General features: G+C 41.8%; 2 protein-coding genes across 3 annotated transcripts; both read left to right on the top strand.

Annotated features, from left to right (window-relative positions):
* Positions 1–13967: 13967 nt before the first annotated feature.
* Positions 13968–14765, top strand: LOC118669447 (protein FRG2-like). Its single transcript, XM_036335544.1, has one exon. The coding sequence runs from the start codon at positions 13968–13970 to the stop codon at positions 14763–14765; it is 798 nt and encodes a 265-aa protein (XP_036191437.1).
* A 14756-nt stretch (positions 14766–29521) lies between these two features.
* On the top strand, positions 29522–62150 carry RMDN2 (regulator of microtubule dynamics 2). Of its 2 annotated transcripts, XM_036334828.1 has the most exons (12): positions 29522–29645; positions 33197–33664; positions 40989–41945; positions 44928–45102; positions 47093–47195; positions 48498–48558; positions 52818–52893; positions 54106–54183; positions 56316–56414; positions 57650–57703; positions 57790–57870; positions 61871–62150. In XM_036334828.1, exons 2-12 carry the CDS (start codon positions 33213–33215, stop codon positions 61922–61924), a joined length of 2190 nt encoding a protein of 729 aa, XP_036190721.1. In that variant the 5' UTR covers positions 29522–29645; positions 33197–33212; the 3' UTR covers positions 61925–62150. The 2 variants fall into 2 exon arrangements, with proteins under 2 accessions (XP_036190721.1, XP_036190720.1); XM_036334827.1 differs by lacking the exon at positions 40989–41945.
* The last annotated feature ends 9939 nt before the right edge of the window (positions 62151–72089 follow it).

Genomic DNA, 72089 nt, shown 5'->3' with positions numbered 1-72089 from the left:
GCCCTAAAGGCTTCAGTAATATTTGCTATTTCAGTCTGCAGGCCAACGCTCTATCCACTGAGCCAAACCAGTCAGGGCATATTTGCTATTTCAAACATTAAACACATTATTTTAAAAATGAAAAAAGGGAAAAATATGTTTTCACACTGGTTGTTCCATTAAACAATGCCTATTTTCTGCATAAAAAAACCAAATTCAAGAACACAACCTTTAATACCAGACAACAGGGTGTTTTGACGTGATTAACCTTATTTGGAAGCGAAAAAAAAAAAAAAAAGAGCAAAATGACAGAACTCGTATTTTCTAATGCAGGGGTCCTCAAACTACGGCCCGCGGGCCACATGCAAATACAAATATTGTATTTGTTCCCGTTTTGTTTTTTTACTTCAAAATAAGATATGTGCAGTGTGCATAGGAATTTGTTCATAGTTTTTTTTTTAAACTATAGTCCGGCCCTCCATCGGTCTGAGGGACAGTGAACTGGCCCCCTGTTTAAAAAGTTTGAGGACCTCTGTTCTAAAGAAAGTCAGTTGGTGTCTGTCTAACAGGGTAACATTTCCCACGTGGTGAAGACAAGTAATGCCCGCCGGTCCTGTAAGACCAGAGATCTCACGAAGATCGGTATTGGGACAGGCCCCCTACAGGGCACGCCAACTGTCCCTGCTCCTCAGCCCTGCAGGGACCACCGGCGTTCAGGAGACCGGAGGCCAAGGGCCAGCTGGCGTGGGAGGTGGTAGCAAACCGCAGCAGGTGTTTCTGTACTATGATGCCTGTACTCCGGTGGGGTAAGGGAGAGGCAGGAAGGAAGGAGCTGGGCGGGACCCCTGTGCCTGGCTGCAGCATTAAGCCCGTGGCCCTGACCCCAGCTCCAGGACAATAAGGCTGTGGCCGAGGCAAGTGACCCTGCACTCTTACCGCTCACCTGCTCGCCCCATAACTCACCCAGAGCTGCAGCAGGACGACCAAGACAGCTGTTCCCATCCTTCCAGAGGATGCCTGCACCCGCAGGTAAAGGGACTGAGGCTCAGAGAGGCTGGGCCACCGCCTCTGGGGCTCCACCCAGGCCTCCTCTGCGAGAAGAGGCCCCGGATTCCAGCACATGCTTCGCTCCACACAGAGCACACCGCAGTGTGGCCACACACATGCCCGCCTCTTCCCCTCTGAAAAGCACTCTTTGTAGCTTCTTTAAGAAGGAAACACCTCCACCAGGGAGGAGCATTATTTGCTTCTGGGTGGAACAGACTTTATTTAGGATCAAGCTTCCTGGGGGCCCCTGCCCACAGGGGGGAGCAGTGAAGGGAGGAGGAGGAAGGGGTACCACAGATGCACTGTGGGGGCCAGTTTAGCAGAAAGGCTGTGGAGAGCTTAGAGCAGCCGTGGGCAAACTACAGCCCGAGGGCCGGATCCGGCCCGTTTGAAATGAATAAAACTATTGAAAAAAAAGACCGTACCCTTTTATGTAATGATGTTTACTTTGAATTTATATTAGTTCACACAAACACTCCATCCATGCTTTTGTTCCGGCCCTCCGGTCCAGTTTAAGAACCCATTGTGGCCCTCGAGTCAAAAAGTTTGCCCACCCCTGGCTTAGAGCATGAGGGGGCTGCAGGCCCACAAACCCAGCCTTCCTCAGCTGGACATGCCATGCCCTCTCTCCGCCACAAGTCTGCCCTCTGGAAGGGCCTGAGAAGTGGCAGAGCAACAACCATTTGGGGCGCTTAGTGGTTGGGTTGGCTTAACCCTCAGATGCCTGCCTGTCCTTTCCAAGGGCAATTAAAGCCAATCATTCTTTCACTCACTTGGCAGCTCTTTGCTGAGCACCTACTTTTGTGCTAGGCCCTGTGCCGGGCATGCACACAGCAGGAAAAGACAGGCTGTTTCACATCCCCCCTGACCTTAGAGCTGGTGGCAGAAACTAACCACACAGACAGCTCTATAATCACACGTGGCATACGGGAATGTCCCAGGGGGCAGATGATGGTGGCTCTGATGGAGGCCAGGCAGGGATTCCCACCTGTGGAAGTAAAAGAATCTAAATGCAGGATGGAGAGGGCAGGAGCAGGAATCTAAGCCCTGTGCTTTTAGAAGCCGGCAAGTCCCAGTTGTGCCATAGTAAGGCTGCTTTTACCAGTAGGCGCCCAAAGCCAAGTTCAAGTACTGGATCATGGAAAATGGTCATTTATTCCCGGCTAGGGTCGAAGAGCTGAATCTGGCCCTCAGGCTGGAGTGGAAGGTGTGTTCTTCCCTTGGAGGGGCAGCTCGTAGCCCAGCAACTGTTGCCGTGAGATGCCCGGGCTTCCTGAAGCAGAAATGACAATACCTACACCGTCAGCAAATATTTGTGAATCTTTTGTTAAAAGAAGAACAGAGGATCATCTGATAGTCCTATTTTTTAATTTTTTGAGGAGCCTCCATACTGTTTTCCATAGTGGCTGCATGAATTTCCATCCCCACCAGCAATGCAAAAAAGGGCTCCCTTTCTCCACATCCTCGCCCACGCTAGTCATCACTTGTCTTTTTTATAGCAGCCACCCCGACAGGTGTAAGGAGATACCTCCTGGTTTTTATTTGCACTCCCCTGATCATTAGAGATGCTGATACCTGATAGCCATTTGAATTGCTCCTTTCAATAAGTGTCTGTATTTGTATATGTCAGACGTATTTCAATAAAGCTGTAAAAAAAAGGAAAGAGTAGAGGGAATGTCTGTGCCTCTTGTGAAAGCCAAGGAAGGGATGCCAAGTGGCATCTTTAGGGTGTGACCATCTCTGTCTACTCAGGTGTTCTGCTGACTCTGTGTCCACAGACACGCACGCCCTCTGCCTCCACATGTTGGCACTCACGCTACTGCGGAGCAGAGGGCAGTTGGGGGAGGTACATAGAAGCTACCTCAACCAACTTATATGTTTTGGGTTCAAGTGTTCTTTTATTGAACTCTGTGGGTAGCTGGATAATAAACCAAGCATGCCTTTTATGGTTGAAAATCCCTGTCGTCCCTTCTCTTACATGAATCTAGTACACTGGGAGTTATTATTAAATTGTGTTGTGGACAAATGAGGAAATTGGACACTCGAGTCTTTTATCCTGAATTTCTGTTTTCATTGTATCATGATTGTACGTAAGGGTGGATTGTACATAGGAATGTGTGGAAAAGATAAATAAAAGCTTATTTGGATATGGGACATTATAATTCTCGAGGTGTTTACACTACATTACTGTATTTGATCCATGCAATGTTCCTGGGGACTAGGCAAGAAATATGTCCGTTTCACAGATGATGAAACTTATGTCCTTATGTTTAAGTAACTTGACCAAGGAGATGTGACTTTGGATAGTGAACACACAATGCCAAAGGTCATATAATTAATTCGTTTTGTTTTTCATCCCATTCCTCTAAACCCGTGGTCGGCAAACTGCGGCTTGCGAGCCACATACGGCTCTTTGGACCCTTCAGTGTGGCTCTTCCTAAGCCTTAGGAGTACCCTAATTAAGTTAATAACAATGTACCTACCTATATAGTTTAAGTTAAAGAAATTTGGTTCTCAAAAGAAATGTCAATCGTTGTACTGTTGATATTTGGCTCTGTTGACTAATGAGTTTGCCAACCACTGCTCCAAACTATCTTCAGAACTCTGGAAGATTATTTACATGTAACTAAATCATAGTTGTCTTAATAGTTACCTCTTCCTAAATTATGGCACAGAAAATAAAAGCTGTCTAAAGAATTCTAAATTTATTGTATGTCTGGATAATTAAATTTTACTATATTTTGTTTTAATAAAATTTGCAAATAGCTCAGGAGATTTCCCCTAGAGTTCCAAATTAAACACACATGGATCATATACATTTACAGCTCAATTTCATGGCAGGTCCAAATTATTAATTTTAATCTTTCATTGGAATAAAAGTCTTTACTTTTTCCACCAGGTTTTTTTTAATGGCTAATGAAAGCAGTGGGTTTTATAGTGGCATCTTTGTCTCATTTGACAACCACCAGCGCCATCTACTGTCAAGAAATAAACTCATGAAGGATTGAACAATTTGTTAGTGAATTAGGGCTGAATGAAGAAAAGATAATTTTATAATTCTGGGATTTCATTGATATAGATTTGTGTACACATTTTATTTTAGATTATGACTTCCTTAAAGCAACTTACAGAAAGAGCCCAATGAAATTAAATTGTAATCACATTTAATGATTAAGAGGACTAACTTCGGAAGAGGATAAAAATGGGAGGAGTCTCAGCTAAACCACTTAGTAGATATGTGACTCCTCTTACCCTCAGTCTTTCTCTCTGTAAAATATGAATAATTATATTTGTTAGGTTATTTTTTTGATTAAAGAATATGTGTAAAATCTACCCCAATGCTGGGGTCCAACCCCAGCAGGTCCAGGGGTCCCCAAAGGTGTGGACGGAGTTGGCGAAGAAGGAATGACACGGAGGCAGCGTTCAGTTGATCAGCAGCCTAGCCAGGATCTCTATCCAGGATCTCTAGCCAAGTTCTGGTCAGGATCTCCAGCGAAGTTCTGGTTAGGATCTCCAGCCAGGTTCTGTGTCCATGTTCTCTTGCTAGGTTCTCCAGTCAGGTTCTGTAGCCATGTTCCCTCGCTAAGTTCTCCAGCCAGGTTCTGTCCAGGTTCTCCAGCCAGGTTCAGTCACCAGGTTCTAGTCAGGTTCTCTTGCCATGTTCTATCCAGGTTCTGTAGCCAGGTTCTGTCTCTAGGATCTTCAGCCAGGTTCTCTCGCTAGGTTCTGTCTCTAGGTTCTATTGCCAATTTCTGTCCAGGATCTTTTGCCATGTTCTGTCTCTAGGTTCTGTCTCTAGGTTCTGTCTAGGTTCTGTGTCTAGGTTCTGTGTCCTGTTGTCCTGTTACATCTGTATTTATACCAGTTGATTCCAATCCTATCAATCTCTATTCCAAAGGTTAGGGCATTTCTTATCTCCATTCCAGGGAGTAAAGATTATGTAGCTTAAGTATGATTGTTCGTAGTTAAAGTGATTAATTACCCTCCTGGCACTTAGTTAAGGGGTTTTATTCCCTCCCTAACTTCAGGGGAAAATCCCTACCTGGGGAAACAACCTTTCTCAGAGAGGTGACCTTGGTTAAAACACATAGTGCCAAGAAGGTGAGCAAACATATTAAGAACAGTATGCCATATATGCCAGGTTCCTTGAAACAGCAAGGATGGACCGGCTCCTGGCACCCCAAAGCTAGCAGAACAGTGTTACGTGGCATATGTTGAGGCAAGCTATGTATTAGACTGTGCTAGGAACTTCTTTACAGCAGTCATGTGAGATAGAAAGACTCGGAAAGAGCAAGATTCACAGCTAAGTGAAAGCCAGGTTTACATTTAATTTTCATCTGGTTCCAAAGTTATCGCTTCTGTCAACTCCCCTTCTGATAGCCATCTGCGGATGTTCACTTTGGGGCCATCAGTGAGAATCTGCTTTTCATTATGGATATGAGCCTCATGCTGTGTGGTCTGGTGCACGTATCTCATTGTATGGATGTGCCAACTTTACCTAATGGTGCTATACACATCTATTTAAGAAAGTAATTTCAGAAAGACTCTAGTTTGATATGTAACCTTGACCATAACCAAGGATGAGAAGAACAATAAACCTGTGTCCTCATAGCATTTTGTATAGACTTCCCATTACTGCTATTTCACTGCGTCATCAAAGGTTTTCACAAAGCTCTTTCTTTCTGGAGTAGAATTTCTCAAGGGCAGAATTCATGTGTGTTAAATGAATAAATGAAAAAAATGATAACATTAACTCTCCCAGGATGAAGAGGTGATGCCTCCCTCCGAGGGTGTTGGAGGACAGGGGCCTTAAATGCTCTGCTCTACAGCATGGAGTGTTTACCTGAGATTTGCTGACTGGACTTGAGTCAGATTGGCTGAAAATTGTCCTCGATGTATTTCCTTGCATACAAACCACTTGAAAGTGTTATTCTTTCCCCCTTTTAATTAAATCAAGAGACATTCTTTTAATTCAGATTTCTTCTGTAGAGAATGTGAGAGAATTTTACTGAGATTCAAAAATGTCAATAATTAGAAATGGATAAAATACATATGTAAATCACAAAATATTATTGCTAAAGTTGCTTTTAAAACTAAGGGTGTCTTGGGGAGAAGAGGGAGGGAGAAGAAGGTAAAGAGGGCATATGGTGATGGAAGGAGATGTGACTTTGGGTGGTAAACACGCAATACAATATACAGATGATGCGTTATAGAATTATATACTTGAGACCTATATAATTTTGTGAACCAACGTCAACCCAATAAATTCAATAAAATTTTTTAAAGATTGCAAAAAAACCCAATAGCAACTACATAGAAGCATTTTAAGTATTAAGTGAAATAACATATGTAAAGCATCTAGTCCAGTGCTTCCTCAATTTCATTCTTTCACTTAATAGTATATTTCCTGAGCTTCTATTATGTGTTGGACAGACAATGTTTTAAGTACTGGTGTAAGATAGTAAAAGAAAAAGGGGGGTGGGGAGGATAAAATCCTGCCCTTGTGAACTTTGGGGATGGAATGGCAGGCAGGGAAACTGACAAATGTTCAAATGAAAAGTGCTATGAACAAAAGCAAAGCAGGGATGGGAGACCAGAGTGCCATAGAACAGTATGAGGGCCTCGCTGAGTGGTGATACTTGAGCAAAGAGCTAATGACACGAGAGAGTGTCCTATGAAGATATGTGGGGAAAAGAGTCTCAGACAAAAAAGATAAGAAAAATAAGGGCCCCATAAGATGGAAGTATGCCTGGCCCAATAAATGCCAAGAGATGCTTCTTCCCACCATGCTCCCACACCTCAGCCCTGTGGTTTTCCTGATGGTGATTCCCATGATCATATCGATTTAAGGTACATAAGTATGGGCCACATCTATGTACATAGATGTAGGGACATCCTTGACAAAGATCTAGTTCTTTTTTAAAAATATATTTTATTGATTTTTTACAGAGAGGAAGGGAGAGAGATGCCGGGAGTTGGTCCATCCTTGCTGTTTCAAGGGACCTGGCATATATGGCATACTGTTCTTAATATGTTTGCTCACCTTCTTGGCACTATGTGTTTTAACCAAGGTCACCTCTCTGAGAAAGGTTGTTTCCCCAGGTAGGGATTTTCCCCTGAAGTTAGGGAGGGAATAAAACCCCTTAACTAAGTGTCGGGCGGGTAATTAATCACTTTAACTACGAACAATCATGCTTAAGCTACATTATCTTTACTCCCTGGAATGGAGTTAAGAAACGCCCTAACCTTTGGAATAGAGATTGATAGGATTGGAATCAACTGGTATAAATACAGATGTAACAAGACAACAGGACACAGAACCTAGACACAGAACCTAGACACAGAACCTACACAGAACCTAGAGACAGAAGAACTTCGCTGGAGAGAACATGGCAAAAGATCCTGGTTAGAAACTGGAGACAGAACCTAGAGACAGAACCTAGTGAGAGAACATGGCAAAAGATCCTGGACAGAAACTGGCCACAGAACCTAGAGACAGAACCTAGCGAGAGAACCTGGCTGAAGAACCTAGAGACAGAACCTGGCTACAGAACCTGGACAGAACATGGCAAGAGAACCCTGACTAGAACCTGGTGACTGAACCTGGCTGGAGAACCTGGACAGAACCTGGCTGGAGAACCTAGCAAGAGAACATGGACACAGAACTTCGCTGGAGATCCTGACCAGAACTTGGCTAGAGATCCTGGCTAGGCTGCTGATCAACTGAACGCTGTCTCCGTGTCATTCCTTCTTCGCCGACTTCGTCCACACCTTTGGGGACCACTGGACCTGCTGGGGACGGACCCCAGCAGAGAGATAGAGAGTTAGAAACATTGATAAGAGAGGAACATCGATCAGCTGCTTCCTGCACGCCCACTCCTGGAGATGTGCCCGCAGCCAAGGTACATGCCCTTGACCAGAATCAAACCTGGGACCCTTGAGTCCGCAGGCCAATGCTCTATAAACTGAGCCAAACCAGTTAGGGCCAAAGACCTAGTTCTTTTTTTTTTTTTTTTTTTTTAATATATTTTTTATTGATTAAGATATTACATATGTGTCCTTGTCCCCAAGTTACCCTCTACCCCCCACCCCCCCCACCCCCGCTCATGCCCTCACCCCCCCGTTGTCCATGTCCATTGGTTAGGCCTATATGCTTGCATATAAGTCCTTTGGTTGATCTTTCCCCCTTACCCCCACCCTCCCTCCAAGTCCCGACAGTCCAATCAATGCCTCTCTGTCTCTGGATCAGTCCTTGTTCATCAGCTTATGTTGTTCATTATATTCCACAAATGAGTGAGATCCTGTGGTATTTATCCGCTCTCAAGTTCCATCCATGCTGTGGCAAATGGTAAGAGTTCCTTTTTCTTCTTCCTCTTCTTAAAGAATACCTTTCAGCATTTCATATAATGCTGGTTTGGTGGTGATGAACTCCTTTAGCTTTTTCTTATCCGTGAAGCTCTTTATCTGACCTTCTATTCTGAATGATAGCTTTGCTGGATAAAGTAATCTTGGTTGCAGGTTCTTGCTATTCATCACTTTGAATATTTCTTGCCACTCTCTTCTGGCCTGCATGGTTTCTGTTGAGAAATCAGCTGACAGTCGTATGGGTACTCCCTTGTAGGTAACTGACTGTCTTTCTCTTGCTGCTTTTAAGATTCTCTCTTTATCTTTTGCTCTTGGCATTTTAATTATGATGTGTCTTGGTGTGGTCCTCCTTGGATTCCTTTTGTTTGGGGTTCTCTGCGCTTCCTGGACTTGTAAGTCCATTTCTTTCACCAGGTAGGGGAAGTTTTCTGTCATTATTTCTTCAAAAAGGTTTTCAATATCTTGCCCTCTCTCTCCTTCTGGTACCCCTATAATTCTGATGTTGGTACGCTTGAAGTTGTCCCAGAGGTTCCTTACACTATCTTCATATTTTTGGAATCTCTTTTCTTTTTTCTTTTTCGGTTGGGTATTTTTTGTTTCTTTGTATTTCAAATCTTTGACTTGATTCTTGGGATCCTCTTTTCTGCTGCTGGATCTCTGTAAATTATTCTTTATTTCAGTCAGTGTATGCTTAATTTCTAGTTGGTCCTTTTTCATGTCCTCCATGGTCTCCCTATACTTATTGAGGGATTCATTAAATTTATCGGCGGTTTCCATAAAATTCTTAAAAAACCTTATAACCATGGCCTTAAACTCTATATCCAATCGTTTGCTTTCCTCCATTTCTGCCATTTGTGGCCTGTTTCTTTGTCTCCGCATTTTGGCAGCTTCCCTGTGTTGATAGAGTGGCCCTGTGCGCCAGGTGTCCTGTAGGGCCCAGTAGCTCAGCCTCCCCAGTTACCTGGGGTGGACACTCTTGGTGCACTCTTGGTGCCTTGGTTGTTGTAGAATCACTGGGAGGAATTGACCTCCAGGCCAATTGGCTGTGAGAATCAGCTGTGTCTAAAGTGGGAGAACTTCTGTGCTGAAGACACCCTTCTGGGGCAAGACTTGCTTCAGTGGGGCTTTGGTGCTCACTGAGTCTGCTCCCTGAGTGCGTCCCTTATGGATCTGAGGAGTTGCAGTCTGGATGGACCCCCTCTGACCACTGGGTACAGTGGCTCCTGGATCTAAGGAGGTGCTAATTCAGCCTCTGCCTGAGGCCACACAGCAGGAGCCACGAAGAGGCTCAGCTGTGAAGCAATGCAAGCCGCTGCGGGGCCTTGGGCCTTCTCTTGGAAGTTCCAGGTCTGCCTGGTTCGGCTGCAGTTAGGTACATTCACATGCAAAAGCCTCTGCCGCAGCCTGGGTGGGGCGGGGTCTCAGGGAGTTAAAGGGCGGAGAAAGCAGCCATGGCCGATTCTCCACCCGGAGTCGCGCGTCTCAGTGTTCCGGTAACGGCTGCAAGCACCTCTGAGGGAAAGCCGCCCTCAAGTTCGCTCGCTGCCGGACAGACCAGCTTCTCCCCGTGTGAGACCTGGGTCCCCAGAGACTTCCCGGAACCAGAGCCGTCGGGAGTTTGTGATTCAAAAAGACAGCCGCGTCCTCAGGCACCACCCCCTTTCCTCGCGCGCGCGCGCGCCCGCCGTACCTCTGCACTTCACCTCCGCAGCGCCTCTGGCTCTCAGCGTGCTTTTCTTTCCTTCTAGTTGTGGAATTTACACTCAGCCAGCCTTCCTGTTGTTCTGGATGATGTTTGCTCAGTCCTTTGCGGTAATTTTCAATTGTTGTGTGAGGCAATAATTTCCCGGTGTTTACCTATGCCACCATCTTAGTTGCTCTCCAAAGACCTAGTTCTTGCAGTATGCCTCAAAGAGTATAGAGTAGTCCTACCCAGTTTGACTCAGTGGATAGAGAACTTCCTGTGGACTGAAGGGTCCTGGGTTTGATTCTGATCAAGGCACATGCCTGGGTTGTGAGCTTGATCCCCCAGTAGGGGATGTGCAAGAGGTAGCCGATCAATGATTCTCTCTCATCATTGATGTTTCTGTATTGCTCTTCCTCTCCCTTTCTCTCTGAAATCAATAAAAAAATATTTTTTTAAAGCAAGGGTATAGAGTAGCCAAGATGAAGTTCTCTGTGGCAAGATCATTCCTGACTAACTGATTTACCATGTTGTTAAAGTGCCTGGGTTTCCAGACCTACCGCAGGACCCTAAATAACATCAAATGTAGACGGAAATATGGGGCATTGGTAATGGAGTAGAGTGGAAAACAACTCTGTTACCAGTGTCCAGCACAATGTTCTAAATTCTGTTTCAGCTCTAACACCTATAATTCTATGCTATATAAAAAGAACAAAGGGAAAATTCATTACCTGTACTAAGGGTTGAATGGGCCTTTGTGGGTTGACCTGGAAACCCGACAAGCATTTCTAACATTTTCTTTACAGAAACATGAGGTCTGGGTTTCACATGCTACACTTATAGACTATTCATGAGTTGGAGACTTCCTGTGGTGGGTCAGAGCGTCCCTGGTGGCCTTGCACAGGAAGAGATTACAGAGCAAAGCAAGCAACTACTATAGCTGGCTCAATGTAGGAGAAGCACTAATCATGACAGAGAGCCCAGACACCCTTGGAGAGCCATGTCCACAGCATTGCATGGTAGCTGCTAAAACAGAAGGTAGGCACCCAGCCAGCATGGCTCAGTAGTTGAGTGTTACCTAGTCTGATTCCAGTCAGGGCATATGCCTAGATTTCACTCCCCAGCAGGGGGCGTGCAGGAGGTAGCCAGTCAATGATTCTCTCTCATAATTGATGTTTCTATCACTCTCCCCCTCTCCCTTCCTCTCTGAAATCCATAAAAATACATTTAAAAATAATAAATGAATTAATAAATAAATATAACAGAAGGAAGGCAACCCCGTCTGTAGAAGTCAACGGACTGATGGAGCTCTGTAAGGAGAAATCCTAAACATGTTAACATGCTTTTCTCTTCACATTTGGGAACCTGTGCCCGTCTCTGGAGGCAGCCTGAGTCATCATCTGTCTCAAGGATTAAGATTGTTGCAGCAAGAATTTGAGTGGGGGAAAATACTTTGAATGATTGTTTTAGTATTTGAAATAGAATTTTGTAACAGAACACTAAGCTTCGAAATCAGCCTTCACTTACAGAGTCAGAAAGTTGTTCTAAATTCGTTTATTTCCTTCTTTAACTCAAAAATCCATCTAGGATGAAAACGTTTGTACAGGAAATAAAAAAATAGGTGAGGGAAAGCCTTTCTCTTTAAACCCAGGGAAGAGTAGCAAAGGCAAAGGAGAAAGAAGCTGGTTGAATAACCGCTGCCAGCAAGCTTCTTCACACTCCCTTTGGTATTACGAAGCTTGCACCATGAATGTGAACCAACTCACTGCTTTTTTCATTCAGGAAATCTAATTCAAAATCATTTAATGATTGACTGAACTACCAGAGTGTGCTTAGTGATATAGCAAATACTGAATACCATCAAGGCCAATATGTTTCATTCAAATCATTCTCATTATTATGTATTCATGTGGCAACTGACCCCATAACAATAGCAGTGATTTCTTGATGAGGTAGGATGGTTACTGAGGGAGAAGTTTTACGAAGTCAAGGATGTCTGAACTATGAAATGAGCTCATAGTGTTTCTGCAAGTTAAGAAACCAGTTTAAATTCGATGGGAATAACATTTGCCGGGAGCCAGCCAGCCTGGCATATATGGCATACTGTTCTTAATATGTTTGCTCACCTTCTTGGCACTATGTGTTTTAACCAAGGTCACCTCTCTGAGAAAGGTTGTTTCCCCAGGTAGGGATTTTCCCCTGAAGTTAGGGAGGGAATAAAACCTCTTAACTAAGTACCAGGTGGGTAATTAATCACTTTAACTATGAACAATCATGCTTAAGCTACATAATCTTTACTCCCTGGAATGGAGATAAGAAATGCCCTAACCTTTGGAATAGAGATTGATAGGATTGGAATCAACTGGTATAAATACAGATGTAAGAACACAGAACTTAGAACACAGAACTTAGATTGAGAGAACATGGCAAAAGATCCTGGACTGAACCTGGCTACAGAAATTGGCAAGAGAACCTGACTAGAACCTGGTGACTGAACCTGGCTGGAGAACCTGGACAGAGCCTGGCTGGAGAGCCTAGCGAGGGAACATGGCTGCAGAGCCTGGCTGGAGAACCTGGAGAACCTAGCGGGAGAACATGGACGCAGAGCCTGGCTGGAGATCCTAAACAGAACCTCTCTGGAGATCCAGACCAGAGCTTGGCTGGAGATCCTGGCTAGGCTGCTGATCAACTGAACTCTGTTTCCGTGTCATTCCTTCTTCGCCGACTCCGTCCACACCTTTGGGGACCCCTGGACCTGCTGGGGTTGGACCCTGGCAAACATTGCCTTTATAATAAGCTCCATGGTTCTCCCTTCCCCGCCTCTTCACTTGCTTTTCCCTTCAGTGAGCATCCCTCCACCTTGTCACGCAGGCCCGAGTGTGCACGTGGCTTCCCATGTCTGCCTGCATTTTGTGGCAAGCCTTTCTTTTTCCCAGATCAATTACTTTTGTTGAGGAAACACCTAGTCAATATTATTTTTGAGGCAACACCTTATGAAAGTGTTCCTGGTATCACACTTCAAACAACTGGCCTGAACAGAGCTGTCCAAACAGAACTACTCAATTGTATTCTCAGTTGCATCTTTTGTTGTTGTACTTAATCCTCACCTGAGGATATTTTTTCTATTGATTCTTAAAAAGAGTGGAAAGGAGGAAGAGAGAGAGAGAGAGAGAGAGAGAGAGAGAGAACATCAATTGGTTTCATCCTGCACACACCCGAGTCAAGCCAAATGAACCCACAAACAAGGTACTTGCCTTGACCAGAATTGAACCTAGGACTCTTCCATGAGGCTGGAGTGTGGTGTGAGAGGAGGAGGAGCGGATGCAGAACCAGATGCTCTAACCACTGAGAACAGTGGCCAGGGCCTCACTTGGATCTTTACTGACCAATTAGAGCAGCTCCATAATGAGCCATCAGAACATGTGATTCCAACCAATCAGGATAGTACTATGGGGTCCAGTCAGTCAGCTCCAGATTGGATGAACCATTTGCTGACAATAGAACTCTCAGGGAGCAGAGTGGGGGATTTATAAAAATCAGCCTCCCCTTTGTCTCAGGGAGACACACGACCCTTCCCGCCAGAGCCTGCCTCTCTGTTGACCTGAATCACGTGTCTACTTGTATCCCCCCCCCCCCCCCCATCATGGAAACTTCTGTTGGCATGAGATTGATTGGTGGCAGTGACCTCCTGTGGACAAAAACAACCCTCCCTATCCCTAAGGGATTTGAGCACACCCGAGTCTCCGGTGATTGGTTGAAGATACAAATTTGCCAGCCAATGGGAGTGAGCCACACCCCAGCAGGGGCTCATAAAAGGCAGGCACCTCAGGCCAACCTGCCCTTCTGATTCCAGACAGATGCCAGGAGGAAGGTCTCTCCTTTGGGCCGCGAGATGGGTTCAGGACCAGGAAACCGCAATCTCCGACGCCCCTCTGGGCAAAGACCCACTGACCGGCCTCCTCGCCGAAGGAATTCCTTAGGAGGAAGAGGCTCCGGTGTGGAGGAGAAACCACTGGAAGAAAAAGGGAAGACTTCCTCCCGGTTCACAGAGACCGCCAGCACCCAAAGAGGAGAAGCAGGAAGCTGCTCCAGTCAGGGGAGCTCCGGGAAGAGGAAAAGAGGCTCCAGGGACAGCCCCTGCGCCAGAGCAGAGCCCTCTCCGGGAGAGGAGCGCAGTGCGGTTTGGGAGAAGCCAGCAAAGAGCCCTGATGCTGGTGGCCACCGCAGCTGCGGCCAAGAGACTGGGCGCCCCGGCCCCAGCGGAGCGCAGAGGAAGCGCCCTGGGCACAGGAAACAGCCCAGATCCAGGCCCTCGGGAGGCCAGCCGCCTCTGCTGCGGACAAGCCTGGTGACTTCCCTGCGCACCTTGTCCGAGGCCACTTATGGCAACATCGTCCAGATGCAGCACCAGCAGGCACCTGCCCCGCTGAGCTGGGAGCACTGTGCCCTGCTTGCCGAGCTGCGGGGGCATTTGCACGCCCAGATGCAGACCGTCCATGCCATGGCCACCCAGGCCGCCTATGTCTTCCCTGCCGAGGCGTGGCTCAGCCCGGCCCCACCGCCGGGGCCTTCCTGTCCAGAGGGAGATGGAGAGGAGAAGCCCAGAGCCCTTCCGGGGAGGGCGCCCTGGGAGCCGGGGCCTTCCTGGATTCCTCCGCAGGGCCCTGTTGGACAGAGAGACAATGTGTGACTAAGTGGTTGTAATTGTCCTCACAAAGACTTTGAAAACCAAGACTCAGGTGGTGAACCCTGGGTTTCCTGGAGGACTATAGTTCCAAAGTATAAATTCCATCTCAGACACTTCATGTATGTTGTTGACACTGCTTTGGAGAGCCACGCATTATTTGAAAATGAGACCCAGTCTATGGGTTCAATGCTCATGACTGAATTCTGAAAAGCCTGTAGCTCCTTTCTCTGTCACCTCCATCCCTGGAAGACTGATATCACAAGCCTTGGGGAGCCTTTAATTCTGTTGGAGAAATGTTCCTACTTTTCCATTTGATGGAATCCTCGTGAGATCACCATGTCCCTTTTGTTTCCCGTGAGTGACTGCATGTTACATGCTATTGGCCACACGTATTTATCCTTCAGCTGGCTGATATGATAGGTGTAATTGTAAATTTCCTCCTATGTTATAGATTTCAATGTATTCCATTTGATTAGAGGATACTAAATAAATAGTAGATGTTATTATTTTCTTAATATATTGTATTTTATATGATTTTTTATTTGCATTTTATAATGGACTCATGTAATCTTTCATCAAATAAATTCTTATAATTTTTATATTTTTATTGCCTGTATTTACCTATCAAATCCCTTTGAGTGCTGTTTGTTTCAAGTCATTGATGAGTGTTACCTGCTCAGGTCCCCGGAGTCGTGTCTGTTTGGCGGTCAAATCTGTCCATGTGCACATGGGGCACTGGGAGCCTGCACTGGGCCCTTACCTGGCTCTGGTTGGCAGGCCCAGCTGATTATGTAATTTTTATATAAGAAAATTAAAGTTTGGGGGGAAAGATGGAACCAGTTTAGCCCAACTAGCATAGCTCAATGTTTTAGCAAGACCTAGGAACCAGGAGGTGATGATTCAATTCCAGGTCAGGGCACCTGCCCAGGTTTTAGGCTCAGGACGCATCGGATCAGTGATTCTCTCTCATCATTGATGTTTCTCTCTATCCCTCTCCCTTCCTCTCTAAAATAAAATAAGATATATATTAAAAAGAAATGAGAGTTTAGTCCCAGCTTTTGTTGATGTGAACTCGACAGACCAGAGCGCCAGGGCCCAAACCAAAAATTCCCTCATTGTTCTCCTGCTATCATGTTAATTGTTGCCAGTTAACTATCTGTACTCACCTCAGTAAAAGAAGCCTGTGTCTATCATTTTACTCTTTATCCAATCTAAGAGGTTCCCCCTCCCCCCACTGCCCTGCTTTGCTTTCTCCCACTTCCCTAATCTATCACCAGTGGATTTCCTGTAACCCACTTACGTCTCCTCCTTTGATTGTAAAGTATAAAACAGTGATGGCGAACCTTTTGAGCTCGGCGTGTCAGCATTTTGAAAAACCCTAACTTAACTCTGGTGTCGTGTCACATGTAGAAATTTTTTGATATTTGCAACCATAGTAAAACAAAGATTTATATTTTTGATATTTATTTTGTATATTTAAATGCCATTTAACAAAGAAAAATCAAGCAAAAAAATGAGTTCGTGTGTCACCTCTGACACGCGTGTCATAGGTTCGCCATCACTGGTATAAAACAAGGTGAAAAACTTCCATTCTCCGGAGCATTATCGCAGTACAGTGGTCGGCAAACTCATTAGTCAACAGAGCCAAATATCAACAGTACAACGACTGAAACTTCTTTTGAGAGCCAAATTTTTTAAACTTAAACTATATGGGTAGGTACATTGTTATTAACTTAATTAGGGTACTCGTAAGCTGGCCTTTGCTAAAAACATCCTCAATCTGAGGGGTCGACCTCAGCAAACATACCCCCACTTCTTCTAACGCCACTTCTTCCAAATAGACTCGCACAGGCCGAAAACCGACTTCTGCGCATGGGCCACGAAGTTTCAGTCGCACTGTACTACGTGCGTGCCCGCAAGGGGCCAAAGAGCCACATGTGGCTCGCGAGCCCCGGTTTGCCGACCACTGCCCCAATACATTGAGATTCTGCTTCCTGGCAATTGTCAACAGTTTGGCTCAAATAAACTCACAAAAATTCTCTACCGGTTTGAGTGTTTTTATGCTAGCAACAGTCTAAAAATCTCCTTTGGGATGCAGTTAAACCACTTATAAGACACTAAGAAATCAAACCACCATGTCTGAAAAATCTTTAAAGTGGGGATTTGTAACTGATATTTCAACTAGAAACAAACTACCTTGACCCAAAACCTTTGCAATTTCATTTCTGACCATAATGGAGGGTTTTCTTGTCTGCGTTGCCCTCAGATCCACTTTTGTTTTGAGTACTACTCAGCTTTGAAGTTTAGTGCTGAATCCTATTTATAGGGGACGGTTTGGGAAGAGATTGGCTAGGAAATCCATTCCCAAAAAAGGTCTTTTGAAAACCTTTCTTAATCATTATTATCGTAACTATTTTTTTTTAAGTATATTTTTATTGATTTCAGAGAGGAGGGGGGGGGTGGGGAGAGATGGAAACATCAATGATGAGAGAGAATCATTGATTGGCTGCCTCCTGCACGCCCCCTACTGGGGATGAAGCATGCAACCTGGGCATGTGCCCCGACGGGGAATTGAACCGTGACCTCCTGGTTCATAGGCCGATGCCCAGCCACTGAGCCAGGCCAGCCGGGGCCATGGTAACTTTTTTCTAACTTTAATATTCTCTCTCACATCGATGTTTCTCTCTCTCCCTCTCCTTCCCTCTCTGTCTAAAATCAATAAAAACATATATTTTCAAAAAATTTTTTCTTCTATCATCTGTTTCAAAACCATGGCAAGAGTGCAGATCATTCAGAGTAAGAGATCGCCTGGTGTGAGAGGAGAGGGGAAGGGAAGGGCCTCCAAGTGCTGGCCACATTCTGCTCTTCAACCTTGGAGGGGTTTACGCATCTTTATGACCTTGTTTGAAATCAACGTGTCTAAATACTCCTTGTTATGTGGTCTAGTTTCTCAGGAAAACATTTTAACAGATACCACTCTCCTAACCATCGTGTTTGTCCTTCTGGATCAAGGTCACCGAGTGGAAGATTCTGAATGGGGAACAGTGCCTCAAAGCCAGCCGTGGTTACTGCATCAGCGTCCTGCGGGCCCTGTGTTAAAACTACGGACTGCCGGCCCCACCCTCGCCACAGAACCAGGAAGTCACGGGTGGGGTCGAGGAATGGGTGTCATTCTGCCCTGGTCATTTTCTACAAGGCAAGTGGGGTCCCTCCAAAACAGCCAGGCCTCTGCAGCCATCTGAGGGCATCTGTGGCTCCCTACTGCCCTTCTGTGGTAGGAGAAGCTCCAGGCATTCCATGTGCCTATCTGCTTTACTCCTCAACACAACTTCAAGGCTAGGCCTACGCTCCATTATGCTCTGCTTGGGACTCTCGCCCCGCCCCTCCCGGCCCTTGTCCTGTTATTCTCATTACAGGTCTCATGATTGACGGCCTTCAGCTTCCAGTACACGCGTCACCCAGTTTCCAGTGGACCGCCTCCATCTGGCCTCCACCTGTCCCGTTTCTCTGCCTAACCCTTACAAGAGACATAAATATCCCACCCCTTAGCCCTAACTGGTTTGGCTCAGTGGATAGAGCACTGGCCTGTGGACTGAAGGGTCCTGGGTTTGATTCCAGTCAAGGGCATGTACCTTGGTTGTGGGCACACTCCCAGTAGGAGGCAGCTGATCGATGTTTCTAACGCTTTGCCCCTCTCCCTTCCTCTCTGTAAAAAATCAATAAAACATATTTTAAGAAAATATCCCGCTCCCCCTACTCTGCCTCGATGATGCCATTTTGGCCTCAGCCCTTCTGCTAGCAGATATAACAATAATTTATAATTCTTTACCCCTTTTGGCCTCATGCGTTCCTCCTTCGGGGGACCCTAACACTCTACTCATCTATGACAAAGATCCTGCAGAGTGACTTGCTGGAGGTCATAAAGTAAATCAAGTTCAGAGTCCAAAATTCCAACCCAGGTCTCCCCTCTCCCCCTCCTCCCCTCCCCCCGTCCTTTGCTCCCCTAGCTTTATTACATCAAGACAGCTTAAAACAATCCCCCACCACTGCTCTCTCCAGAAAAATTCTTGATAGACTTATATCCACGTAAAACTCCCTTTTAACTTAAATTTGAACTTTCAAAAGGATATATATTTAGACTGTTGTTATTCAAAATTCTTCCTTTAACCGGCATGAAACCTTCATGAAAGAACATTTAGAAATTGCAGTGAAATGATAACGATGAGCTTTTTCTTACCATGTTTTTTTTTTTTTTTTTTTCAAACAAGACATTTTAGCTTCTATACACGGCCCCCATGCTACTCGGGGCCTGGTGGCACTGATTGGACCAGGGGGACTTTGTATTCTTCAGTTCTTCATTTGAGAAGCTTAATGCTTTATTTGCAAAGCTCGCTGGCACAGAAACCCACACGGACTCAGTCCGGAGTATGGAAGAGCAGCCAGGCTCCCTGGAGGGAAAATCACTGAAAGCAAACGTTTGTTTTCCCCCAAGGCAACATTATCTTATCTCAGACTTTGTTCCCTTATCTAAGAAAAGAGGGTCAAATTCTTCCTGGGTTGCCTGAGCTGTACTTGCACCGTTGGAAGCAAGGCTGGTTTCTTTTCTTTTTTATTTATTTTTTTTATTAGTTAAGGTATTACAAATGTATCCTCATCCCCCCCATTAACCCCCAACCTCCCTCCTTCCCCCCCCCACACTCATGCTCCCATCCCCCTGTTGTCCTTCTTATTTTCCCCTATCGTAATCTCGACTTTCATACAACTATGTAAAAGGAATGAGGGATTTTGCAACAGCTCATGGTCAGGAAGTCTCTTTTTAGATGGTTGTGCTTAATTGTGTCAGCGTTATTTTTATGAAAAGGCCTGTTTGTCTCAGAAAGTTCGACTACCCAACCCAGGTAGGAAAGCAGGCGAGAGGCGGAGTGGGGAGGCAGGGAAGGGAAGCAGAAATGCCCAGAGAGCCAGAGACCAGAGAAAGCTGATGGTTGGCCCACAAAAGAAACAAAGTACTTTCCCTTGAAACCAAAGGCCATGGAAATGACCACGGACACCAGCAGCTGAAGCCGGAACATGAACCCAAAGGCAGGGGTGGAGGTGAGGGTTGGGAATCAAACAAACTCCCTCTCAAGGGAAGAGGACGGCAAGGGAGCACGAGCACGCCACACGGGTGGGGTGCCAGGATGATCCAGGAGCCTCATCAAGAGCTTAGCTCATCCTCCGGGCAAAGGAGAGAAGGCGAATGGGGTGGGGGAGTGCCCCAGGTTTAACATCTAGGAGTAATCCAATACCTTGAATAAGCAACTTTAATTTCCATTGCATTGCTAGCCAGGATAAGGGTTCAATCATTAAATTCAGTCACAGATTAATAAAAAAAAAAAAATGACATTTCTGCATAGTTGAATGTTATCTCTGAAAGGCTTGCCTGCTATATGAGCAATATTTTGGTTTATTGAAGGATGTTGTTGGAGTAAATCTTTGTAAAATATTTTTATAACCCCTCCCCCCCAAAAAATGTTAAGGTCATTGTCAACATGCCTTACAGCAAATCTAATTCAAATGTGTAATAAGTTAGTTTAGCTTTGATAGTACCAAGGTTTTCTTTTTTTCCTTAGTATCAAATAATAGAACAAATTCATATTCCTAATATATAATGTTCTTATCAGAGTTTCTCATACTTTGGTAATATATGAACCTGCTTTAAAGAAAAATAAGCAGAATCCCTATGCTGACTTTTTCTATTATAATGTTTCTTAAATATGTGCAAACATAAAATAGATATATAAAATCCTTATGTTTGATGTCCCTTTATTACAGAGGATATATGCAATCTTATGCTAACCAACAAAATAACCTTCTCAATTAAATAACCTGTAATGAACAATGCTTCTCCCCAAATCAGGAAACAGAATGTATACCTAGAAACAGAGGCCTGGTTTGTCATGCCTGCCATGAATCGCTAACAGCCCTTTGAGCATATTACAGGAACTAGCTAGGGGGAAGCAGGCTAACTCCAGCAACTAGACGTTCTGGCTTTGGGAGACTTGCTGACTTTCAACCATAAAAAGTGGGCCTCTGCTTGGCCAGTTTCAAGATAATTATCAGAATGGACTGTGCTGATTTACCCATAGAGAACTTCCAACTCTCCTCCCCTTGATTTCTTTGTTCTGTTTTTCCTCTCCCTCCTGATTAAAACCCCTACCTGCACTGAGATGTTAAGATGGGCTTTGCAATGAGAGTCGCCCATCATCTCAGGTGGCCAGCACTTGAATAAACCACTTTACTTCTCAGCAGCACCTATCTCACAAGTTTGACTTTCTTCATGGCAGGCAGCCTAACCTGTATTCAGTTACACCTTTATAAGTATAAGGAAAGAAACATAAATTAAATATAAGTAATACCCATATAATTCAAGGTAACAATTAATTTAATGGTAATTAATGCCGTTTTGCTGAAACTAAATTGCTATTCTAAGAGTGAACCCAGATGTTTAGGCTTATTGGCTGAAAAAAATATTGACTAAGTGTTTCATCAGCAAAAAAAAGGATTTCTTAATAAAAGGATTTATTCCGGAAAGTGGATTGCAACCCCATACATGCAGACATAGCAAGCCACATGCACACTCTGGCCTACGTGCCAAGATGAAGAGCTATTTATAGGAGGAAAAAGAAAGTTAAAGGGAGAGGAAGTTAGAACCACAGAGCGTTATTATAAACAGAGTTCTTCTGGGAGGGTTCTTGTGATTACATAGAAAGCGATAACTTCCATAACCCTTAGCTCTTTCCATCAACCCTCTTGTTTGATAAAGTTCCTTTCTTTTTTTAAGTATATTTTTATTGATTTCAGAGAAGAAGGGAGAGGGAGAGGGAGATACAAACATCAATGATGAGAGAGAATCATTGATTGGCTGCCTCCTGCATGCCCCCTACTGGGGACCCAGCCCACAACCCATGCATGTGCCCTTGACCAGAATCAAACCTGGGGCCCTTCAGTTTGCAGGCCAATGCTCTATCCACTGAGCCAAACCAGCTAGGAGCTAGGACATGATTATGTTCCTTTCATGCTTCCAGTTAGTCTTACCAGGCTTTAGAACTGAATCTAAAGAGGTAAACATACAGGGTGGGACAAAAGTAGATTTACAGTTGTTCATATGGGAAAAAAAGATACTTAATAAATGATAACACAAGAATAAATTCTGTTTCATGTAATCACAATGTAAACCTAAAAAAAAAAAAAAAAAAAAAAAGAGTGACTGCTTGTTTGGTGTTCAGCATGTTTATCCCACCATGTACCCTGGGACCACTCAACCCTTTGCTCCACTTATGTGTTTTGCGGATGCACAAAAAGGTGCGTTCCAAGTCTGGTGGCCATTGTAACCCACAGGTATTAAGAAACCCCCAGACTCAAGGAGTCTGAAACCCAGAACCTCTAGCTTATTATAAAACTGGGGGAGGAACATGCCTGTTCTTTCAATGCCGGGCATTGCTCAAGCCCACCAGGCATTATTTAATTCCCTAGGAAAATGTACTTGTGTTTGACTGTGCTATTTGCTATTAACCAAGGGCTGGGATTCACAACGTTACATGTTAACTAGTAGATCTACACGTAAACTAGTGGGTGGAGGCCAGGGATGCTGCTGAGCATCCTATGACAGAGAATTCTTTCTCCAACAAACAATTTTTATAGTCCAAAAAGTCAATAGTACCGAGGGACTCTCTTCTACAGGGGTCAAAAGCCACTCTTTCTGAGAAATCAGGAGGCATTTGTCCTTCTTGGAGAAAGCCGTTTCAGCGCCATTTTGGAGGTTTCTGCAGTGGACTAACGAAGGGAAGGCAGTCATCAAGTGAAGCCTGCAAGTGGAAACTTAAAGTGTGTGGTAGTGAAGAGTGTGAGTGAGACAATGTAGTAACACACGAGGGGAGGCAGGGACCAAGGTATATTTTAAAGTATCTGGATTAACTAACATTTGCATTTTCTTTTCTTTTTTTTAAATCTTTCCATTATGCAGCTTGGCTTAGAAGGGCCTTTAAGCGCATATATATATATATATATATATATATATATATATATATATATATATATATATTATTGCTTGAAGTATTACAAAGAGTATTACATATGTCTCCTCCCCCCCCCTTGACAATCCCCCAGCCTCCCCCCCCCCCCCAGTGTCTTATGTACATTGGTTATGCTTATATGCATGCATAAAAGTCCTTCGGTTGATCTCTTACCCTCCAACCCTCCCCTGCCTTCCGGCTGTAGTTTGACAGTCTGTTCGAGGCTGCTCTGCCTCTGTATCTGCTTTGTTCATCAGTTTATATGGTCCTTATTATCCATAAATGAGTGAGATCATGTGGTATTTATCTTTCTCTGACTGGCTTATTTCACTTAGCATAATGCTCTCCAGTTCCATCCATGCTGTTGCAAATGGTAAGAATTCCTTCCGTTTTAGAGCAGCATAGTATTCCATTGTGTAGATGTACCACAGTTTTCTAATCCATTCATCTGCTGATGGGCACTTAGGCTGTTTCCAGATCTTAGCTATGGTGAATTGTGCTGCTATGAACATAGGGGTGCATATATCCTTTCTGATTGGTGTTTCTGGTTTCTTGGGATATATTCCTAGAAGTGGGATCACAGGGTCAAATGGGAGTTCCATTTTTAACTTTTTGAGGAAACTCCATACTGTCTTCCATAGTGGCTGCACCAGTCTGCATTCCCACCAGCAGTGAACGAGTGTTCCTTTTTCTCTGCATCCTCTCCAGCACTTGTCATTTGTTGATTTGTTGATGATAGCCATTCTGACAGGTGTGAGATGGTACCTCATTGTTGTTTTGATTTGCATCTCTCGGATGATTAGTGACTTTGAGCATGCTTTCATATGTCTCTTGGCTTTCTGAATGTCCTCTTTTGAAAAGTGTCTATTTAGGTCCTTTGCCCATTTTTTGATTGGATTGTTTATCTTCCTTTTGTTAAGTTGTATGAGTTCCCTATAAATGTTGGAAATTAAACCCTTATCAGTGATAGCATTGGCGAATATGTTCTCCCATGCAGTGGAACATTTGCATTTTCATTAAGATGATTGATGCCTTCAAAGCAGCATTATATGATTTTAATGAAAGATCTTTACATAGTCCACACCTGAAAAATCTGGGAAAATAATGATACCTAGTTATGCTCATAGCTGCATAATCGCAAACATTTAGCAAAGGAAAACAATGGCAGTGCCTTTATGTCTAAAGCTGTATTTTCACAACTAAACACTGAGTGAAACTCTGAAAATCCCGTGAGCTATTGTCACTCTGTAAAATCTTACTGCATGTCTGTTTGTAAGTGGTTTGTTAAGAGTCTTTCATTCATGAAATAGACACCCCTTCAGTTGTGCCTTGTGTACCATGAGTGGCCAGTCATTACATCCAGAAGAAAAGTTCCTTTTAAGCCCTGCTGTTTGAGAAATGGGAACTTTCCATTACTAAGAGAGAGAGTAAATGTCATTATTGTCAATTTTTTTTTTTTTTTTTTTTAGGAGCAGTGAAGAGTTGTTTTGCCTCAGGTGAGAATGGCAAAAAGCCCTGTGACTGAATGGGTGGTTCTTTTACAGTACACTTTGTCTACCTGATGAAACATTTAACTTTATTTTTAATCTGTCACAAACAATGAAACTGGCCTTTACTTGTGAAGTGGACATATACGTGGTCAAGGACGTCCTTGAACATCCCCTCTCCAGATGAAGAAGAATGCGGAAGGGAGGGGCAAAATTCCTCTTTGCTCTGACTCTCTTGATCTCCATTTCAGAGTGTACTCAAGGCTGCACTTTGAACAAGCTGAGTACAGAAAATCAGTAAGAGTATGACTTACATCTCCTGCAAGTTCTGAAGAAACTATTCCTGTCTTGAAGTGCCACCAAAAAACTGCTGATAATCACTGAGCAAGGTCAGTATCAACCAGACAAGATACATGCTTTTCTAAACAAAAATGTAATTTTTCCAACAAAACAAAGTTTCTAATAAGAATTCTGTATCTTAATTAGATAGATTTTTAAAAAGAAATTGATTCAACATTGAATTGCTAAGAGCCATTATATAAATGTTGCTGCTAACTTTTCTTTCATGCATATCTTCCTAAAATGCTGTTTTTGATTTATTCAGTACAGGCATATTGGGTCAACTATGTTCTTGTATTTAAGTGATGAATAATTTATTCCACTAATTCCTTAGTCTTATGGAAATAGTTAATAAACGTATCCTCATGCCTTTTCCAAAGAAAGCATTTTTGCCTTGGGAGGTCCAATTTCGTCAGAACAATTTTTCAAAAATTTTCTGGGTCATTTTCTTATGTCCTAGGGAATAAAATTTTAAATGTTTATATTAGACACAGTATTATTTTCCCTCAAACTGTATTCCCAGCCTAATCTGATAGACCCACAATAACTTTATACCCCGTGGCTTAGAGATAATGGTAAACCCCACAGAAAAGCCCTCCATGGGGTGGGTAAGTGTGCCTGCCTGGGATTCTGTCCTTCCTGTAAGGTGAACCGTGAAAGGTGAACCGAAAATAGCTGAAGAGGGAGACGGAGGCAACAATACCACGTGAGAAGTGTTATGATGTGCTTATGAAAGGTGCTATGGAGAGTCCCCTTCCAATGCCTGGCTCACAGGAGTGGTTGAGGGTCTCTGAAACTGACTGCGTGGCTGGGACAAGCATCTTCATCTATCTAGGCCTCTCTTTCCTCATCTGTAACTTTTTGTTGGGAAGATGAAATACAATTATTCATGTAAAGAATGGAGGAGCAGCCTGGCCAGCGTGGCTCAGTGATTGAGCGTCAACCTATGAACCAGGAGATAATGGTTGGATTCCCTGTCTGGGCACAAGCCCAATTGCAGGCTGGATCCCCAGTAGGGGGTGTGCAGGAGGCAGCCGATCAATACGTCTCTCTCATCATTGATGTTTCTTTCTCTCTCTCCCTCTCCCTTCCTCTCTGAAATCAATAAAAACACATTTTAAAAAACATACTATGCAATATATTGTAATAAACTTTTTTTCAAAAAAAAAAAAGAATGAAGCAGCAGCTAAATATAAGACTTGGTCATGGTTTTTGCTATAGCTGCTGTTGTTTGCTCTCATTCCAGGTCACAGAACTGGGGCGTGGCTCCTGCCTGGCTGGCTCCTCTCCCCACCCTTGCTCTTTGTACAGGCAGACTTGGGTCTCTGACTCGCTTTCTTAATGTGTCCTTAATTTTTTAAAAAAATATATTTTTGTTGATTTCAGAGAGAGGGAGAGGGAGAGATAGAAACATCAGTGATGAGAGAGCATCATTGATCCGCTGCCTCCTGCATGCCCCCTCCTAGGGATCGAGCTTGCTACTGGGACATGTGTCCTGACTGGGAATCAAACTGTGACCTCCGGGCAGGACTACAATTTCTTAATGCCTTTCTTTAGAGTGTACATATTACTTTCACAGGAGTGTGTTCAAATATTTATCTAATACGGAGTATGTGCAGACATCAAGGATACACGGATAAGTATATCCTTGCCTTTAGTAGTTCACCTTCTCCTGGACACAACAATCACTGACTAAGCAGTAATGTACAGTGTCCAAGACAGAGGTGTGCTGCAAGACAACAGAGAGGAGTTTTATATTTGTCTAAACCACCGGTTCTCAACCTGTGGGTCACGACCCCTTTGGGGGTCAAACGACCCTTTCACAGGGGTCGACTAAATACATCCTGTATATCAGATATTTACATTATGATTCATAACAGTAGTAAAATTACAGTTATGAAGTAGCAACGAAAATAATTTTATGGTTGGGGGTCACCACAACATGAGGAACTGTATTAAAGGGTCGCAGCATTAGGAAGGTTGAGAACCACTGGTCTAAACTCTTCATCCCTCCGAAAAATTTTTGATTGGGCATGGATGACTACTCCTTTGGGGGAGGAGGAGAATGTGTAGAGCAGTTGTTCTCAACCTTGGCTGCCCATTAGAATCACCTGGGAATCTTTTAAAATCCTGATTTCTGGGCCTCATTCCGTATTTTAAAAAGATTCCCAGGTGATTCTAATGGGCAGCCAAGGCTGAGAACCACTGGTGTAGAGTCACTGCTCAAGGGAAGCAGATGAGACTGGATGAGTTCCGTTTTGACAGGCGGCTCAGAGCAGAGTATTCCAGGCACAGGGAAGCAACCTGAAAAGGACACACAGACTAGAAAACGGGTGGCTGTGGAGAGATCGTAAGGTGGTTTGGCTACAGCTGAAGTGCAGGGTGATGCCGGTGGAATGGTAGGGAAAAGCTGCAAACAAGGGTGGGGGTAGATTGAACACCACTGGTGCCCGGTGATTGCAAATGCTGTGCTGGGTGTGATGAATGAAAGCGTCTTAATCTGGGTTGCTATAGCACATGACCAACTGGGCGGCTTCAATGAGGAACATTTATTTCCCACAATTCCAGGGGCTGGAGATCTCTGATCACAGTGACATGGCTGGGTTCTGGCGAGGATCCTCTTCTGGGTTGCAGACAGCTCGCTTGCTATACCCTCACCTGCTGGGAAGAGCGAGTTCTGGTCTCTTTCTCTTCTTCTAAGGATATTACACAATCCCATCCACGCAGGCTCCAACCTGCTGGCCTAATGATTTCCCAAAGGCACCACCTCCAAATACCATTACACCGGGGAGTAAGGCTTGGATGAAATTGGGGATGGATGAAATTCTTTAGAGAAGTTCTTTGAAGACTATAGACTCCTATTAAGGGTGGGGTGAGTCATTTCGCCTTTTTTGACATAATCCCTACCACAGTGCCTGGTAAAGATAGCGCCTCTCTTTGCCTGCCAGCCAGCCAGGCAGGACCGACACGCCCATTATCTAAGTTCTACCTCTCAGATAAATTGTAATGATCAAGGAACACAATCAAAGGAATCAGAGCGCGGGCAGAGGAACTGGTGTTGCACAGGAAGAGTCCAGCTAGTTTACCCTGTTTCCTGAACCTGAAAAACAAGTGAGCACCAGCTTGCCAGCTGCCATCTCCCTCTTGGAGCAGAGGTGGCAAGGTCCTGTTCTCGGCCCACAACCCACGCTTGCACTGGGGACTCTTCTGTGCTGTGTGCTGGGGATGCAGCAGGGAGCGGTTCCGTGGGCTCCCCCGGGAAAGCTCAATCTCAAGGTGCTTTAAGCTCCTTTTAAGTATTGGAGAAACTGTCAAGTTTCTTTTATAATCAAATCCTATTTTCCTTTCTATTTTTTCAAGATATTTTTATTGATTTCAGAGAGGAAGGGCAAGAGAGAGAGAGAAAAAAACATTGATGATGAGAGAGAATCGTTGTTGGGCTGCCTCCTGCACGCCCCCAACTGGGGATCAGCCCGCCCCTGAGCATGTGGCCTGGGCCCCGGGCACACTCGGGACCCTTCAGTCTGCAGGCGGAGGGTCAGGGCCATGGTCGGCAAACTGCGGCTCCCGAGCCACCTGCGCTCTTTGGCCCCTTGACTGTGGCTCTTCCTAAGCCTTAGGCGTACCCTAATTAAGTTAATAACAACGTGCCTACCTACATAGTTTAAGTTTAAAAAAATTTGGCTCTGAAAAGAAATTTCAGTCGTTGTACTGTTATTTGGCTCTGTTGACTAATGAGTTTGCCAACCACTGGCCTAGGGCCTATTTTTCTTTTCAAATAAAAACCTAGTACCACTAAGCACGCCAGGTTTCCGTGCTATGGTGTTCTGGTGGAATGGTGCACCTTTTAGCATTCCGTTGTAGCATCTTTGCCAACCACACCGAACAGCGCTGAAAGCGGTTCTCAGAGAAGCGCGCGCTTGCTGACGGGGCGCCATACACTGGCAGCGGGCATTAGAGACGGGCGTGGCCCCTATGCAGGATGACGCGCAAATTCCCCCAAAGCGTTCTTTTTTTTTTTTAAAGAGGAAAAAGAAGGGAGGAGGGGGAGTGCTTTACTCGTTTCAAATATTAGTTTTGCCGTCTCCAAAACATAACTTCGTTTTCCTGACAGGACAATGGCCGGGCTTGCTTACTCTGGCCGGTGCCCGCCTACAGCTCCTGAGCCGTACTGCAGCCTGGCATCCCGTGGAAGCCCCGTCGGTAGCTTTGTCCGGCCTGGAGAACCAGGCGGCCTTTTAGGCAGGAGGGTGGGGCGCGCAGGAGGGGGTGCGCGAGCAGGTGCTGGAGTTTATTTGGCAGAACTTGATCGTCGTCGCCCGAACCGCAGACAGTGAAGCTCAGTTCTCAGAGGCGAAGCTGCTGCGGAGACGGCGGTTTCCGTGCGGAGGCGACTTGGGGGCGAGCAGGCGGGGCTGCGCTCATGGAGAGGGAACGGGAGCTAATGGAGCGAGGGAGGCGGCGGTGCCGTGATGACCGGACACCCGCGCCTGACCCTGTCGCGCGGGGTCTGTGCCCGCGAAGGGCCCCAAACAGGCGAACGCCAGGGGAGGGGCGGGTGTGGGCGCGGCGGCCGCGGAGGGTCGCGGGGCGGAAGGAGCGCGGGAGGCGGGAAGCCCGCGCCGGGCCTCCGCCGGGGAGGCCGCGGGGCCCCGAGCGGGCGCGGGGGGGACGCGCTTCGGGGGGAGGCAGCTTCCGGGCTTCAGTGTCCGGCGAGGGCCGAGGGCCAGGCGGGCGCAGTTTTCCTCCTTGGGACCCAATGCGCTGGGCGCCCGCCCAGGTGAGTGAACGAGCCGCGCGAAGAGGCGGGACCCGAGGGCGCGGGGCCGCGGGCTCCTCCCCCGGCGCCTCGGCGGTCAGGGTCGGGCCGCGGCCGGGCGCGGACTCAGGGCCCGCGGGCTGTGGGACTCCGTCCGCCGGCCGCTGCCTCCCGCTCGCCCCGCCGAGGTGCCCGGTCCCGGTCCCCGGTCCCCGACGGCAGAGGAGCCCGCGCGGGAGCACAGGTGCGTGCCGAGGCGGCGGCGGGCGCTCGGCGGCCGGGACGGGACGCGGCCGGGGGTGTGTGCCGAGGTTGGGAAAGCACTTCCGGGTCGCCGCCGGGCCCGGGGTCCCGCTGGGTCCTTCTTCCGGCGGCGGAGGGGCGCCTGCGGGGTGCAGCCCGGCGGCCGGGTGCGTGCGGAGGGAGGGGCGGCGTGTGCCTCCCGGCGGGTCGGGCAAACCCCGCGGAGTTCCCGCCGGAGGCACCTGCTCGCCGCTCCCCTGGGCCCCGGGTCTCACCTGTCAGCCGCCAACACACGCTCCTGTTTTGCTCAAAACAAACTCGCGCTTCCTACCTGGTTCACCCCAAACGGAGACTAGAGGTTCAGCGCCACAAACGTGCGAATAAGCCAAACACCGGGGAGCCTTACATTCAAAAGAAATGATAACATAGGAAAAGTTGTGAAAACCTGGTGAAATGTGAGCGTTAGCCGACACTTCACGGATCGGATTATCCAGGTCGCTGTGGGACATCTGACCGCTAATTCAAGATCGTCGGGCGACTCCTTGGGGATCTTAAACCTCAGGCTTGTCCGTAACCCATAATGTCCCTCTATCCCCCCCCCCCCCCCCGCAAGACTTTTCATTCATCCCCTGACTCTATCAGTTACATATTTTACCTATTTCCCCTAAGAATCTGCTGATGAATTAAGTGAATATGTGTTAGATATTGCTGCAAGCATTATAATTAACTTAGTAAAGTATAACTTTTATTTAAAAGATAATTTAAACTAGAACATAAACATTAAATGATGTTTTCTGAAGTTAATTTCTCGTGACTGTCTACAAAGACATTTTAATATGGAAATTTCTTTCGCGACAAATACCACAGGATCCAACTTATGTGTGGAATTTAATGAACAAAATAGCCCTCAGAGGAGGTGGGTAGGGGAGACTGGATGAAAGAAAGTGAAGGGATTTAGCTAAAGAACATCTATGCATAACCAGGGACACAGACTATAGCCTGGTGATGGCCAGGCTGAAGGGGGAGCCGGGGAGGAGGTGGGCAAAGGGGGTTGGGGGGACGGGGACATCTGTAATAGTGTCAACATAAAAATAAAGTTAAAATTTTTTTTTTGAGTCAACATTTTGATTTCAGTAGAATTCTTGATTCTCTGAATAACCTTTGATTATGTATTGCATATTAATTTCAGATGGCAAAAACTTAAATTAAAATGTCTGTCATTTTCCATTGTCATTACAAATTGAACCTTGTAACCGGAATAATACTTATATCTAATTATATAGCTAATAAGTTGTAAAATAATTTTTTTTATTGGTTGATTTTAGACAGAGGCAGGGAGAGGAGGTGAAAGAAAGAAACATCTATTTGTTGTTCAACTTATTTATGCATTCACTGGTTGATTCTTCTATGTACCCTGACTGGGAATTGAACCTGAAACCTTGGCCAGGGCCTCTGTTAACATATGTTTAGTATTTATATTAAATAGTGAACATATTTGTAATAGTAGTTTTAACATTGTCCTGCTTCTTTACATGTCTAGTAATTTTTGATTGGATGATCAACACTGATTTTTATGTTGTTGAGATCTGGATTATTATTATTATTATTATTACTATTTTTTACTACTTTAAAGAGTATTGACCTTTTTCTCTTGAAGGCAGTTAAATTACTTAAAAATAAGTTTGGTCCTTTAGTTTAAAGGCATTTTAAAGCTGTCTTAGGGCAAGTCTAAATAGCCTTAACTCTAGGGTTAATTAAGCCCCAGTACTAAGGGTTGCCAAGGCATTGCATCCCCTGCGGAAAGCCTCATGTATTTCATAAGCACTGAACTTGAACACGTGCCAGTTCTGTGTCATCTTTAGGAATGGTTAAGCTAACAGCTCCAGGAATGGTACTTTCCCTGGCCCGATGGAAACCGTGCAAGTGCTGACGCATGCAATCACAGATTTAAGGAGACTCCTCTACCTATTTCGGGAGCTCTTTCTCTGCATCCCTCCATCATCCTCAGGACCATGCCACACAGATTGTAGGTGCTGCAGTTCTTCTGAACTCTGATCTCTGGCCAACTCAGTGAGACTACCAGGCTCTGTTTGGTTTTCCCCTGCAATTACAGACTTGGGGAGATTAAAGAATTTAACTCCTTTGTTTCCTTTTCCTCAGGGATCATAGGTGGCAGTGCTGTAATGCTCTTCTGCTGTAGAAAGTGTCGGGAAAAATAAAATAAAAAATTACACATTTTATGTTCTATAACAGACAGTTTACCATTATTTGTAATGTTCTTCCAAGTTGCTAACAGAATTTTATACAAAATAGGAGAAGTTGATGGGAAAGCAATTCAGGGAACTTCTCAGTCTGTGAAAAAGCCTTACTATATTTTACTCTACGTAAATTCATCATAGTTCTCATATACTGAGTGCCATTTTAAAGTCTCTGAAGGAAAGGGGGCTTTATGTTAATATTTTCCTTTAATGGTCTTTTGACTTTAAGAACAGAGACAAGCAATAAAACTAGTGAAGATGGGATGTCCTAAAGAAAGATTAGGTGCATTTAGTCAAAGTAGCTGTGGTTATATGGAATCAGGTGGGCCAAAGCTGGGGCCTTCAATGCAGAAAGGTGACATTTCAGAAGGAGAAGAGAGTCAATTAAATGACTTTTTGTTACTTTTTTAAAAAGTTACAGTTTGAGCCCTGGTAGGGTAGCTCAGTTAGTTAGAGCGTCATCCCCTTATGCCAAAGTTGCATGATCCCTGGTCAGCCCACGTACAAGGAGCAACCAGTACAAGCATGAATAAGTAGAACAACAAAGCTATGTCTGTCTCTCCCTTCCTCTTCCTCTCTTTCTAAAATCAATTGAAAATTTTTAAGTTAAAATTTGAAAGAAAGGAAAACATTAAGACCCCAGACAGAAATAGCAATGTAAGGAGCAGAAGATTTCTGGGTCCTAGGAAGAAAGGAAATGAAGGCTGCACATATGTTAACATTTCTGCTCTCCATGTTGAAAAAACAGAGATGGGGGTTGGATTACAAACTTGCCAAAGTTCTCTAATATATTTTGTACGTCAGCGCTCTGGGGTTTTAAAATGTTTATCACCCTAAATATAAATACTAGGTGCTAAGGAAGAGCTTCTTTTTGGCCTTCTTTAAAGATTAGATAAGACCCAGAAATCAGCATACTAGTTAATTTTACACAAATAAAAGGTTCAAACACAGTTAAGCATAATTTTAATTCTTAAATAGTTTTTTCAGGAATTTTTTTAATGATGCTTTTATCTCTATCACATCCTTTAAAAAGATACGGTAGAGTAAGTGTTAGATCAGTCATGTAGAATAAGTTGGTACTTTACAATGGGCTTCAATAATATTCTTAAAGAAAATATTTCCACTGGGCCACATATATTATAAAGGTAATAAATTTTAGTTTATGATTTATCAAGTATTTTTGTGTATATTTGATGATTTAGACTTGGCTTTTGCTGTTGAAAAAGCTCTAACATTTTTGTTTTGTACAAAGACAGAGACAACATTCATTTACATTTATGCTTTTTAATTTTAGAAACAAAAACCAAGAAATGCCTCATTCCACAAACAAAGAACTGATGCTTGGCATCATGGTGGGAACTACTGGAATCAGTTTGCTTCTTTTGTGGTACCACAAGGTTTGTAAACCAAGGACAGCAATGAATTTACCTAAATTTCTTTCTCTGGGCAATGCATTTGATTTGGTGACTTCACAAGATGAGATGCAGAATGACCAAGGAACAGCAGCAATCTATCAAAGAAGGCAGCTTCAGATACTGGAGAAGTTAAACGAATTACTGACAAATATGGAAGAACTCAGAGAGGAAATCAGAATTCTTAAAGAAACCATTCCAAAGCTGGAGGAATTTGTATGTGGTGAACTTGGAGGAAAGACAACTGCTCACAGGATTAGTCCTCAGCACAGAACTAGGAAAAGAAGGCTTGCCACAGTTCAAAGTTCAGGAACAAGCAATAGTTCAGAGGAAACGGAAAGTGAAGGAGGGTAAGCTTCCTTAAGATGTTTTCCATGTTGAATTGCTTATTGATTGCATTATTGCTATTATTTAGGTACTTTCATTATGCATTATGGAGGATAAAGTTTAAGATATTTTCCATGTTGAATTGATTATTGATTGCATTATTGCTATTATTTAGGTACTTTCATTATGCCTTCCCAGTCATATACAGGGGTGGGCAAAAGTAGGTAAATAATAATAAATAATACAATAATTAACAAATAATATAAGAATAAAATTTTTTGCATACTCACTGTATTCTGCTACAAACAAGATATAAAAGAAAGTGATTATTTTGGCTTATATTACAATTAAAACTATATTCAATAGAGGTCGGTATTTAAGCTAGGGTAGACCGCATTGAATAAAATAAATAACTTACTACTGCTAGGTGGTAGCATGTTCATATTGAAGAAGACAGTATTTGTTTGCTAAAATTTGTAACCTGTTTTCATATGTAGCTCCTTATATAAGAACTAGAGCCCGGTACACAAAATTTGTGCACTGGAGGGGAGAGGGTACCTCAGCCCAGCCTGCACCCTGTTGCAGTCCGGGACCTCTCAGAGGATGTTCGGGACCCCTGACTCCTTACCGCCTGCCTGCTCCCTGCTCCTTACCACTCGGCTCGCTGCTCCTTAGTGCTGCCACGGAGGCAGGAGAGGCTCCCGCCACGGCGCTGTGCTCACCAGCCATGAGCCCCGCTTCTGGCTGAGCAGTGCTCCTCCTGTGGGAGTGCACTGACCACCAGGGGGCAGCTCCTGCATTGAGCATTGGCCTGCTGGTGGTCAGTGCGCATCATAGCGACCAGTCATTCTGGTCGTTCTACACCAGTGGTTCCCAAACTTATTTGGCCTACCACCCCCTTTCCAGAAAAAATATTACTCAGCGCCCCCTGGAAATTAATTTTTTTAAAATTTTAATAGCAATTAAACAGAAAGATATATGTATTAATGTTTCTACCTTTTTCGTAAAATTTAGTAAAGAAAGGTGTAAATTAAAAACATTGACATTTGAAATTATGAAACTATTTATTGAACTCAGAATAGAAAGGTAATACAAAAAAAGTTAAGGATTCTCACAGCCAGTTGGCCTGGAGGTTAAATCACCCCCAGTATTGCCGACAACAATCAGGGCTTAACTACAACAAGACTTCGCACAAAGACCACTAGGGGGTGCACCAAGAAAAGATAAAAAAATGCGGAGACAAAGAAACAGGACGCAAATGTCAGAAATGGAAGATTTAGAGCTCAAAACCACACTTTTAAGGTCTCTCAAGAACTGTCTAGAAGCTGCCGATAAACTTAGTAAGGCCCTCGAAAAGACTGGTGAGACCGCCGATAAATGTAGTGAGATCCTCAAGAAATCTAATGAGACCCTCGATGTTGTGATAAAGAACCAACTAGATTAAGCATACACTGACTGAAATAAAGAATATTATACAGACACCCAACAGCAGACCAGAGGAGCGCAAGAATCAAGTCAAAGATTCGAAATGCGAAGAAGCAAAAAACACCCAACCAGAAAAGCAAAATGAAAAAAGAATCCGAAAATACGAAGATAGTTTAAGGAGCCTCTGGGACAGCTTCAAGCGTACCAACATCAGAATTATAGGGATGCCAGAAGATGAGAGAGAGCGAGATATTGAAAACCTCTTTGAAGAAATAATGACAGAAAACTTTCCCCACCTGGTGAAAGAAATAGACTTACAGGTCCAGGAAGCGCAGAGAACCCCAAACAAAAGGAATCCAAAGAGGACCACACCAAGACACATCATAATTAAAATGCCAAGAGCAAAAGACAAAGAGAAAATCCTAAAAGCAGCAAGAGAAAGAAACTCAGTTACCTACAAGGGAATACCCATACGACTGTCAGCTGATTTCTCAACAGAAACTTTGCAGGCCAGAAGGGAATGGCAAGAAACATTCAAAGTGATGAATACCAAGAACCTACAACCAAGATTACTTTATCCAGCAAAGCTATCATTCAGAACTGAAGGTCAGATAAAGAGCTTCACAGATAAGGAAAAGCTAAAGGAGTTCATCACCACCAAACCAGTATTATATGAAATGCTGAAAGGTATCCTTTAAGAAGAGGAAGAAGAAGAAAAAGGTAAAGATACAAATTATGAACAACAAACATGCATCTATCAACAAGTGAATCTAAGAATCAAGTGAACAAATAATCTGGTGATCATAATAGAATCAGGGACATAGAAAGGGAATGGACTGACTATTCTTGGGGGGGAAAGGGGTGTGGGAGATGTGGGAAGAGACTGGACAAAAATCGTGCACCTATGGATGAGGACAGTGGGTGGGGAGTGAGGGCAGAGGGTGGGGCGGGAACTGGGAGGAGGGGAGTTATGGGGGGGAAAAAGAGGAACAAATGTAATAATCTGAACAATAAAGATTTAATTAAAAAAAAAAAAAGTTAAAACAAATGCACCTGTGGCCATCACCGCCCCCCTGGATCGCTGCAGCGCCCACCAGGGGGCGGTAGCGCCCACTTTGGGAATCACTGTTCTACACTAATGGTTGCTTAGGCTTTTATTATATAGATGGTCCAATAAGTGCAGTTCAATAGAACCTTGTGTGATGATGGAAATGTTCAAAATTTATGCTGTGCTATGTAGCTGCCAGTTGAAGTACAGCTAGTATAACCGAGGAACTAATTTTTAAATTTTATTTAATTGTAATTAAATTTAAATTGCCATGTGGGACTAGTGGCTACTGTATTGGACCGTGTAGACCTAAAAAGATTTGAGAATGTTCAAGTAAGTCAATTTCTTCCTCCCATGGGATAATCCACTGAATTCTAAAACCAGGAACATCCATAATATTCTCTTAGAGGAAAACACAAGCGGTTTATGAATAAAGAAATTGTGCTTGACTAGTGTTTTTGAGGAGTAAAATAGGCAAGTAAGTAAAGAAGCACCAGTGGATATGACATAGCCCCAAATTCTTTAGGGTGGGGACCCCCATGTTTTCATTGTTGTATTCCTCACATCTGATGTTGCTGGAACATATCTGTACTGGTTGACCTAAAGTATGTATTTTTTTGTTTCTGTTGTTTATAAAACTACTTGCTGTTTGTTATTGGATTTGTTCAAATCCTTAACCATGTACTATGTCTTTATATTTACTAAACTGCATTTAGTAACTACTATCTCGTGAATTAATGAACTCTCTTTCTTTCTAAAGAAACTAATGGTGGAAAGGGAAATTCTAGAGATAGCCTAATAAATTGTTTGGTAATCCCCAAGAAGTATTTTTTCTACCTTTCAAGTCACAAGAGTTTAATATTGTAATGGAAAAAAAACAAAACAAAACTTAACCAGTGCTAATTTAGTGATGAACATTATTGTTTCTTTGCATAATTGGATATATCTGGTAAGCCATTTGTACAAATAACTATAATTAATGTAATAGGCTGAATAATTTACATTCACTACACTCAGATAAGCTAAAGATGTAAATGTACATTACTCTGTAACTGAATTCAGTTCACCAGCTCTGTTTTTGATAATGTGGGAAAACTTGAATTTGTCGATGCAAATTAACTCAGTCAATTCTAGTTTAGAGCTAGTTTGTGTGTGTGTGTGTGTGTGTGTGTGTGTGTGTGTGTGTGTGTTAAAGATTCAGTTGCAAAAGATTTCCTTTTGGAAAAGGTACTCGTGGATCTTAGTGTGACTTAGGAGCAATAGACAACTATCTCACAACACAGGGGGAAAAACAGTAGATTGCTGGGGAGAGAGCCATGCTCTTTGGGCTTCTTTTTAAAACAGATTATTTAAATTGATTTTTAGAAAGAGAGTAAGGGACAGAGAAAGAGAGAGAAACATCGATTGGCTGCCTCCTGCGCACCCCCTTCCAGAGATCTAGCTGCAACCTGGGCATGTGTACTGACCGGAATCGAACTGGCAACCTTTCGATGCAGAGGACAACACTCAACCAACTGAGCCACACCAGCAGGGCTCCCTGGGCTTCTTACTCTCTTACACATATTGCCTGGTGTCCTAAGAATGTAAGGCCCTGAACACTTTTTTCCCCCCCTTGATTCTTAAAAAATTGAGACTACTTTTTTGGAGCAGTTTTAGGTTCACAGAAAAAATTGAGGGGAAGGTACAGAGATTTCCGATATGCCCCTGACCCCACACGTCCCCCCACCTCCCCATTGCACAGTACCAAAAAACCTATATTAATACATCATAATCATTCAGAGTTCATAGTTTGCCTTGGGGTTCACTCTTGGTTGTACATTCTATGGATTTGGACAAATGTTTAATGATATGAGCCCATTGTTATGGTATCAGACTATTTTCACTGCCCTAAAAATCCTCTGTGCTCTGCCTGTTCATCTCTTTTCCCCCTCAATCCCTGGCAACCACTGATCTTTTTGCTGTCTCCATAGTCATACCTCTTTCAGAATGTCATATAGTTGGAATCATACAGTATGTAGTCTTTTCAGATTGACTTTCTTTACTTCATAATATGCATTTAAGTTTCCTCCATATCTTTTTATGGCTTGACAGTTCATTTCTTTTTAGTGCTGAATAATATCCCATTGTCTAGATGTATCACAGTTTATTTATCCATTCACCCACTGAAGGACATCATGTCATGGTGGATTCCAAGTTTGGGCAATTATCAAGACAGCCACCGTAAACATTCATGTACAGATTTTTGAGTGGACATAGGTTTTTGTCTCATTTGGGTAAATACTAAGAAGCATGATTGCTGGATTGTATAGTAAGAGTATGTTTAGTTTTGTAGGAAACCTCTCAACTGTCTTCCAAAGTGGCTGTCTTCACTTCCAAGGTGAACCACCAACAATGAATAAGGGCTCCTGTTGCTCCACATCCTCAAAGGCATTTTGGTGTCAGTGTTCTGGATTTGACCATTCTTATAGGTGTGTAGTGGTATCTCACTGTTGCTTTAATTCATATTTCTCTGATAACATATGTTGTGGAGCATCTTTTCATATGCTTGTTTGCCATCTGTATATCTTCCTTGCTGAGGTGTCTCTTAAGGTCTTTGGCCCATTTTTAAATCGGGTTATTCATTTTCTTGTTGTTGAGTTTTAAGAGTTCTTTGTATATTTTGGATAACAGTCCCCTTTCCAGATATATAGTTTGCAAATATTTTCTCCTAGTCTGTGGCTTTTCATTCTCTTGGCATTGTCTTTCACCAAGCAGAAGCTTATCAATTATTTCTTTCATTAATTGTGCCTTTGGCGTTGCATCAAAGAAGTCATTGCCATACCCAGATTTATCTAGGCTTTCTCCAATGTTGTCTTCTAGGAGACTTCTAGTTTTGCATTTTATATTTAGGTCTGTGGTCCATTTTGAGATAATTTTTGTTGGGGGATGTAAGGTCTACATAACCATCCTTGGTCCTGGCCATTTCTCAGGGTTGTGATGAGAAACCTTGAGGAATGAGGGAATGTTTTTCTCCAGGACTAACACGAGGCTTAGCAGATTTACTCACTGCTTGTTCTAAAAGTGGTGGATCCCCTAAGCTCAGTGTACCTTCCTTTGTAACACAATTCATCGCGAATGTAAGAGTTTCTGGGCCCTGTGAATTGTCCTTTGGGCCCTGGAGTTAAGGAGAACCGACACAAATATGCTGGTGCTCACACTACTTGATATGCTATGGGTGATAAAGTCCTCTGTCTCTGACCCAAGAATCGTGTCTTCAGCATCCATGAACCAGTGACAGATTTACTAGCTTGTGTGTAGGGTAAAATAAAAGTATAAACCGACAACTGTTTGGTGAGAATTGGAGAGTTTTAGGCCTCTGGAAAGGAATTTGTTCCCAAAGGGTTTCCCAAAAGAAGGTTGTTAGGAATGACACAAAAACAGATGATAGTAGGGTATTCAGGATACTGAGAAGTAAAAAGAAATATAATTTAGAGGGTGTTGTATGTCATAAGTGGTTGTACACATACAGCTGTTATGTGGACAGTGCTTCAAGTTGGTTTGGAAAAGGAAAATGATTCTGTTAACTTTGCCTTTAAATGGGTATTAAGTTGTTTCAAGGGGTTATAAACAGTGGCTCAGCAGATCTCCATAGTCTGTTCCTGTGGTCCATGCAATCAGATGGGACACTTTATTGCCAAGGTAGATGAAGCGAGGTAGAAGGGGGCAATAACATTTGCTGTTTAGGTTTTATGTTTTTTTCTTTACTTTCTCAGGATATCTTCAGATCAAGTTTTATAATACGTAGTCACTTTCCATATTATTGGATGGTGTAAAAACCTGGGGTAAAGCATGTTTGGTGAAAGAAGAATGAGTTAGTAGGCCAAGGGTATGGAGAGCAGCCAGTAAGAGAGACCATCCCAAGCAAATGATTGTGCCAATATACTGTATATGTTATGGCCTTCATTTTGCTCTTTTCTCATCACTTGATTTCTTGGATGACTCCTTAAACATGACAAAGTTAGAATACATATTCTACAGTCACGTGGATTGGAGCTTTTCAGAAAGGTGAGCCGCAGGACAATTTTATTCTAAATTGACGTCATTAGATTCTAGAGTCTGCTGTCATCACATTCTGTGCTATTGCCATGCTAATTCCACAAGCAACTTAAACATTCAGCCTTCTGACCTGTTCCACCTATACAGGCATTTTATGGCTTAAAGATGATGGCTTAGAAAGGAAGGGAGAGATTTATTTTTTGATTAAACTTAATATGGGAAAATGTGTAAGGTAAGCCTTTAAAAAGAAAAAAAAATTTCTGTATATTTATGTGCTAAAGCTCATTGATATATTCATAAACCAAGCTTTAATGCTTCCTTTAGTGTCCCACTGTGACTGAATAACTGGGATATCTGGATATTTATCTGAAATAGTGTTGCGAATGATTCTGTTTAATCTGTGGTTAATATTTTAAAATGCATCATATACATTTATTTTACTAACTCCTATCACTAGAGGAACTTAATATTCTCAAACAGATATTGTGGCTTATTATTTTTTAAGATGGAAAGTTCTACCTTTTCCTTCAGGGGATCCATTAGTTTTGTGCCCTCTCATGTGTTTCCCCTGATCTTTCTTTCTGCCTGCTTCTCTAAGTCTTTCAACTTCTCTTCCCCAAGGTTTAATAGACCAGGCAGGTACGTAGAGGTAATTAGAGACAGTCTTTTAGACTTAGCATCCTTTTGGATACCTGTGTGACCATCTGCTTTAGCTGCTATAATTTTCTTGTTCCCTGTTGTTTCCATTTGATAAGGTGGGTATTATTCTTTAGGAGGCTTGGGAGGTTTCCATGTCCACTGCCTATTTTTTTCCTCATCTGACATTTTTCTCACTCTAGCTGCAACAGAAAGGACCAGAACTTCCAACAATATTGTCCTGAAGATCATGTTACTTCAGACCCCTTGCACCGTGGGACCTCTTCTGTTACTTATCAACCTAACTTTCATGATCTCCCTGCAAACTATTCTAAAATACGAAAAGTCAGTATACGTACAGGAAGTAAAAATTTCACTACTCCATCAAGCATATCTGCTTTCTCATCTTTCTCTGATAGACACTCTTTATTCAGCAAATTTCAGAAAAGCAGTGTTACCCTTCAGCGTCAAGAAAGTAGAGCTAACTTTGATTCTGAAGACAAAAGCAGCCTCAATACTTTAAAAACTTCCCCAGAAAATTTTGCTTTTAGATTCCAGAGACACTTCTCTGCTCGTAAACTAAGTATAATTTCCTGTTATGAAGGCTCTATGTATTTTGATCTTCAATCAAGTAGTGAGAACATGAACAATCCAAGTGAAACTCAAGTAGCTTCTAAAAGCTCAACTACTGCTGATGTTGAAAAATACCTAAGTTCTTGTTCTCCTGATTACAACATTAAACATTTTATAACTTTTGAAATCAAAGTTCATTCCTCGGCCAATCCAATAGATGCTGCTAGAGTTCCCTACAGACAAAGCACAGCAACCTTCATTTCTCTCCCAACTCTCATTTCCTATTCTTCTGAACAAAGAGAAATTGCCAGTGACACACAAGAAAGAAGACAACCAAAGAAAGAGCTCCTTCCTGCTGATGCTCAAAGTCACAGAGCCAGTCGTCCTCTAGCTGTGATTCAGCAGCAGACCTCTGAAAGCGCCACTTCTGTTCCCCCTAATGTTGCATTTGCTTCGTTTTATAAACCTAATAGGAGGCTTACCCCAGTTCTAATTGAAGTTAACTCAGATTGCTTTGGTGGTGGAAATATTGCTCAGTCATCTCAAGATGAAGACAAATCTTCACCTATTGAAATTCCTAACTTAAGGTCACCTCAGATTTTATCCTCTCTTAGAAGGGCAGCTCAAATCGGAAGTTTTCCTACCAGGCGTACTCTATTGTCTGTAGCAATCACTTCCCAGTTTTCCCCGAAGCCTCCTCCCTTACTAAGCTTCACTCCATTTTCTGAAAAAGATTGCTATGTTGCAGTTTATATTTAATTTTAATGTCTGTGTTTTCTGAAAAATAGTTCATTCATAATATTGGAATATGGAAGTCAAACATTATTCATGTGTTTCAGGCTTTTAACAGATTTACTACTTATAGATTGACAGGGCCCAGATTTCTGAGTGACTGTTGTAATACATTTGCGGTCTGAAAATAACGTCACGCTTTGATATATAGGTCTTCTAAATGTATTACATTGTTTGAGAGTTTAACATCTTTTATCCTTGTCTCATGATTGGAGATAGTATTCCTATATAATATATATATAGGGCGGGGCAAAAGTAGGTTTATAGTTGTTCGTATGAGAAATAATACAACAAGTAAATAATAATACTCACACCTATAAACCTACTTTTGTCCCACCCTGTATATTTCCATATTTATCAGTTCAGAAATTTTCATTTCCATAAGACTTCTTAATTATATTTCTCATGCCACACATTTCACTGACAGATGATGTTTTTACTAATACAAGGACCAAAAATTATATGTAAAAACATTATCATGGAAATATGTAGACTACTGAAACCAGATATTTTAACTAAATACTTTTAATACACATTTATGCATGCATGTGTCTGGGAATTCAGAGAACTCTGAAATAAAAAATGTATATATTAGTATTTTTTATTTTTTAAAGTTAATACATTTCAAGTTTTTTCCAACATTTTTATTTTTAAATTGTCAAATAAAATTTTTATTTTAAAAAGTATCTCTAAAATTTTTATTTTTAAGAGTGAATATTTTTTATATTTTTCTATTATATTATACAAAGTTTATAAATATATTTATCAGACTAAATAATGAATGGACAATGTATATAGGCAATTAAAAATACTTAAGTTAGAATAGAATTAATCTTTTTAGAGGAAAGGAATTTGCATTATTTTCAATTATCGGAAAGGAATTTGCATTATTTTCAATTATCGTAATAAAATGTTCCTTATATTTGTCATTGGGCTAAGATGTTATTTTTATTTTTTTACTCCCCGCCTTTGGCTCCCTCTCCCCCCAGCACTATTTGTTGAAGAGACTCTTTTTTTCTCCATTAAATAGTCTTGTCAAAAATCATTTGACCATATATGTGAGGGTCTACTTCTGGGCTCTGTTGTATTCTATTGTATATGTCTGACTTTATGCCAGTACACACTGTTTTGATCATTGTAGCTTTGTAATAAGTTTTTAAATCAGGACGTATGAGACCTCCAACTTTGTTCTTCTTTTCCAAGATTGTTTTTGCTACTCAGGATCTTCTATATATATTTTAGGATGGATTTTTCTGTCTTTACAAAAGACATTGTTGGGAGTTTGAGAAGGATTGCACTGAATCTTTGGGTAATATTGACATCTTGACAATAGTAAGTCTTCAAACCGATAACATGAGATTTCCATTTGTGCCTTCACGTGTGTTGAAGCTTTTTCAATGTGCTGTAGTTTTCTCAATGTGTGTTGAAGCTTTTTCAATGTGCTGTAGTTTTCTCAATGTGTAGTAGTTTTCAGTGGCTATGTTCTGGATGTATTTTGAAGATAGAACCAATAGGGAATTTCTAACAGGTGATATTGCTTAGGAGAGAAAAAGAAGGTCAAGGATGATTCTACGTTTTTTCACTTGGGCAACTGGAAGAATGAAGTTTCCATTAATTATGTTGTAGAAGAGGTTGAATATCATTTCATATAGTGTCTTTGTTACAAGGACTTTGAAATAAGTTTATTTTACATTGGAAATAGTTGCACTTCTCTCAAAAACTTGTTTCATTTATATCTTTGTTAATATCTGCTGTGACTGCATGGCTGCTGGAAGATACAGACATTTGTGTCCCTTGTAGCAAGGATGTAGATATTTAAAATATATGTATTGTTTTTATTGACCTCACTCACATTTGGCCTTGGTTTTATCTTTTTTTACTACTTCTAATTAGTTCTCTTATATGTTATGTATCCTTACATACCGCCTTAAAATCTTTTTAGAATAAGACAGGGCTTGAATAAATGAAAACAAATTGTTTTTGTATGCCACCAAAAAAGGGAAATGTGGAAGGTAGCATGAATTTGTAAAAACCTAAGTTGAGAGTGAGAACATTATCTTGAACTGTAAATATGTGTGTGTGTGTGTGTGTGTGTGTGTGTGTGTATTTGAATGCCTACTGAGTTCCTACAATGGTGTATCATACATTCAACAATATTCAGTGCATACCTACTGTGTGTCAGATGCTGTTTTAGGCACTTGATACATCGGTTAATAAAACAAAGAATCCTATTGTCAGGGAGCATGCAATCTAGTGGGGGTGATACTGATAAAAAGTAGCATCTGTAGTAGATTAGTAAATGATATAGTGTATTAGAAGATGATACTACAGAAAAGAAATGCCAAGCTAAGAGAGATTGGCCATGAAGAGAATGTAGGTGGGTTGGAGTGTGGAGGTTGCAGTATTAAATAGAGTGGTCTGGATGGGCCACATTTGAGAAGATGACAATGGAGCTGAGACTTGAAGGAGGGGAGAGCAAGCAAAGGTCCTGAGGTTGGAGTATGACTAGCATGTTTAAGGAACAGCGAGGCAGCCAGTGTGGAGCTGAATGAATGATAAGAGTAGTATGGAACCAACGTCAGAGAGGTGATGTGGTTGGGAGACAAATATAGGGCCTTGTAGACGTTTGTGAGGACTTAAATTTTTTCTCTGAGTGAAGGGGGCACCATAACAGGGTTTCAGCATAAGAGTGGAACGATTTGACTTACATTTTAAAAGGATCACTCTGGCTATTGGAGTATAACTTTTAAGAGTTGATATAATTTCTGCAATTTTAGGTATATTACAGCTAGTACTGATACAGAAGAACAGAGTTTTCCAGTCCGTAAAGCACTTAACAAATATGTTGAGGAATTAAATTTAGATATCCTTCTTCAGAAGGCAGATAACTTACGTATGGATGAGTCTAAAAAGATGGAGAGTTTTGAACTACTTTGTGACCACAAAGAAAAGGTAAGATATATATGTTAACGAGTTTGTATAGCTTTAATTTTTATTTAATCTATGATTCTATTCATATCATGCCCATTACAATTGTGTCACAGTTTACAAAAGATAAATGACGGATACCAAATTTTTCTCTAATATGACTAAAATTTTTAAAAAGTATATATAAGAGCCCTAATTGGTTTGGCTCAGTGGATAGAGCATCGGCCTGCAGACTCAAGGGTCCCAGATTCGATTCCGGTCAAGGGCATGTACCTTGGTTGCGGGCACATCCCCAGTGGGGAGTGTGCAGGAGGCAACTGATCGGTGTTTCTCTCTCATCGATGTTTCTGACTCTCTATCCCTCTCCCTTCCTCTCTGTAAAAAATCAATAAGATATATATATTTTTTAAAAAGTATTTATAAGAGCCCTGTGTGATGTGGCTCGGTTGGCACATGCGCCCTTGCACCAAAAGGTCATGAGTTTGATTCCCACTCAGGGCATGTGCCTAGGTTGTGGGTCTGGTCCCTGGTTGAGGTCTGTGTGAGAGGCAACAAATCCATGTTTCTCTCTCACGTCAATGTTTCCTTCACTTTCTCTCCCCCCTTCCTTTCTCTAAAATCAATAAATAGTCCTAGCTTGTTTGGCTCGGTGGATAGAGCATCAGCCTGTGGACTAAAGGGTCCCAGGTCCAATTCCGGTCAAGGACACATGCCTGGGTTGCAGGCTTGATCCCCAGTAGGGGGCGTGCAGAGAAGGCAGCCGATCAGTGATTCTCTCTCATCTTATCGTAGCTGTTACTAGAGCCCCCATGAATGGACATTGTCATCTGTGGATATTTCTCTCTCTCTCACCCTTCCTCTCTGAAATCAATAAAAACATATAAATAAACATATCTTCAGGTGAGGATTAAAATAAATAAGTAAAAGATATATAGTTTTAAAAAGAATATATATGACTTTCTTAGGTTCTAAGATTATAAAAATGAAAACCAGAGATATGAGTATACAGATTTACTTGGATTTTTGTTAATTTATTATATTTAATAACTATTTGATAACATAAATAACAAGGCACACTGCTACTCTTGAGAGGAGAGCTACATTTTAAGTTTTCTAACTTAGAGTTATTCATGTAACAGCCCTCAGTATTTTTTTAATCCTCACCTGAGGATATGTGTATTGATTTTAGAGAGAAAGGGAGAGAGAAAGAAGCATCAATGTGAGAAACATCAGTGGGTAAGCACCCCAACCAGGGATCAAACCCTCAACCTAACCTAGGTATGTGCCCTGATTGGGAATCAAATCTGCAACCTTTTTGGGGTACAGGACAACGCTCCAACCAACCGAGCCACCCGGGGCAACACCATCAGTGTTTTAATCTACTTCTACCAGTGATCAGTTTCCAGTGTTTAATGTTGGGCTGAATTGGGAAAGCCCATCCCTGCCATTGTCATCACCACCACCACCACCAATTAAGGGTTTGCAGTATCTCACGAAACAAGAAATCTCTTTCCAATGAACAAGCCTAATCTTTGAGGATCTAACAACTCTAAACACATTGTCTAGAAGTTTTTAAATCTACAGGATTATATTTAAGTAATTTAGGTTAAAAAAAATACTGCTCTTTTGAGCATGTGTGATCTGTAGTATCTGATCTTATCTGAAATGTCCCTTGAAGCATCATATCAGTAGTCGATAACTTAGAAAGTAAATGAGAAGATACTACACCCCAGAGGGACGTTTGGATTCTGGCACTTGTCAGTTCTCTCTTCTACGTAGGTGGGAGCTAGTGCCTGGATAGTATTAATTAGTTTTCAGTTCCACACATAACACTATATTAAATCACATTCTGTAGCCAGGAATATTTTAATTGAAAATGTTATATGCACAGGAATAGATTCAGTCATCTATAAATACCAGCTTACCTGCCTAATCTTTTTGATGTTACAGTGGAAAACATTTTGAGTCTGGTCAAGTGAGTGAATTAATGTAATGTGCAGGTCTCTCTTTTCAGTTTAGAGATGAAATAGAGTTTATTTGGCGGTTAGTTCGTGCTTATGGAGACATGTATGAGCTATCTACAAATACAGAAGAAAAGAAACATTATGCTAATATCGGTAAGTATTTTGTAAAGATTGATTATCCTCAAGTGACAATTGTTGGCAGTAATAAAACACTAATGAATTTTAATTAAAGCTGAATTATCTAAGCTAAAACTCATAGGTTTATTCTATTTCAGTATATCCTGGTACTAAAAAATACACATAGTCTAAGAACAGGAAAAATTTTTTTAGGACAAAAAAAACCACATGTAAGCATAATAGAATAGGCGACTAAAAAACTCAGATTTTAGCTTTTAATGTTTATAAAACCTCAGAAGAGACGTGAAGTGGTAATTTTCAAGAACCAGTAACAGGCAGAAGGCAATAGTGTTTCACTGCAATTAAAATAATGTTCTTAGTTTCTATAACGTAGAACTCTGGGTGCCACGAAGAAATAACTACTTAGACTTCAATGTTTTTTCAAAATTGATCTTAATAAAACAAGATTAGCCTTGAGCTGATCATTGTTTTAGCTGAGTAATAAGTACATGGTGGTTCTTTTTACTGTCCTCCATACTCTTTTGCATATTTTTGAACTTTTCCGTAATAACAACAACGAAAGAAAACCAGCCAGAATGTCAAGCTGTCTATACATACGCATGTCCCCTTGACTCGCACTGCAGAGCAAAACCCTTTCCAGCAAAACGCTCCTTAACTCCATGACGACCTTCAGGGCAATAATTTGATGTGAAACTTCTTTAATTCGTGCATTCCCAAGTCCTCTCTTTCCCAAGCTTTCCTTGTCTAAGACAGCAAGAGGAAGAAGCAGCAGGGCACTCCAGACCTCTTTCCAGTCTCTCTTTCTGTCCTTTTTATTTCCAAGAAGGGAAACTTCCGGTAACTACTTTTCAAACTTCCGGTAACTACTTTTCTTGCACCGTAGTTTTCCTTGCCAGTTGACCTCTGCGCCATAATTCTGTCTCAGTGGGAGGAGGGTGGGAGGAAGCCTCCTCTTGTTCTTCACATATTCATCACCCGCTTTATGGGGATAGTTTTTCCACAGCAATTCATTGTGCAGGCCATAGACAAAATGTAGACAAGAGAGTTATTAACTTGAAAGTAAATAAAAATTTAACCACAGGGAACAAACTGATTTTTTTATGTCTACTCAGAAAATTAAAGTATATCAATGTTAAATGTTCTGAGAGTCATCAATTTTAAACACTCCCCTGTGGTCAAAGCTTTTGCTTTCTAGCAAGTTTCCAAGTGAAGCTTCTGGTCTTGGGACCATACTTTGGAAACCAGTAATTTAATTCAATAATCTACCCTCCACCAACTCACATGAAGGTACTAATTGTAAGTCCGTTTATCTTTCAGGAAAGACTTTAGGTGAAAAAGCTGTTACTAGAGCCCCCATGAATGGACACTGTCATCTGTGGTAAGTACATAGAATTTATGCAGCCTTCAAATTCTAACATGCCTCTCTGAATTACAATGAAATGTAAAAACATGATTGACTTATTTAACCTGTCTGTCACATTCGCTGAAAAACCTATTTAGTAGATAACAGTAACTGTTCTTGTTCTGTTTATTCTCAGGTATTTTTCATTGTGTATATTTTAAATACATTTAAGGTGAACTTTTATTGAAGATTTCATAAGTGAATCTACCAAGTCCAGTGGCTTTGAATTTGATAAATTCTAATTAAAACTAATTTAACATAACTTAAAAAAACAATACACAAAAGCTAAAATGATGCTGTGTTTCTAACCCAAATGGAGTGATGAAGTTGAATAGTTGCAACAGAGACGCTCTGACCTCAGAATCGAACATGTTTGCTCGCTGGCCCTGCAGCAAAAGTTTGCAGACCCATGGTTCACAGGGCTATGTGATGGTTTATAAGCCTTCATTTTGAAATAAAAGGCGAAATCCTTAGGAATAATTATCGTAAAAGACTAACACTGAGGGAATAACTGAAAAACCATATTATTTTAAAGGCTTGTTTTTCATCTTCATCTTTTCCAGAATGAAATTGCTTTGTAACTTTAAGGCTACACAAGCTTTCTGTTCTGGAATCAAGAGACTAAAACCACCAATGGATTTGCAGTTTGTTAGCCAAATTGGCCTGACCTTAATTATAAATAATGTCTTACATATTTGTTGTGCTCTACTGTTCACAAATTATATCCACATGCCTCGGAGCATGTGATTCACAGAACAACTTGTTTTCATTTTACAGATGAGGTAAGCAAGGCTGTGTGTGTGTTGATGAGTAGATTAATATCCAAGGCTCACACAACAAATGGAAAAACAAAGGCAGAGCTTATGTTCTTAAATACTCAGTATTCTATCACATTATTCTCCCTCTGCTTTTGTCCAGTATAAATAGCATTCATGCTCAGGCAGAAGTGCTGCAGGACAATGAACGGAGTTGTTTTAGTAGTTGTTGAAAAAGAATGTTTGTCGATTATTAAAGATATATTACATATCAATGCCAATAAAATACAGAATTTTTGTCAAGATGCGTGTAGTTAGAATGACCTCTAGGTGGAGGCAATAGACCATGTTGTGAATTAACTTTCTTCAGCGTTCCCATGGACTTGAGAGTTTAGGAAGTAACAACTTAAGTTACATTTTTAATGCTGAACAATGTAAAAAACAACAGCACCCACCCAGAGACGTAGGTGGAACTGATCGCCAGAAAAGCAGTGCTGATCCTTTGGGAAAAGTGGTCAGGTGTATTGTGAATTTATGATATGTAGGAAGATACATAGTACTTTAGACTTTAAAGAAGCAGACTTCTGAAGGGAGTATAAAAAAAATAAGACTCTAGTGACAGCTTATTTATAAGGGAAAATGTACATATTTCATGTAATGATTTCATAAATCGCATGTTTTTTTTCTTAAGAGTAACTTGGAGAGAATGTGCTGAGAGCACTATAAAAGCCTAGAACTACCACATGTGCATTAAGTAGTTCTCATTTTCAGAAATTAGAAGGTTGATTCCACCACTGTAGATCAGTGAACATAGATTCTTTTCCTTTAATTCCAGCCCTGATGGTTAGTTGGGTTGTTCTCTGAATCTCTGGATAAGGACGTTCAAATAGACCCAACATAGATTTTCTTAAAATGTGACATGGTCTTTTTTTTTTTCTTTGCTAGTAGATAGAATAGGGAAATGGAGCTAGTGTATCTGGATTTAAGCAAGGCATTAAGGCAAGTTCACTCCTAAAATTCTTGTGAACAAGATGTAGAAATGTGGGCAAGCTTCTGCACTGTCCATGCTGACAGGAGGGTTTGGGCCTCATTATTCCACAGAATAGCGATTGTCAATATCCTTGTCAACCTAGAGATGATTCTAGAGTTCCAGGTCTATGTCTTAAACACTAGCGTGATTAGTAGTTTTGTCACTGGGGAAAGATATAGAAGGCATTTTTATAAAAATTAGAAAATAGCATAAATTAGGAGGAACAGGGCATATGATGGATAACAGTAGTAATTAAGAAGATTTTCACGTTAAAAGCTACAGAACAAGGTGTTAACTAATAGGAATAATATGGAAGGAAGGAAGGGGAGAAAGTGTCAAAATTTAAGAACATTAGGGACAAACAGATGAAAATTTGAATAAAGTGGAATTTAGTTAATAATTTGTTAATGTTGGTTCATTGTGAAGATATATCAGTATTGGAGGTCAATATTGATACAGGTGTGATAAATATAGTCTAGTAATGTAAGATGAAAACAATAGAGAAAATTGGATATGGGTACATGAGAACTCTGTGCTGTCTTTGCACCTTTCCTGAACATCACAAGCTACTTTGAAATAAAAGTTTATTTTTTAAAAAGTGGCCTAAGGTTTTAAGTCCAAATAAGTTACAACACCCATAACAAAAGTGGGGAGTTTGGATACGCAGTTGTGTGGAACTTTACTCCACATTCTGGAACCCTCTGGGAGGAATGACAGAACAGAGAGCATTTCAAAAGAGCGTGGAAGGGCCCTAATCCGTTTGGCTCAGTGGATAGAACGTCGGCCTGCAGACTGAAAGGTCCCAGGTTCGATTCCAGTCAAGGGCACATCCCCAGTAGGAGGTGTGTAGGAGGCAGCTGATCGATGTTTCTAACTCTCTATCCCTCTCCCTTCTTCTCTGTAAAATCAATAAAATATATATTTTTTTAAAAAAAAGCATCGAAGGGACAGTAGTGGCTACCACTGATGAGCTCAAGAGTCTTTCTCCTGTCATCTCATCACAAATTCTCTGGTGGCTGCAGAGATGTATGTGAAATGCACTCTGATTTGACAATTTGCGAGTGGTAGTATGTATCTGCTCATCTAGTAAGTGTTCACATCATTTTTAGTAGGTTGACTTAGTCATCATTCTTGCTTCCACAGTCGCAGATTCCATTGATGATGTAGAAACTGGGAAGGTAGGAAGTCAAAAAGTCATAATTGAGAAGTGGTCATTTCATTGGTTGTGCCTAAGTTACGTGAACTATGTGATCTTTTGTGTCCTGAAACAGTGTTACTTTTCCAAAATAAGAAAATTGTTCACTTCATATCCATACTTGAAAGTTACGCTTATCCACAGAAACAGCAGAGTTCAGTAACACCCAGAATTCCCTTTTTCGTTTCAGTTAGAATGATGCAGGTGAAAATTAACACCTCCTCTTGAAATGCTTAGGCAAAGGAATATTTTGCCTAATACAGGAACACTCTGAAATAAATGCTCCAAAGACTTTTGCACAGACAGAAGCACTCTGAATGTGAAAAGTAATATATCCCCAATTTTTAGAGTGAGCAAATTGCTGAACAGACATCATATTTAATTTATAGTCAAGTAATTATTTATGTAAATTTTATGTTCCCATTGGGAAAAAAAGTAAACAGTCCACGGGCGGCTCTGTTCTAGTAATGCAGTGTTTCCAAGGAAGGGTAGAAGGACATGGGAAATTTTTTGGAAAAGCTTATTCTACAATTACCTTTGACTTCACTTAGTTTGAGTCATCATACTTATTTTTATCTTGAAATGACATTAAAGGAGGCCATGACATTTTAATTTTAATTTTTAAAGAAGAAGCGGGGGCTTGTTGATCCAATGTATTTTTCAATTTAATGCTTTCATGATTAGATTTTTTTCTGAGAGCCTCTTTGTGACTTTAATGTTGATGATGTTGATAGTGGCAGCTAACATTTCTTGAAACTCACTATATGCCAGGCAGTATTCCAAGCAATTACATGTTTTGGGTATCTACCCTCACAGCATGCGTATGAGATAGATGGTGGTGGTGTCCTCAGTTATAGATGAGGAAACTGGTCTCACATTCATGTCAAGTATTCATTGTTTTCAGGGCCCTTGCATCCACATGAATACTTTTGTTAAATATTAATGACTACTTCAAAGACATTTTTAGAGATATACTTTTTATTGATTTCAGAAGGAAGGGAGAGGGAGAGAAAGATAGAAACATCAATAATGAGAGAGAATCACTGATTGGCTGCCTCCTGCGCACTCCACACCGCGGATTGAGCCTGAAACCTGGGCATATGCCCTGATTGGGAATCAAACCATGACCTCCTGGAGCATAAGTTGATGCTCAACCACTGAGCCACACCAGCTGGGCCAAAGACATTTTTTAACTGTTATATTTGATGGTATTTGAATAAGTTCACACAATATCCACTGTTTTTACTTTTTTCAGGTATGCGGTTTTGTGTGGCTATGTATCTGAGTTTGAGGGCTTACAAAACAAAGTCAACTATGGATATTGCTTCAAGGTATTTCTTGATATAAAAAATGTTTTGGGCCAGGGCGGGGCAAAAATGTTTTAATGTAGCTATATATTCCATTAACATGTCTAAATGAAATTATTCAACAAATTAACCTCTACGAATTCATCCTTTTTATTTAAATAAAATGAAATGACATTCTTCAAATAGTACTGTGCCAAAAGGAATCAAACTGTTTGGGTGATTAGAGATTATTATTATTCTAGATCTTAAAAAAAGTCACATAGTAGACAAGTATAATTTTTTCAAAGATAGAGAATTAGCCTGTTGGCCATGAGCTCACCAATACTGTAAGCATGACTGGACTAATTATTAACATTTTCTGCATATCGATTTACAGGTAGAGTAGAATCCAATCTCAGCCTTAAAATGACCATGGTAGATGAATAAAATAAGTAATGCAATACACGTCATGTATCATGTGCCTGTAGTTGTCATAGCTCAATAAATAACCCCTCAGTTTCAGTAATTATAGTGATGGGCAGAAAGTTCTTTGTTCTTCAACCCCCTGTAACCATTTGATGATGTCAGTGGAGTAGATTCCTCTCCCATCCAGTTCTGCTATTTTTTCCTCCATTGTACCCTCATCATTTGATATTTGTAAGCTTGCCTCTGAATCAAAAACTTAGCTGGGCAAGTCATAGGCAGATAATAATGTGACTGGGCATTTTCTGTTTTTATAGTGACACTAGAGGCCCAGTGTACGAAATTTGTGCACGGGTAGGGTACCTAGGCCTGGCCGGTGATCAGGGCCGATCAGGTTCCCTTGCCTCCCTGCCTCCCCACCTCCTCCTTCCCTTGTTCCCTCAGAGTCCCACTGCTGCTGCTGCTGCTGCTACTAGTTGCCTGCCATGTTTCGCGCCACCCCCTGGTGGTCAGCACACGTCATGCGAGCCATCAAACTCCCATTCTCCCAGTCGAACTCCCGAGGGGACACTTTGCATATTAGCTTTTTATATATATAGATTTTGGCTTTAACGTATCTGTCGTCTTATTAAATCATAGTCACAGTTCTGGTTCTAATTCTGAGCAATCATGTTTGGTAATGAATTATTGATAATAATGAGTTGTGTTAATGATAGGGATTGAGGAGGAAGATGAAACAACATTGTAAAGTTTCTTTGAATTTACTAGTCACAGTTCCATACAACGTTACCTTGAAACCTTGGGAGATGATTTTTCTTTGGGATTTTCTTTCAGGAACATCTAGATAAAGCAATCCAATTATTACCTGCAGAACCCTTTTTGTATTACCTCAATGGAAGATACTGTTATGCTGTAAGTTTTTATTTATAAATCTTATTTGAATATATTCTGATTGTATGATATATTTTTAGTGACTTATTTATTCTTTTATTGTTTTACCTAGTGCCTACTATAAGGAAATAGAAACATTACAAACTTTGAGTTTATAAATTTATATTTTATAACTTATATTTTTGTTTTATATTTACATTTTATATATTTATTTTAAATAATATGTAAATTTTCTTCCTTTACTGCTTTTCTGTTTCCCCTTGTAGCAGGCACATTATCTCCCTCTGTGCTCTCTTGGGGGGTGTTGGTGCACTACTCTCTGTTGTTTGGGAGCATGTTTTTCATTCAGAGTTGATTGAGTATAAATTATGTGCTCACTGGCCAGAAGATAGATAAAGCACTGTCCTTTTGTTCAAAACCTTAATTTAGAAAGGGACACAAGACATATAGAAATAAAGGCAGCTGCTAAGTCTAAGACCAAGTGACTTAAATGACATTAGTTTGTGGAAAATTAACAGAATGTGAAAATAATACTTAAGAAATGCAGGAAAAATTACCCTGAAGATAAATGCTATTTCTGAATGAGAAAATTCAGGTAAGCAAGAAAGGAAACTTTTAAAACGAGGCTTGAAGAGGATTAGGGATGAAGAAGGAAGCTTGCTTTTATTGAACACCTGCTACACATCAGATAAGCATTTTATGCCTTACATTTCTTATCTCAAATAATCCTATAATGGCTCTGATAATAATAATTTTCTCAAATAATCTCTTATAAGCAGTTTTTATTATTCCAGTTTTAAGTGTTAAGAATCTGAGTCTTCTTAAAGGTAGGAGACTCTTCTATAGTTTAAAAACCATTGACCTAACCTCACATGAGTCTGGAACTTGAATGTATATTATTTGTTTAGGCTTCAAACACCCAGGAGGGAAATTTTAATGCAAAAATGAAACCTGATGTTCATGCCATGGACGAATGGCAGAAGCTCATGCTAATCCTCTGCAGAGGAGTGTGCCTTCACACAGGCCTTATCAATCTCCCGCAGAGAGGCCCCGCGAGAATGAGTTCACCATCAACAATAATGCAGTGCACGGGAAATAAGCCACCAGGAATGGAGAGCTACAGAAACAACAAAAGAATAGAAATAGTTTTAAAAGGACTTTAGATTGTGGAAACATGGACTACAGTAAAGTATATCATTTGGCATTAGAAGAAAACTCATTGAAAAGTTGTAGCAGTAGATGGGTACCACTAAAGAGAGCATTAGACAACTCTAAGGTAGATCTGAAGAAGTTACCTAGAATGTAGAACAGAGGAACAAAAGGATGGAAAATATGAAGGAGAGATAAAAACACATAGAAAGTAACTAAGGACACCACACAGTAATTAATTTTTACCCACCGCTTTTGGTAATGAAAAGGACAAGAAGACAAAAAAAAATATTAAGAGCATCAATACCCTTTTAAGTATTCATTTCTGAGTCCTTTTAATCTTTTATAATAAACATCTAATATTCATATTTGGGGAAAATGAAAAAGTTTTAAAAGAAAACAAAAAACAAAAGGTAATATGGAATTTAACTTTGATGGTTATTGGTTTAAAAATGTCCCCTGGATTGTGAATATGTAAATTGGGCCCTCACTCTACATTCCCTCGGGGTTGAGAATTGTCCACCTGTTTAAATTTCTGAGATGCTTCCATCTGGGTCAGGTTAGCAGCATGGAGGAGGCGGGAAGAAAGCAAAGGCAGGATCTTGTCGCTAGTACCACTATGCCAAGAAACATTTTGCCATCATCTGAGAGTCATGGATCAGATGCACAAAGTTAATTTAACATTATTCTTTACCCCCACCCCAATTTGAAATCTTCTTACAAGTATTTCAAATTGGTTTTGTAGCCAATGCTTTTAGAGTTCAGAGTTGTTGTTTTTTTTACCTTTAATACTTTTTATTTTATCAGAGTTTTTTGAACTATGAAAAAGGAAGTAAAATATTAATACCATAAAGCTGATATCTCTCATGTTATTTATGGATATGTATTTAGATGTATTATATGCATATACGTACATAGTTACATACATAAACATCTAATTGGGAAGAGATTATCCATTCAAAAGGCGAACACTTTCTAAGAGTGATGTTGCTCTGCATTTACAGGTCTCGAAACTGAGCTGGATTGAGAAAAAGATGGCTGCTACTCTGTTTGGAAAAATACCAACCTCAACTATACAAGAAGCTTTGCAAAATTTCCTTAAGGTGTATTTTGTCTATCCATTATTTTAGTGTCACACTGGGTTCTATCTGGGTCAGTCTTTCCTACCTTTCCTTGTCAAGGAAATTGTTCTTGTCTCCTCGTGTAGATCTCTAACAGTTTGAATCCTAGTTCTGTTTTAAGCCTCTCATAATGTGAGTTACGTTTTAAATCCAAGCGGCAGCTGTTTATGCCCAAGGTCCCAGGTACAACAGCCCTTACTACCAAATCCAAGAGCAACTCTTCAGGTCATGGGAATATGTTTTAAAAAAATTTATGCCCTGATTATTAGACTTGGTCTCAAATACTCCCGATTAGCCTAATGTAGACACAGTTTAATCTTAAAGAACCAAAAGATGCCAAAAGGAAGAGTTATTTTAAAAGTCATTCCATAAGTTGTGGACAAGTCTATGAAACATTTTTGGGGCATCAAATCAAATCAGTATTTTCATTGGTGTTTTAAAATGTATAATTGCTATACGAATAAAACTCTAAGCAGTACTGTGTGTGCGCGCACATGTAAATGTGTAATATACCCACATATATAACTGACTTCCTGTTGTGCTAATCCCCTCACCTTTGTCTAGAATTAATTATAGATTCTTATAGGTACTAAGGTATTCCCCCCCACACACACCTATGATTTCAGATTTGTAACAATACAGACAAAATCAGGCTTTGAACCTGATATTGTCCAACATATTGTACCTGCTGATATTTTTGGGGGGGCGCGGGGGTAGGGTGTGCTTCAAGGATTAACCTTGTAGAACTGAGAGGGAATTAGAGATCATATAGTCTAAAATGAGAACTAGATTTCATTGCACTTTCTGAACAGGGACTAGTGGCTGCCTAGAATGCTTGCCAGTGGCTCAGTTGGTTGGGAGTACACGACCAGTTATTTTTGTTCTCTAAAGGAAAAGAGAGAGGATAGAGAAGAAGAAGTGGGGAGATGGTTCTACAAAGAAATCCCCAAACCTTAAAGGATCCCATTGCTTTGTAAGCTTTATGACCATGATAATAATTTCATTGTAATGGATAAGCTAAAAAGCTATTTTGCACCCAAAGGATACTTTGAAACCAATAAAAGGACTCAGATGAGAGACAACCAACCTAAATTCTTAGGGCAGTTTGAATCAATTTGGTTAATATTTGATTTATTGAAGTATGTCCTCTCCACTGGTGGTTTTTGTTGCTTGAATATCACCCTGTTTTTCTTTTTTCTGTTTTCTCTGAAAATCAGGTTGAAGAGCTACACCCTGGTTTTTCGAAGTCCAATTACATGTACCTTTCCAAGGTAATGAAAACGGCTGTTTTAATATCACTTTGACTCCATTACATAAAAGATGATTACCTTTGACATCGGTTCTTCTCCATTTCTAGTGTTACAGGGATCTTAAGCAAACAGAGAATGCCATGAAGTTCCATGATTTGGCAGAGCAGCTTCCTTGTATTACCAAAGAGGTAAGCCCAGACGGTGCCAAAGAGCGCTATTATTTTACCAGGACTACCCCAGCTTCCCATGTGAACAGTGGCTGGCATACATCTGGAGCTTTCTTCTATACTAAAACCTCTTCACTTGGACTTACGTGAACTACGAAGCTTTAAAGCTTGCTGTAGGTAGCCTTTCACCAGGAGACCCCTTGTGTCTTTAAAGGACTCACAAATCATGGGCTGGCAGTTAACCCATCCTGATACTTGTTAGGTGTGAGACAGCAGGTAATGGGACAAGCCCCAGCAGAAAGAGTGGGGATAGCATAATTCTGGAGAGCTGGTGATTAGACCTCCATAGGCAGCTAGACAGGCTGCCTACCTTTGAACAAGAGGAGTGTCTGTGGGTTTGCCATCATCAGTCCCCAGAGTTAGGGTTAGCCTTTTTTCCTAGTGTCCTTGTGTTCCAGCACCTAACCACTAATTTAGCAGACATTTATTTAGGGCTTCTAGGTGCCAGGCACTGAACTAGCCCTAGGGCAACAAAGATAAACAAATTATGGCATTTTTATAAGTTCTTTTAAGTAATACATTAACACCCTAGGTTACTCATCATATTTTCTCACAACTTTCACAACATACTGTTTTGATAGAAGGTAAACTTCTAGTGGATTGGACATTACAGTTGAGTCAGTGTATTAATGTTTATGATTAAAGCCATTGAAGAGCTTTCAGTTTAAAAAAAAAAATCTAGCTAGCAGCTACTTCAAACATCTGTGTTGTCCAGTTTTCCTCATGTGTTTATTTTAAATGTATTACATTCCTTAAATTCTTTCTGATAGGTGCTTGGTAAATGTTTGTTAAATATAAAAATGAATAGGATATCCTACCACTTGAATTTATTGCCACTGTTTCTAACTTACACACTTGTTTTAAAGAAACAACAATATATGGAGTCCTATAAAACATATGGCTAAAAGTATAAAATTAAATATCATAAACATTATTTTTAAACATATATATCTTTTTTAATTTATTTTATTTTATTTTTATTTTTTTAAAATTAAATCTTTATTGTTCAGATTATTACAGTTGTTCCTCTCTTCCCCCCCCCCCCCATAGCTCCCCTCCACCCGGTTCCCACCCCACCCTCTGCCCTTACACCCCCCCGCCACTGTCCCCATCCATAGGTGTAAGATTTTTGTCCAGTCTCTTCCCGCACCCCCCACACCCCTTCCCCGCCCAGAATAGTCAGTCCATTCCCTTTCTATGCCCCTGATTCTATTATATTCACCAGTTTATTCTGTTCATCAGATTAATTATTCACTTGATTTTTAGATTCACTTCTTGATAGATGTGTATTTGTTGTTCATAATTTGTATCTTTACCTTTTTCTTCTTCTTCCTCTTCTTAAAGGATACCTTTCAGCATTTCATATAATACTGGTTTGGTGGTGATGAACTCCTTTAGCTTTTTCTTATCTGTGAAGCTCTTTATCTGACCTTCAATTCTGAATGATAGCTTTGCTGAGTAAAGTAATCTTGGTTGTAGGTTCTTGGTATTCATCACTTTGAATATTTCTTGCCACTCCCTTCTGGCCTGCATAGTTTGTCTTGAGAAATCAGCTGACAGTCATATGGGTACTCCCTTGTAGGTAACTGACTGTTTTTCTCTTGCTGCTTTTAAGATTCTCTCTTTGTCTTTTGCTCTTGGCATTTTAATTATGTGTCTTGGTGTGGTCCTCTTTGGATTCCTTTTGTTTGGGGTTCTCTGTGCTTCCTGGACTTGTAAGTCTATTTCTTTCACCAGGTAGGGCAAGTTTTCTGTCATTATTTCTTTAAATTGGTTTTCGACATCTTGCTCTCTCTCTTCTTCTGGCACCCCCATAATTCGGATGTTGGTACGCTTGAAGTTGTCCCAGAGGCTCCTTACACCGTCTTTATATCTTTGGATTCTTTTTTCTTTTTGTTTTTTCAGTTGGATGTTTTTTGCTTCTTTGTATTTCAAATCTTTGACTTGATTCTTGTGATCCTCTAGTCTGCTGTTGGGAGTCTGTATAATATTCTTTATTTCAGTCAGTGTATGCTTAATTTCTAGTTGGTTCTTTTTCATATCCTTGAGGGTCTCACTAGATTTCTTGAGGGTCTCACTAAATTTATCGGCGGTTTCTAGAAAATTCTTGTAAAAACCTTTTAAGTGTGGTTTTGAACGCTATATCCAGTAGTTTGCTTTCCTCCATTTCTGTCATTTGTGACCTGTTTCTTTGTCTCCGCATTTTTTATGCTTCCCTGTGTTGATAGAGTGGCTTTCTGTGCTAGGTGTCCTATAGGGCCCAGTGGCTCAGCCTCACCAATTACCTGAGGTGGACACTCTTGGTGCACCCCTTTATGGGCTTTGTGCACAGTCTTGTTGTAGTTAAGCCTTGATTGTTGAGGTATCACTGGGAGGAATTGACCTCCAGGCCAATTGGCTGTGAGAATCAGCTGTGTCTACAGTGGGAGAACTTCTGTGCTAGAGACACCCTTCTGGGGCAAGACTTGCTTCAGTGGGGCTTTAATGCTCACTGAATCTGCCCCCTGAGTGTGTCCCTTATGGATCTGAGGAGTTGTAATCTGGATGGTCCCACTCTGACCACTGGGTAAACTGGCTCTTGGATCTCTAAGGAGGTGCTAATTTAGCCTCTGCCTGAGGCTACCCAGCAGGAGCTATGGAGAGATCTGCAGATTCCTCTTCTTTGTTTGGGTTTGGAGGTGCCCAGATGAGGCCCAGCTGTGAAGCAATGCAAGCTGCTGTGGGGCCTTGGGCCTTCTTTTAGAAGTTCTGGGTCTCTCTGACTCAGCTGCAGTTTGTTAGGTAATTTTCAGATTGCAAAGGGCCAGGCCTTTCATATGCAAAAGCCTCTGCACACAGCTTGGGTGGGGCGAGGTCTCAGGGAATCAACAGGGTGGAGCAAACAGCTATGGCTGATCCTCAGTCCTACCCTAAGAGGCCCCGCATCTCAGTGTCCTGGTAATCGCTACAAGCACCTCTGAGAAAAAGCTGCCCTCGAGTTCTGACCGATGCCAGACAGTCCAGTTTCTCCCCATATGAGTCTGGGTCCCCAGAGACTCGCCCAGAACTGGAGTTCAGAGCAGTCGAGAGCTTGAGACTCCCTCCCGATTGAAAAAGACAACAGCATCCTCAGTTGCCAGCCCTTCCACGTGCGCCTCCGTACCTCTGCACTTTACTTCCGCACCTCCTCTGAGTCTCAGTGTGCTTTTCTCTTTCCTTCTAGTTGTAGAATTTCCACTCGGCCAGCCTTCCTGTGGTTCTGGATGATATCCATTTTGTCTTTTAGTTATATTTTTGAAGTTGTTGTGGGAGGCAGCAATTTCCGGTGTTTACCTATGCCGCCATCTTGGTTTCTCTCTCTATATATATCTTTATTGATTTCAGAGAGGAAGGGAGAGGGAGAGGGAGATAGAAACATCAATGATGAGGGAGAATCATTGATCAGCTGCCTCCTGCACACCTCCTACTGTGGATTGAGCCTGCAACCCAGGCACGTGCCCTCACTGGGAATCGAATCGTAGCCTCCTGGTTCACAGGTCGACACTCACCACTTAGCCACATCGACTGGGCAAACATATATGGTTTTTAATCTTACCTATAAAGTCCCTGAGAATGTCAGGAAAGAAATGTGTATTTGCCTGTGTGGGACTTACAGCGGAATCTCAGATTTCTTCAGATCCTGCTGCTAGGGCTAGGACTTCTTCCATATCTTAGAGTTGAAGAAGAAAACAGTGTTATCATTAACACTCTCCTTCCTGTTTGCTACCCCTCCACACCTGGTGGAGGAAGAGCCTGGACATAGTTCTCCACGGTACTCATGTTCTCAGAGATCTGAATCATGCCTGGTCCTCAGAAAGCCACATTTTTGTTGTAATGGTCATTCAAAAAAGTCTCCCCCCAATCAACAGAGTTCTACTTCCAAGTACTTGAGTATCAGGAGGAATGTGTGAATTTTCATTGTGCATTTGTGTTTTCTTTATAGGATAAAAATGCAGAGGAAGAGATGAAAAAAATAAGCATTGCCTTGAAGAAGTAAATAAAAGAACTTACTCTTCAAAAAATTAGATGTGGTCTACTAAATATTAAACTTATCAAAGTCGTGTTTTTTATTATCCTCTTTTTATGTAAGGGTAATATACTCAGATTTGAAGGGAAAGTCATGTTTCTGTAGAATGCATTCTCTAGTACAGCTGTGGGCAAACTACGGCCCGCGGGCCAGATCCGGCCCATTTGAAATGAATAAAACTATTGAAAAAAAGACCGTACCCTTTTATGTAATGATGTTTACTTTGAATTTATAGTAGTTCACACAAACACTCCATCCATGCTTTTGTTCTGGCCCTCCAGTCCAGTTTAAGAACCCATTGTGGCCCTCGAGTCAAAAAGTTTGCCCACCCCTGCTCTAGTAGAACAACACCAATCATGTTATTTGGAGAAGTCTGTTTCCTATAATATCAGTAAAATGATCTTTAAAAAATGTATGCTTTATATTTTTCCTATCAACAAACTGTAGTCTTCAGAATCTTTCTTTAAATCTTTCTTTAAATAAAATACTTAAATCAATCCAATAAAATGGACTCCGGTGAGTGTTTTATTGTTGCTTCAATGGAAACTTTACAAAACAATTTCATTAATGTGGATGAAAAATGGAAAAGTGGGCAAAGGATGTGAACTAGTCATTGGTAAAAGAGAAAATATAGCCCGGCCGGCGTGGCTCAGTGGTTGAGCATCGACCTATGAACCAGAAGGTCATAGTAGATTACTGCTCAAAGCACATGCCTGGGTTGCAAGCTCAGTTCCCAATAGGAGGCGTGCAGGAGGTAGCCAATCAATGACTCTCATCATTGATGTTTCTACCTCTCTCTCCCACTCCTTTCCTCTCTCTGAAGTCTATAAAAACATATTTTTTTTAACAAAAGTTTTAGATGAAAAATGAACCCTGCTTTATCTTCATACTAAACTAATTTTTCCAAGTGTTACCACATCTCCTATTTCAATGAAAGCTTTTTACATGCAGAGATAGGTTAAGAAAGCGATGCCGTCCTCATTTTCCCGTGGAGGAACTGGACCGAAGGTTAGATTTGCTGGAGGTCACATACCTAGCTAATGAGAATAGGAACTCGACCCAGCGGTCCTGGCTCCCTGCCTGGACCTGTACAGCGAGCAAGGAAGGGTCAGAGCCATACAATCAATCTTAAACCATTTAAGATTTAATGGCCGTAGGAACTGTTTCCTTTGTTGCCATTTGCCTTTAAAAAAGTGCTTAAGGCAGCTAAAAAAGATAGCCCTCTAAAAACAAAGAAAGACTTGTTGAAATTTGTGTCACTGTTAACCTAGCCAAGAACATACTAATAATCTCCCACAGTGGGGGGAAATGGTTCATTGGAGGGAAAACAGTAATTTAAGATGGGCTTTGGATGGGAGCTTGGTGTCCATATAAGATAAATTCATGGGGTTCGCCTGGAAAGGAGCCCTGTGCCACTTAGGGGACCGTTTACTTCATCTGGCTGTGGGAATTTCCCCTCAAGATGTTGCTCAGTCATACTTTGTTTCCCTTTTCATTTTGATGCAATTATGTGAATTTTCACTCTTCCATAACTATAATTTACATTTCACAGCATACTTAGTTGAGATTGTGATCTACCTCACAGTTTCAGATGCCCCCCATCAGGACTGTTGCATTGGGCTCTCTGAGTTGACCACAGAAATTTGGGGGTGAGGGAAAAGTTTGTGTGATTTTCCCAAACTCAGCTCTGTATTACCAACACCCGGTTTCTTTACAGAGGCCAGCTTGGAAGTTAATAGCTGCATGTTCCCCCGACCTCCCATGCTGGTCTCAGGCTGGTCATGCTCTCAGCTCCCAGGATGCACAGGGCTGCTGAGGAATGCTCTTCTTTTTTCTTTTAATTTTTAAATGGAATCTGTTGGGGTGACATCTATAATAACAAAAGCATCATATGCTAATTAGACCGGACGTCCTTCCAGACGACCTTCTGGATGAAGCTGGGGCTGCAAGGGAAGTCCGGGTCCCAAATGCCAGAGGGAAGCTGGTGCCAGCAGCCGGGGGAAGGAAGGTCTACTCTTGTGCAAATTTTGTGCATCTGGCCTCTAGTTAGTTAATAAGATTATATAGGTTTGAGGTATACAATTCTGCAATACATCATCTGTATATTGTATTGTGTTCACCACCCCAAGTTGAGTCTCCTTCCATCGCTATTTATGCCCCCTTTACTCTCTTCTACCTCCCCCTACCCTCCCTTTCCCTCTGGTAATCACCATACTGTGTCTATGCCCATGAGCTTTTTTTTTTTTTTTCCGCTAAATCCCTTCACCTTTCTCACCGAGCTCCCAAACCCCTCTGACAACTATTGTCTGTTCTCTGTGCCCATGATTTGTCTCCACAGGAATGCTCTTTTGAACATAGTGAGCTAGATCCCCAACTTCAGTTTCTTGTTCGGGAGAGAAGCCAGTGATCAAAAGAATCAGGCAACCAAGCAGCCTGACTGGCCTCGGTCCTGGCACAGCATTTTCCCAGGTCTGGGGAGGAGCTGCTCACGACTCCATCCCCACAGTGAGTGCTCTATTTCCCAACAACTTGACCCTGTGGACTGTTCCCTAGAAGGGGTGTCTCCTCCTTTTTGCATCAGCTTTATTGAGATAGAAATTACATCTAACAAAATGCACCCATTTAAAGTGTACAGTTTGGTGAGTTAATACAAATTTATGCCGCAGTGTAAACCCTACCACAGTCAAGAGATAAAATATGTGCATCATTCCAGAAAGTTCCCTTGTGTCCCTTTCCACTCAGTCTCCCACCTGAACCCCAGTGTCAGGTAACCACAGATCTGCTTTCTGTCATAGTAGTTAATTTTTTTTAAGAATTCCATGTAAATGATATTCTTTCGCAGAGCACAGTTTTGAGATTCATCTGTGTTATTAGATATATCAATAGTTCATCCCATTGTATTGCTCTGTAACATTGCACAATTTGAATATACCACAAATTGTTTATCAATTCACCTGTTTGGGGCTATTTACAGTTTGAGGTTGCTATGAATTTAGCTGATATGAACATTCATGTACAAGCCTTTCTGAGGCCATGGAGAGGGGGGAATGAACACCTAGACATGGAATTGTTGTGTCACTTGATAAGTGTATGTTATCTTTACAAGAAACTGCCCTACTGCCTTGCAGGTGGTTGTACCATTCTGCATTCCCATCAGAAAGGTATGAGTTCCAGTTCTACAGCCTCACCATCACTGGGCATGGCCAATCTCAGTCTCTAATTTTAGGTTTTAATTTGCACTTCCCCGACTAATCATTTGAGCATCTTTTCATGTGCTCATGGGTAAACCTTCTGTGATTTACCTGCTCTGATGAGCTCAATGAACTAAATTCAATAATCCTCTAGCCCAAAGCATCCTTGTCAGTTGCTGGTCGGTTGTTATTTTTCTTTCTTGCCTTAACAGCAGCAGTAGTAAGAGAGCTGACAGGAGCTGGGATGTCTCTCCTGTCCCTGGGGGAGATCATCAAAACAGACCTTCCGAAATCCCCTGCATCAAAAGTTGAGCTGCTATCTTGAGCCTGCAGCACCGGAACATTGCTGGGAGGAAGGAGTTACCAATCATCCATCGTATGTGCCTCTTCCTCCCTTGTTCTCCTGTACTTATTTCCCAACAACTAGTCTTGAGTCCTCTGACCTCTTACCACACAGTTTATACTCCTGCTTTTGTTATTCTAATCTGTTTCTTTGAATTGTTATCTACTCCATAAGTGCATGTATTCATTCTCTAAATCAAGCATGTCAAACTCAAAGGCTAACATGGGCCAAATAAATGAGGCATGCAGCCGGCAGGCCTCAAGTTTGACATGCTTGCTTTAAATACATTAAAAGACACTGCATCTTATCTTGCTTCTGTGTTCCAGTGATGCTCAAAAAATATTTTCAAAGTTGAATTAAGTTTGCAATTTTACACACACAGACACTCCATACTCTTGTTTAAAATGTAAAACAAACTGCAGTGAGCCTGGAAATTATCTTTATGGAATACTGTTTTGAGTTTTTGCACTGCATGTATTAATTTTAAAGGAATACATGCCTTGGTTCAGTAAAATTTGCAGAAAGCCAGACATCCCATGAAAAGAATTCATTGGTTGAGATATTTATCCCTCCAGCTATCTTTCCCCTTTTGTGACTACAAAGAATACTGGTGTTTCTTTACTTTTCAGAATCCTCTACTCCAGAAGACTTCTGACAGCAACCAACAGGATGTCCCACTGTGCAGAAGCAAAGGGTCTTTATGCGTCTGGCTCCTCCCTACCTTTTGGCTGGTCTGCCCATAGGTGTGTCCGCTCTCACACTACCTCAACCAGAAAGTGTCTCTCTCAGCCAGTACACTGTACTGTGCAAGACCGGACCCAGAGAGGCTGGGCCCAGGCCACACCCTCTCTCCCTGCCTCCTCTTGTTGTGGTGCTTATGTGATGGGGATGAGGGGCTGGGGGAGTCCAGAGGATGACATGGAGGAAGACATTCTGATGTGGAGGAAGACATTCAGAGGGCCACAAAAATCAGACTTTTTCAGAGGAGAAGTAAGGCCTTCCAATGACTGATGCTCAGTTAGCCAATCTTCCACCAGCTGATAGGATAACTGATATCCATAACAATGATCATAAAGCATTCAGAATCCCGAGAGACCTTCTACATTTAAGAAAGATTAAAGTGTATGTGCTAAATGTTAATATTTTAATGTAAGTAATTTTACTAGAATCTTCTAAACCCATTGTCTCCAATTTTTTGATAGCATTGCTTGAATTCATTTTTTGACATCCCCCAAATATTTATGTTTACTTATAAATTATACATATTAATACTCTGTTAAAATGTTCATGATAAAACATACACACAGAGAACATTTTAAAGGGTAAGATTACCTCCTTTCTTGATTAAAATTTTTTTAGCAAAGTAGGGAAAAAAAGGACACTTTCTGAGCCCGTCATGCTTATTAATACAGAATTTAGAAGCATTTTTACTGAAGTCAGGGATGAGACAAGGATGACATTATCACTATTACTATTTAATATTGTTCTGGAAGTACTAGCTCTAACAGGAAAAGACACGTAAATTACATTTGAAAGTAATATATGAATGGAGTATAATAGATATCATTACTTATGTCGGTAAATAAATTTATATGCATGAAAAAACTGAGAGAATTACTTCAAAACTAGTGTCAACAATAGGAGAGTCTACTGAAGTAATGCAGTAAAAAAATTAATGTGTACCAAAAAAAAGAAGCATCACAAATACAAATAACAGCCAGTTAGAAGATGTAATACCCCATTTACCATAACCACATAGCAAAATCAAATAGCTAGGAATAAACCTTAGAATCAAACCTGATAGGTAAGCAGAAATCTAAGGACCCAATGGTTTGAACAAATAGAAAGACATTTTGACTAAGAAGACAGCATCCTAAAGTTATCAAAAATTCCTCAGTTAATCTTGAAATTTAGTGCAATTTCAACTAAAATACCAATACAATTCTTTTTCTGTTCTAAGATTCAAATAGAAAAACAAAGAGCAAGAGTACTTGTGGAAATTCTGAAAAAGCTGAGTAAGAAAGGGAAGCCATACCTACCAGGTATGAAAAAAAATGTATTGTAAATCTATAGTATTTAAAGCAGTTTTGTGAATAAATGAACAGAGCAGTAAAATCGAATAGAAAGACAATAAATACACCCTAATATACATGCAAGTTTAATATAATGGATAAAGGTGACATGCAAAATAGACCGTTCTATAAACGAGCCTTCTTCAATAAATGGGGGAAAGGAGAGTGGGAAAGATGGGATAGACTAAAATTAAGCAACAGGTTTAGATCTAGTTTAACCAGCAGGAGGCAGCAGCATGCTGAAACCCATCCTCCCCATTGCACCATGATGGTCACAGTCCTCTAAGGGCACCAGCGGTGTTACATGGATCATCGTATCCTAAGCATGCACAACTGTGTCTGGAGCTACACACAGCTCATTAAAGGTCCACAGCATCTTTAGCCTGGGATACCACCACAGGCAAAGGGATGCCAACTAGGAAAGAAGTCAAGGCTCAGAATTAAAGAGTACAAGTAGAAAAAGAGGAAATGGGAGAGAGAGAATAGCCTCGCTGGGCACGCAATCGGTGGACACTTGTTGATGGGCCCAACTTAGAAAGTGGTGCCTGTGACAGAGAACCATGGAGATGTCATCACGGAGACCTGGTGTGTCATCTGGGAACAGCCACCACCTGCCAGGAGCCCAGAGGCATGGCTCTGTGTGATCTTGAGCAAACCAAGCATCCATTGTTGGGGACACTCCTTCCTGCTGTGTCCAGCTCATACGGTTCACATAAGAAGAATGGGACATGACCAATGTGAGTATACATTGCAAAAACTATGATTTATGATAATTGTTCACTTTAAGTTGAGCCTTGCTGGTAACATGCCCTGACCTCCTGTGATCACCTTTATTTCCAAAGGAGCCATGGGTTACATGGACTATGTAGACCCAGCAAGAATCCAGACACCCTTCCCCAAAGGAAGCTGAGGGTGAGAGCCGTGGAATAATCAGCATCTCTCGCTGTTCTGTCCAAATGCAGGTCCCGGGAGGGAACCATTACCCTGCAAGCCTCCTGCTTCATTTTCCTGCATCCTGCAGGCAGTGGGGCATCTTGCAGAACTTGGTGAAAGACCCAGAGCTCAAGCTAGAGCATGGCAGCAGCGAGGGCTTTCTTAGATGCAGAGCTCACTTCACAGTCTCTTCTTCCCTACTGACATCTGTAGCTCTTCAGCGGGTCTGATAACACATTCAGAGATAAACTCCCAGGTTCAGAGAAGTGCTGAACTGAGCTGGCAGGTACCGTGTTCTTTCTGCAAGAGTCTGGTGGGAAAGCAACGAGGCCAGACACCCACTGTGCGTGCTACAGTGCAAGGGTGACCAGGGCTGCCGCAGGCATCCTGGTGCCTTATTACCTATTTCCAGAGAAAGAGGAGAGGGATCAAGAGCAAAGATCATGGGAAATGTGCTGCTTTATCACTAGAGTTCATTTAGTTCCCAGAAACGAGCTTCTAGGGAGGCGTGGCATGGTATGAAAAAGAAAAAAAACTACTGGACTCAGGCTTGGGTTCAGTTCTAGACCTGGCACTTGCTACGGGTGTGAGCTTGGGCAAGTGACTTATGCTCTCCCAGCCTTAGCTTCCTCGTCTGTAAAATGCTAATAAAAATTCCTACTCTGCAGAATTTTGTAGGAAGATTATATTGTACATAACATAATTGGCAAGAGATGGAGAATGCTCCTCAGCGTCCCTCCTGGAGGGGTAGGGACTCTCCTGGCTATTGTGTCTTCCCTAGACAGTTCCCCCGGCCCCTGCAGCGCCACTAAAGGGGTGCACATAGAATTTGGAAGCTGCTTGTTGACTATCCCCCTAGCTTCTGGTTGTTTAATAAATTTCTGCAGAAACAGCCCAGCTGGCATGGCTCAGTGGTTGAGCATTGACCTATGAACCAGGAGGTCATGGTTTGATTCCCGGTCAGGGCACATGCCCAGGTTGTGGGCTCCATCCCCAGGAGTGTGCTGGAGGCAGCCACTCAATGATTCTCTCTCATCATTGATTTTTCTCTCTCTCCCTCCCTCTCCCTTCCTCTCTGAAATCAATACATATATATTTTAAGTAAATAAATAATAAATAAATGAATTTCTGCAGGAACAGGCTGGGCAATGTGCCCACTGAACAGAGTCCCTGAAGTCCATGGCGGCATCAGAGGAACTTGGTGCAAATTGTGGGAGAGAAGCTGTGTGTTTCGCTCCATCACACGCTGGCTGCCCCCAACGCTGTGCTGCACACACACTAGATGGTAAGTCGGTGCTGGTTTCCTGGACTTGATTGGGTCCCACAACGTAGTCCAGAAGCCTGGTGAGACATTCCTGAATTCACATGTTGTGTGGGTGTTTTCAGTTTCCCATTGGCTACTGAGAGCTGGCAAGGAGCACAAGGAAGGAAACCCACAAACTGCTCGTAGAGAGACTGTTTCACATGCGTGGCCACGGGGGCTCCTCTGTCCTCCCCACAGGCTCGCGGTGCCCATTTCACAGGAGCTGAAGCACAGGCTCCCTGACGATCAGTAAGGCACCCAGTGTGACAGACTGCTGATGCCTGAGCTAAGACACAGCCCTTTCACAATGAGATGGCAAGAGATTAAAAATGTTAAGAAGAAAAAACAAAAACACTTCCAGGTGTTTTGTAAGTCCGCGGAAGCTTCTATAGCCTGGTAGTTGTTGACTTTGCCTCCAAGGCTGACGTCCAGGACTCTTGCTACCTCCTTCCCTCTTCTCACCCCTGTTCTCCCTCATCCCCTTCTTTTCTTTGCCCATTTCATCCCTAGAAAGGCCTGTACTGGCTCCATTTTATTTATTTATTTTTTTTTTCTGGCTCCATTTTAGGCTGCACAAATCTCCCAAGCCCAGGAGAAGGGCTTTGGGGACTTTCCACAGGAGGGCGTCTGCCTTGGTTTCAGAGCCCTTCATGAGGCCAGCGCCCCGTTCCCAGGCGCCAGGAGCATCTGGGCCAGGCGGGACTGACTGCTAGCTGTGAGTCTTTCCTTGCACAAAGCATGTTGCCCTTCCTTCCCTTGGGGTGTCTGCGGCTTTTCCCGACAGTCAAATAAGCTGTGTTCTGTGTGAATGGCTCAGTTATCCCGGTACATGGGGGTAGGCGCCAAGGAGAAAGCTGATACCCGTGTTGTGTAAGCTGTTTCCTGGGAAGTTTGCCTCCTGCATGGTCAGAGCTGGTTACCACTGTTACCACTATCTGTGTGCCCCCTCCCGCGCCCGCCCCCCCCCCCCCCCAGCCATCTGTGCCTTCTGTGAAAGAGCCTGAGCATTTGGGGACATGGCCTGTGTCCGTTCGTCTTCCTGAGCTGGCGTACAGCCAGACAAACCAACATCTTCAGTCTTTGGATCCCCAGCATCGGGAATAAAACTGCCACATAGCAGGCGACAGTAGAAATCCTCTGGAATCAGAACAGAGGACGGTGGGTTACACTGGGTGCTTCTCACAGCCCCCAGGGCTGGTCTAGCAGGTATACTGTGGACAGGTGGAGGCGGAGGCCTGGCTCTGGGGTCCATGTGGTTCCCATTGAGGCAGGGCCCCGGGAAGCTGAACAGGCCTGAGTGCCTTTGTGTCCAGCTTTACCTTGAGTTTTGTAAGTAACGATGAAAAAGAATGATATTTTTTGAGCAATGCTTAAAAAGACAGATACTGATAGAGGATATTTTTCTTTTTTAGAAAGAGTGGAAGTGAGGGAGGGAAGGAGAGAGAGAGAAGAAGAGAGAAGCATCAATGTGAGAGAGACACATGGATTGGTCTCCCTCACGTGCCCCAAACAGGGCCTGGGATTGAACCTGCAACCCAGGTACATAGGTGCCCTTAACCAGGAATCGAACCCAAGCCTCTTCCGTGTGTGGGCCAGTGCTCTAACCACTGAGCAACCGACCAGGGCCCTAGGTACTTCCTTTTAGTGCACTATTATAAAAGTTATGGTTTCTCATTTTAAATTCCAATTGTTAATAGCAGACACATAAGAAAGTATCTTGCAACCTTGTTCTAATTGTTTAATGATTTAAGGGGTTTTGTCAATTCTTTGGGATTTTCTACATAGACTATCATGTCATCTGCAAACAATGACAGTTTTAATTATATCTTCATAATCCATATGTTTATTTTCTTTTAAAAAATCTTATTGTATTAACTAGGGTGACCAGTACAGTGTTAAATGGGAGTGATGAAAGGAGACATGCATGCCTTATTCTTTGAGACAGTGTTCAGGTTCTTACCATTAACAATAATGTTAACTGTGGATTTTTGTAACCTTCTCTATCAAGTTAAAAAAAATTTTCCTCTATTCCTACTTTTACAAGTGTTGGTTTTTTTTTAAATCATGAGCAGGTGTTGGCTTTGTCAAATGCTTTTTCTGCATCAGTTGATATGTTTTTTATTCTTTAGCCTGTTGATGAGGTAGATTACATTAATTGATTTTTAGATGTGAGACTAGCCTTGCAAATCTGGAATAAATTCTACTTGGTTGTGGTATATAATTCTTTTTATACATTTATGATTTGACTTGTTAATATTTTAAGAATTTTCACATCTATGTTCATTAGAGGTAT

Source organism: Myotis myotis, unplaced genomic scaffold, assembly GCF_014108235.1.
Source record: "Myotis myotis isolate mMyoMyo1 unplaced genomic scaffold, mMyoMyo1.p scaffold_m19_p_14, whole genome shotgun sequence".
In the NCBI taxonomy this organism is placed as follows: domain Eukaryota; kingdom Metazoa; phylum Chordata; class Mammalia; order Chiroptera; family Vespertilionidae; genus Myotis; species Myotis myotis.
This window is presented reverse-complemented; position numbering and strand designations above follow the sequence as displayed.

Coding starts and splice junctions, on each gene's coding strand:
- LOC118669447 (XM_036335544.1), top strand. CDS start 13,968: ATGGGTTCAGGACCAGGAAACCGCAATCTCCGACGCCCCTCTGGGCAA.
- RMDN2 (XM_036334828.1), top strand. CDS start 33,213: ATGCCTCATTCCACAAACAAAGAACTGATGCTTGGCATCATGGTGGGA. Junction 47,196..48,497: donor GAAACATTATGCTAATATCG/GTAAGTATTTTG, acceptor TTTATCTTTCAG/GAAAGACTTTAGGTGAAAAA. Junction 54,184..56,315: donor ATGGAAGATACTGTTATGCT/GTAAGTTTTTAT, acceptor CTGCATTTACAG/GTCTCGAAACTGAGCTGGAT.